This window comes from Budorcas taxicolor, chromosome 6, assembly GCF_023091745.1.
Source record: "Budorcas taxicolor isolate Tak-1 chromosome 6, Takin1.1, whole genome shotgun sequence".
NCBI classification, from domain to species: Eukaryota; Metazoa; Chordata; class Mammalia; order Artiodactyla; family Bovidae; genus Budorcas; species Budorcas taxicolor.
This window is the reverse complement of record NC_068915.1, coordinates 91919542-91991630: the sequence shown is the minus strand read 5'-3', so window position 1 is coordinate 91991630 and position 72089 is coordinate 91919542. Positions and strand designations below refer to the sequence as shown.

General features: G+C 40.4%; 1 protein-coding gene across 2 annotated transcripts; it reads left to right on the top strand.

Moving 5' to 3' along the window:
- The first annotated feature begins 32328 nt into the window (after window positions 1-32328).
- CCNI (cyclin I) lies at window positions 32329-67483 on the top strand. 2 transcript variants are annotated; one of them, XM_052642118.1, is made up of 7 exons: window positions 32330-32874; window positions 39385-39541; window positions 54137-54265; window positions 57080-57154; window positions 57305-57445; window positions 58020-58250; window positions 65863-67483. In XM_052642118.1, the coding sequence occupies exons 2-7, from the start codon at window positions 39428-39430 to the stop codon at window positions 66304-66306; spliced, it is 1134 nt and encodes a 377-aa protein (XP_052498078.1). In that variant the 5' UTR covers window positions 32330-32874; window positions 39385-39427; the 3' UTR covers window positions 66307-67483. The 2 variants fall into 2 exon arrangements, with proteins under 2 accessions (XP_052498079.1, XP_052498078.1); XM_052642119.1 differs by lacking the exon at window positions 39385-39541 and having other exon boundaries at window positions 32329-32874.
- The last annotated feature ends 4606 nt before the right edge of the window (window positions 67484-72089 follow it).

The window sequence follows — 72089 nt, the reverse complement described above, 5'->3', positions numbered from 1 at the left end:
GTTTCACTTTGAGGGCACTTGTCAAAACCTGGCGACTTTAAGCATCTTAAGTTTTTATTTTTCTGTAATTTTCAGGGAGCAAAGAAGAGGAGAATAGAACCTACCCAAAGTGAGGAGTTTAATTAAAGTGCCCCTAAACCGAAGGGATAAACACCCAGTGTAAGGTGAACTAGAAATAAGCCTGTCCCCTACTCATGCCACCAAATCATGGGATCACAGGGAGAAATGTCACACTTAAACCATGGCAATGAGTAGAGGGAAAATTATTCCTTCTAATCATACACAGTTACAAACCAGCCTCAAGCAGGTCTCTAACCTGTATTTATACTTCTTCTGTTGCCCTTAAACCCATAAACCCTAGAATTTAAACTAGTCTGAGCTTGGTCTCACCCCAAGGTGTCTGGCAGAAGTGTTCTGTTATTGACTGCTGGATAAAATCCATGTTCCTCCCAATTTGGTATCATACACCAGCAGGATTATTGTACTCACAGAGTCTCCAGGTTAAGAATTTGGAAAAAGTGCAACATAGACAATTTACTTCTGCCCCCAATGTATCTGGTGGCTATCAGAGAAGACTTGAAGACCAGGAGGTGACTCCAAGGCTAGAACTGTAATTACCTGTAAGCTAGTTTATTTGCAGTTCTGGTGGTTGATACAAGTTATTGGCTAGGACTTCAGCTGAGAATTCTCTTGGTAAAAATACCTAGATATGATCTTTCCTTTGGCTACATGGGCTTTCTCACAGCTAGGTGGCTGCTTCAGAGTGCAACACATCTATAGACAAGTAGGGTTAAATTGTTCTGTCTTTTATCTTCCAGCCTTGGAAATCACATGGAATCACTTCCATGGACATTACAGATCTTCCCAGATTCAAGGAGCAAGAACAATGACTTCGTTTCTCCATGGGAGGAATGTCAAAGTCACATTGTAAGAAGAGTATGTGGAATGGGAGATATTGTGACTGTTATCTTTGGAACCTAAAATTCACCATCCAGAAGGATATGAACCAATAAAAAAGATACCAGCTGACAGTTTTAGAATTACCCATGAATCCCAAGCCAGCAATATATGAAAGTCCTAAGGCAGTAGAATAATGTCTTCAAAGATGTCATCCTAAAATTATAAACCTGGCAAAAATATCATTAAATAATGATAATGAAACAAAGACATTTGCAAAAACAAGAATATGCAGAGAGAGTTTATCACCAATAAATCTCAACAGAGGATGTTCCAAAAGATTGAAAGAAGAAAAGTGAGTTGAAATGGAAAGACTAAAATGCAAGGATGAATGGTGAGCAAAGAAAGTAGATAACTCTAGATAAATATTGACTATATATTATAAACATATATTCATATCACAGATAAATATATTTACATATAAAACAAAAATACCCAACATAAATCAGGAGGGGGTAATCGAGCAAAACATTTCAAAGATCCTCCTCTTGTTTAGGAGGGAGTTAAACATTCAGAAAACTAAGATCATGGTATCCAGTCCCATCACTTCATGGGAAATAGATGGGGAAACAGTGGAAACAGTGGCTGATTTTATTTTTTTGGCCTCCAAAATCACTGCAGATGGTGATTGCAGCCATGAAATTAAAAGACGCTTACTCCTTCAAAGGAAAGTTATGACCAACCTAGATAGCATATTAAAAAGCAGAGACATTACTTTGCCAACAAAGGTCTGTCTAGTCAAGGCTATGGTTTTTCCAGTGGTCATGTATGGATGTGAGAGTTGGACTGTAAAGAAAGCTGAGCGCTGAAGAATTGATGCTTTTGAACTGTGGTGTTGGAGAAGACTCTTGAGAGTCCCTTGAACTGCAAGGAGATCCAACCAGTCCATCCTAAAGGAGATCAGTTCTGGGTGTTCAATGGAAGGACTGATGCTAAAGCTGAAACTCCAATACTTTGGCCACCTCGTGTGAAGAGTTGACTCATTGGAAAAGATCCTGATGCTGGGAGGGATTGGGGGCAGGAGAAGGGGACGACCGAGGATGAGATGGCTGGATGGCATCACCGACTCGATGGACATGAGTCTGAGTGAACTCTGGGAGTTGGTGATGGACAGGCAGGCCTGGAGTGCTGCGATTCATGGGGTCACAGAGTCGGACACGACTGAGAGACTGAACTGAAATGAACTGAACTGAAAGATACTATTGCTGTTGTTGTTTAGTTGCTAAGTCATGTCCAACTCTTTGTAATCCCATGGACTGTAGCCCTCCCAGCTTCTCTGTCCACAGGATTTCCTACCACTGAGCCACCAGGGAAGCAAGATGTTATTGGGTTGGCCAATAAGTTCATTTGAGTTTTTATGTAATATCTATGGGACAAGCCTGAACAAACTTTTTGTCCAATCCAATAATGATAACTTTCTAAGTCACCACTAAAATAATAGAAATGGAATGAATCAGATAAGAAAAATCACTCAAGTATTCAAAAAATAGTCCAGACAGGAGAAAAAAAAACATAAATAGTGGGAGACATTATCTAAAATAACATCTTAGAACTAAATCACCCTGGTAATCTCAACAAATGTAAGTAAATGGGCTAAATGCTCCATTTAAAAGAAAAAACCCCACAACCCAGTAGACTACATAACAGCAACAAAATTCAGCTATGAGCTGCTTGCATGTTAGCTGGCTCTTCTCAACTCTACTCTACCTGGCTCTGGGCTCAGCTCTACGCTCTGCATCCCTGGAAATCCTTTGCCATCTAACTTCTGGTTGGGTTTGGCCAGCAGCAGATAGTGGTAATAGATCACAGGTCAGGAGAAAAAAAAAGTAGGGTATCAGTTCCCCTAGTTTCCCTCCCTGCCAGGCCAGTGTTTTCCAGTGGTTGTGTTATCTCTACTGAAGACCACTGATCCTGCAGGTGCCCCCTCTCCCAGAGACAGTTTATATTGGGTTCCACTATTACTGTTCCCTTTCTTTGACCTTTTCATGCTTAGGGTATAAATGCTTTTCCCTGTTTCTAGTGCCTGGGTATCTCACTGTCTTTTATTGGTTCCCTTAATGCTGTCCACACCTCTGTAAAGAATTTCTTCATTAAATTGTCTTCAATTAGCGTTTTGAGTGCACTGCCTATTTCCTGCCAGGATCCTGACTCACAGCAGGAGACACACCTAAAACATAAGGATTCTAAAAGACTGACAATAAGATGTTGAAAATGTTAGAGCATGCAAATACCAACCCCCAAAACATTAGACTTTAAGATGAAAAAACAATATGAGATTAGAGATACATGATGAAAAATTCAGTTAGTCAGTAACAGAGCATTACTATCACAGTGTCAAATGATATGAAGTGAAAAAAATTGAGAGAATTAGATAAATCTTTCAAACCTAGAGTAAAAAAGATAAAAATGATCTGCAAATAACAATTTGTTTTTTAAAAGTACACTATACATGGAGACTTCCTTGGAGGTCCAGTGGTTAAGACTCTGTGCTTCCACTGCAGGAGACATGGGTTCAATCCCTGATCAGGGAACTAAGATCCCCTTTGCCATTCAAAAGAAAGAAGAAAAAAAAAAGTACACCATACATTTGAATAGCTTTATAACAGGCATTTATTTTTCTAATTTTATGTTTTTGAGAGTAATATAATCCTTGGTTTGTATTTACCTGAGCAGAAATTGGTTGGCAGGAGAGATAGGAAAGCAAAACCGTGGAGGTGGTCAGAAGAAACCAGTTATACCAGAACACAAATGGACAAGAAAATGGTAATTTATGATAGAGAAGCTAAAAATGACTAAATAAACAAATGGAAAAATGTTCAACCTCACTAGCAAAGAAACAGAAAATAAAACCATACATTATTTTCACTGATAAAGTTAACAAAAAGTTCTTTTAAAATTAGATGTAACACCCAAAGCTATCTAGGATAAAAGTAGACACTGCCATGTACTGCTGGCAGGAGTAAAACTTAAGACAAGTTATTTAGCTTATGACAGTTGACCCAATAATTCCATGTCTGGGAATCTAGAAAACAGTTTGAATTAATGGTAAAAATTCATGTACAGAAAGGGAATGCTGTTGATAATACACATATTTTTAAAAATAGGAATGCTCTTCTCTTTCTTTTCCCCTTTCCATATCTTTCTCCCTCCCATTCAGTTGTTCACTTCTTGAGCAATTCAACCCCAAACCCATTAGATTGAGGCTATACAAGGTAGGTGTCCCTGTGAGTGAGTGCGGGAAAAGCCACGGTAGCCCGTGTGGAATGGCAGACAACCACTGGAGAAAAGGGTCTCTGTAGGGCACTGACTCAGCTCAGAACGCAAGAGCCCTAGCAGTGAGAGGAGAGCCTCTGTGGGAGGGGGAGAGAGAGCCTAGAGCAGGGTGTCACAGCCCAGTCAAGGTGAGGAGGGCATTTACACGGGTGAGAGCGTGGTGGCTATTAGGGAAAACAGTTGCATATAGGGGATTGATCAAACAAGTAAATATACTGAGGATAAGGAGGCCAGGTTTCTCATTTCTAGAGAAACAAGTTACAATTATTACAATATATACAGGGAGAACATAAGAATGAGATATTGGCTTAGAATTGGGGATATTGTTGTCAACTCCTGGCTCTTACAAAAATAGATACAAAACATAAAAATAAACACAGATATAAACACACGTATGTATACATACATATGTCTGTTATGAGGGTCCAGGAACAGTGTCACCCTTATAGCAAGGAGCCCACTAGTGCCTAGATGTTCAGTTCAGCTCAGCTCAGTTCAGTCACTCAGTCGTGTCCGACTCTTTGCGACCCCATGAATCGCAGCACGCCAGGCCTCCCTGTCTATCACTAACTCCCGGAGTTCACTCAGACTCACGTCCATTGAGTCCGTAATGCCATCCAGCCATCTCATCCTTGGTCGTCCCCTTCTCCTCCTGCCCCCAATCCCTCCCAGCATCAGAGTCTTTTCCAATGAGTCAACTCTTCTCATGAGGTGGCCAAAGTACTGGAGCTTCAGCTTTAGCATCATTCCTTCCAAAGAAATCCTGGGGCTGATCTCCTTCAGAATGGACTGGTTGGATCTCCTTGCAGTCTAAGGGACTCTCAAGAGTTGGTTTCTAAATATTCTTTTCCAGTAAAAGAAACCAAGGCTCTTGAGAGAAATAGATGAGTCCAGTGCTGGGGCAGGGAATGTACAATAAGACTGGAGTATCTCTGCCAGAAAAAGTAAGGGTGGGTTCAGAGAGTGATGGGAACATTTCTAAACAACACATAAATCATTGACAAAGCTACGAGTCCATACTTATTCAAGTGATATAAACAATTGGATGAATTGACTCTTTGAAAAGGAATGAGTCTTTAAATATTCTCTAAGTATCTCTGTACAAAATATTTATTATTTATGAGGGAAGAAAAGTACCTGTGCACTGGAAAAGCCTGGCAGACATTACCTTTATAAAGTTTTCAAAGTTAATATCACCAGTGATGGGGTGAATTGAAATCATGTATCTGATAGGGGTGCAATGAGATGAATACAGCATTGCTTCTGAAAAACACCTACCAACGATGCATGATCAAATCCAATTGTGAGGAAAGATCTAACACACTCACGTGGAAAGGCATTTTATAAAATGACTAACTTGTAATCTTCAAAAGGATCAAGGAAATGAAAATCAAGGGAAAGGTGAGGAACTGTCCTGGATTGAAGGAAACTGAAGAGACCCGACAACTAAGCATAAGGATTTATTCTGAACTAAATCTTTTACTATAAAAAGTATATGGTTTTTCCAGTGGTCATGTATGGATGTGAGAGTTGGACTGTGAAGAAAGCTGAGCACCAAAGAATTGATGCTTTTGAACTGTGGTATTGGAGAAGACTCTTGAGAGTCCCTTGGACCTGCAAGGAGATCCAACCAGTCCATCCTAAAGGAGATCAGTCCTGGGTGTTCACTGGGAGGACTGATGCTGAAGCTGAAACTCCAGTACTTTGGCCACCTCATGTGAAGAGTTGACTCATTGGAAAAGACTCTGATGCTGGGAGGGATTGGGGGCAGGAGGAGAAGGGGACGAGGAGGATGAGATGGCTGGATGGCATCACCGACTCGATGGACATGAGTCTGGGTGAACTCCGGGAGATGGCGATGGACAGGAAGGCCTGGCATGCTGCGATTCATGGGGTCGCAAAGAGTCGGACATGACTGAGTGACTTAACTGAACTGAACTGATAAAAAAAATTATTGGAAGAGCTAGTGACACATGAATAAGGTCTGAGGATTAGGTGGTAGTAATGGATCAACATTACTGTCTTAATTTTGGTGGTTGTATTAAGGAAAATGTCCTTGTTTGTGGATATTATACACATTAAGGCATTTAGAGAGACAAAATGATTAAGCATCATGTTGGCAACTTATTCTCAAATTATTCAGGCGGGGGGAAAGTTATTTGCTCTCTTCTTTCAACTTTCTCTAAACTTGCAATTGTTTGCAAATAGTTTTTAAATATAGAAACAATCTAAATATCAAATAGAGCAGTTCCATAATCTGGGTCCAACTTCTCTAACTTCATCTGTCATCAATCCACAACGCACCCATCCCAATACTCAACCACCCCATCAATGTTCTCACATACGACACATGTAGTTCAATTTGGCTTGACCGTATTTTATCTCTTTACACAGGTGAATAGGTTTTATTTCCTTCAAAATTTGACTCAAAAGACTTCCCCTAGAATATGGTTCTCTCTTCCCCAGTGTGATTAGTTGTCCCTTCAGCTCTCACAGCATCTGGGGCCCCTCTTGATCTTACAGGGGGGTCTTCTCACTTCTTATCATCATGAATGCACTTAGTTCTATTCTTGCCTGAGCTTCTTGAAACAGAGGTTATGTCTTCCTTTCTTTTTTTTGGCCACATGCAAACATTCCCTGATCCAGGGATGGAACCTGAGTCCCCTGCAGTAGAAACACAGAGTCTTAACCACTGGGCCACCAGGGAAGTCCCAGGGACTATGTATTCTTTATCCAACAATCCTCATTGTCTGATATTGAGTAGGCTCTCATAAAACTTTGTGAAATCAAAGGAGAAACAAATAAACTGGTCTTCCTGCAAATACAGTCAGTCCTTCCTTCGTAATCCATTCCCAATGGAATAGCCAGACTGACTCATGCCTCTTTCTCCTGAAATGTCTCTCTAGGGCTCTCTACAAAGCCTAACATTATGCCAGCTGCAAAAAGAAACTATTTAAGAGATTCAGATTCACTTTCATTGAGCAGGCTATGAAGGGTGAATCTGGAGCTAAGAGGCAATAAATTAATAGCTACCATAGAGTATATAGTAATTCTTTTAGGATTTATTAATTAATAGAGTATAAAGTACCAAAGACTCTCTCTAACTTCAGAAATCCCTTAAAGTACATTGGTATTTTATTAATTAGAACCAGATCTATAAGAATCATGGCATGTATCTGAGTCACTGTGCTTTTTTAATAGACAGATATTAGTTGATGAGCCTACGAATTTGGAAATCTCTGACACACCGCCAGCAAGAAGATCACCATTGCTGAGTGTGGACAAACCGCATACCTTTGACTTGTAGGAAAAAAACCTTACAATTGTATATTTACAGGACTCTCCTGAGGATTAAAATACTTAACCCATGTTAAAAAGAACTCAGGATAGCAGTCAACACAGAGTAAATACTCAGTACATATTAGTTGTTGATTTTGTAGTTATTATGGATTGGAGCCATATTCTAAATATTTATTTATTTGGCTGTGCCAGGTCTTAGTTGTGGCATGCAGGACCTTTATTGGCAGCATGTGGGATCTAGTTCCTTGGCCAGGGATTGAACCTGGGCCCCCTGCATTAGGGGCATGGAGTCTTAGTCACTGGACCACCAGGAACTCCCAGAGTCACATTTTAGAACCACATGATATTAGCAATATTCTAGAAATCTTAATCCCTCCATAGGAATGGGGGAACCTGGAATTTGAAGACAAGTTAGGTGACTGTTGAGATAATCTTGGCTTATAGTTAAATTGAGTGGAGGCGGGGGCGGGGGGCGGTGGTGGAGTACAACAATGAGAACGGAAAGAAAGAACTCTGAGAAGTGAGTTTAAGAAAAAATAATTGAATTCAGAAAGTAATTGCAGTTGAGGGGTCTAGAAAATGGAGGCATTAAAAAATAACTTCAATGATTTAAACTCTTGAGATCAAGAACTATAGATTCCATTGGAAAAAATACTGACAAATGGGAGGAAAAATCTACTTGAGGAGAAGGAAATCATATTGGATTTGAGGAAGAGGAGATCATTGGAAATCCAAGTAAAATATTTAGTCTAATTGGAGAGACAAAGGACTGAACTTTAGTTAAATGAATAGGACAGCAAGTGTATAAAAATTATCTGAATATAAATAATAAACAAAGTAGTAACAATTGATAAGCTTTCTGCTTAAAAAAAAATTGTTATGGGGAAAACCAAGGTTTGACACATCAGGAACATCCAGAGTTAAACTGTGGGAGAAGGGAGAAGAACCAATAAAGGAAAAACGTTCTCAGAAGCAAGAGGAAGACCGGGTAGAGCCCTGCTATGAGCAAGATACACTACGTACTCTGAGAGGCAAGATTAGACATGAGAGCAGGCCATTATACAGACTGCTTTTAGTAACCTGATGATACATGGCCATCTGAGGAATGCAAAGAAAGCTGATACAAGACCTTCTCAGTAAAAAACAAAGAAAAGAATGAGGCAAGGTCATTTGCCGAGAGTGATGGAAGAGGATGTGATTGAGTGCTTAGTTGTGACCTTGGAAGAAAAGATATGGAAGTTTTGAGGAGAGTTAGTGGCTCAGCTGGTAAAGAATCCACCTGCAATGTGGCAGACCTGAGTTCGATCCCTGGGTTCAGAAGATCCCCTGGAGAAGGGAACAGTTTACCCATTCCGGTATTCTGGCCTGGAGAATTCCATGTACTGTATTGTTCATGGGGTTGCAAAGAGTCAGACATGACTAAGCGACTTTTACTTTCTTTCTTTCTTTCTGTAGAGTTGTGAGAAAGGATGAGAAAAAACAAAGGATGGCACGTTCCCCCAGGACTAGTGGGCAGGAGAACTGTTACCTTTCCCAGGCCTAGAGAAGAGGGAGGAGAGAGCACTTACCCAGAGAAAGCTTTTGGGAGAGGACCCCATGCAGGAGCTGTAGGCCTTTAGGTAAAGGGACATAGCCAACCGGCAGGACTGGTAAGGAGGAAGCTGGGGGTATAAATGATCTGACCTTATTTTCTCTTGCCCTGTAGATTTCAAGTAAAGTTTGAAACCTAACTGGTATCTAGAGGACCAGGGAGCCAGATTGTTGCAATCTCATGGGACAGCTTCTTATGGCACGTGCATATGTACATGCTAAGTCACTTCAGTCATGTCTGACTCTTTGCGATCCTATGGACTGTAACCTTACAGGCTCCTCTGTGCATTGGATTCTCCAGGCAAGAATACTGGAGTGGGTTGCCATGCCCTTCTCCAGGGGATCTTCCCAACCCAAGGATTGAACCCAAGTCTCTCACGTCTCCTGCAATGGCAGGTGGGTTCTTTACCACTAGCATTCCCTGGGAAGCCCTTCCTAAGGCACAGGGGAGGGTAAAGATGGTGGGAAATGGATCCAGTGAGACTTTAAAAAGAGTGGAGAAGGTTTGGTAATGCCACTGTTAGAATGGAGTCGCAAAGAGTCAGATACAACTGAGCGACAAACACACACACAGCACTGTCAGAAAAGAGATGGGGAGCCAAGAGATGAAAAAAAAACTGCCAAGCTTCTCTAGAAGATCAGTTTGGTGGTAGTCAATACTTTAAAATAAAGGTACTTATAGCAGAAATCAACACAGCCTTGTAAATCAAATATACTTCAATAAAATAATTTTTAATTTAAAAATGAAATAAAGGTAGTTATTTTTATCTTATTACAAGGATCACATGTAGTCATTGTAAAAAATTTCAGAAGTATTAAAATAAAAAAAGAAAATTAAAATTACCCCAAATCCCACTCTCCAATGGTAATCACTTCTAATATTTTTTTGAACATACATCCATTCTTTTTCATATGCACAAAAAAATTTTAAAACCAAATGAGATTATACTGTATGCCCCTGAAACCATCTAAAGTTCTTTGGAAATAATAATAAGCAGAAATCAAATCAGATCAACTTAAGTATTTATTAATTAAATGTTTATTGACTGCCTACAATGTATAGTGTCTCATAGCATTTAAAAAGATAGATTGTGATTTTATGGAATTTACATTCTAATGGAGAGAGACATTAGTAAGCAAATAAATCATACATAATATTTTAGGGGGTCATGCTGCTGCTGCTGCTGCTAAGTCACGTCAGTCGTGTCTAACTCTGTGTGGCCCCATAGATGGCAGCCCACCAGGCTCCTCAGTCCCTGGGATTCTCCAGGCAAGAACACTGGAGTGGGTTGCCATTTCCTTCTCCAATGCGTGAAAGTGAAAAGTGAAAGTGAAGTCGCTCAGTCGTGTCCAACTCTTAGTGACCCCATTGACTATAGCCCACCAGGCTCCTCTGTCCATGGGATTCTCCAGGCAAGAGTACTGGAGTGGGTCGCCAGTGCCTTCTTCAGTTCAGTCCCTCAGTCATGTCTGACTCTTTGCAACCCCATGAATCGCAGCACGCCAGGCCTCCCTGTCCATCACCAACTCCCGGAGTTCACTCAGACTCATGTCCATCGAGTCGGTGATGCCATCCAGCCATCTCATCCTCTGTCATCCCCTTCTCCTCCTGCCCCCAATCCCTCCCAACATCAGAGTCTTTTCCAATGAGTCAACTCTTTGCATGAGGTGGCCAAAGTACTGGAGTTTCAGCTTTAGCATCAGTCCTTCCAAAGAAATCCCAGGGCTGATCTCCTTTAGAATGGACTGGTTGGATCTCCTGGCCATCCAAGGGACTCTCAAGAGTCTTTTCCAACACACAGTTCAAAAGCATCAATTCTTTGGCGCTCAGCTTTCTTCACAGTCCAACTCTCATATCCATACATGACCACTGGAAAAACCATACCCTTGACTAGATGGACCTTTGTTGGCAAAGTAATGTCTCTGCTTTTGAATATGCTATCTAGGTTGGTCATAACTTTCCTTCCAAGGAGTAAGCGTCTTTTAATTTCATGGCTGCAGTCACCATCTGCAGTGATTTTGGAGCCCCCCAAAATAAAGTCTGACACTGTTTCCACTGTTTCCCCATCTATTTTCCCCTTCTCCTTAGGGGGTCATAAATGATGTAAAAGAACAAAGCTGGGGCTGGGGCTTTTTTAGTGGTCCAGTGGCTAAGATTTTGCTTTCCAATGCAGAGGGTATGGGTTCAATCCCTGGTCAGGGAGTTAAGATCCCACATGAATTGTGCCCCAAAAAACAAAACATAAAACTATGAGCAGTACTGTAATGAATTCAATACAGTCTTTAAAAAAGAAATGGTCTGCATCACACACACACAAAATCTTTAAAAAGTAAGTAAATAAAAAAATTAAGCTGGGGAAATTAATAGAAGCTAAATCAGCTGTCCAGGTGAGAAACAGTGGCTTGAATCAGGAAGGAATAAGGGAGGAAGAGCGTGAGAGCTGGATTCTGGATGTATTTCTAGCAGCGCAGACGGACTCACTGATGAGGGCACACAGGGAGTCCAGCTGTCCCTTCAGATCCACCTGCTTCTCCCTCCTGGGCACCAGTGATCTGACCTCCGTGGACCACACACTTCGATTCTCCTATCCTCCTTTGGTTGGGTTCAGACAATGAAGTGAACTGGAGAGCGGGAGAACAAGACAGAAATGTTTGTTCGCCTGACACCAGCCCTGCCAGGCTACAGTGTGGCAACACTGCCCTTCTCTCCTGTCAGGCAGCTGTCTATGATACCAGAGCTCTTGCTGGTTCTGGTGAACCTTGCTCATCTCTGCTTTGTTCCAGCTTTGGGTAGCAGTGGCTTCCCACGGTGATCCCCTTTTGGGTGCTTCATCATTCCTTATTACTTTCCCTGACCACAAGGACTTCCCAGGTGGCTTAGGTGTAAGGAATCCACCTGCAGTGCTGGAGATGCAGGAGACATGGGTTTGATTCCTGGGTCAGGAAGATCCCCGGAGGAGGAAATAGCAACCCCGCTCTGGTATTCTTGCCTGGAGAATCCTACAGACAGAGGAGCCTGGCAGTCTACAGGCCATGAGGTCACAAAGAGTTGGATGTGACTGAGCAACTGAACAACAACACCTTTTAGTGTGCTAATTGTATTCTGCCAGGACTCTGAGTGACACAGGATGTGAGAAAAAAAAGAATCAGAGATGACACCCAAGTTATTGATCTGAGCAGCTAGAAGAAAGAGTTGTCATTTGCTGAACTGAAGGAAAAATTGCTAGTGTAAAATGAATTCATGGGAAAGATAGGGAGTAGCTCACAGAACAGAATCAAAGGCAGAAATGCAAAGGAGTGGGCTGAAGCCCCTGCCCTGCTGAGAGCTCAGGATGGAAGCTGGCGATGATTGGTCAGAGCTTCTAAAGGGAAAAGGAGTTCAGAGCCTTTCATTGAAGGGAAGAGGCTAGATGTAGGCTCTGACTGCTTGAAGGTGGGAACAAAACTACTGTTGACTGCTTGCCTGGGCTGCGGCATTTAGCATGCTTGAGGCATCAAGGAAACTAGATACTGCTAAACTTCCTTCAGTGCATGAGACAACTCTTTCACAAAGAATTACTCAGTCTATAGGTTATTACAGAGTCATGAAAAAGCTTAGCTAGATGTATAACTGAATCACTTTGCTGTACACCTGAAACTAACGCAATATTGTAAATCAATTGTACTACAATATAAAATTAAAAAAAGAAAGAAAACTTCAAAAATCAAAATAGATGACAATGAAAAATAGATAAATAGGGAATTCCCTGGCAGGTCAGTGGTTAAGATTCTGCACTTTCACTGCTGAGGGCATGGGTTCAATCACTGGTCAGGCCAAAAAATAAATAAATAAAAAGAATTAGCCCAAAACATCCACAGGGTTCAGGCTGAGAACCCCTTCTCTGTATGAAGGTTGCCAAGGACTGTTTCAGTTCCTTTTTTTTGGCCGTGAGGCATGTTTAAGTTCCTCAGCTAGGTATGGAACTCATGCCCCCTGCAGTGGAAGCAGAGATTTAACCACTGGACCATCAGGAAAGTCCCTGTTCTTCAGTTTCTATGTCTTAGAAGACAGGTCAGATTATTCTAGATACAGGGCCTCAAACTATTGGAAACCAATTTTTAAAGTGACTGTGGCAAATACATGGGTACTGTCTGAACAGGCCCAGTAAACAGCTGGAAATTTTTGTCTGAGAGCCTGGAGCTGAACTTGACAACACTATGGCAAGGTGCAAGTGTGCAAACAGACATACCTCCTCAGTGTAGTACTGGTTTATTCATCACTTAAACAGAGAATTCTGTATGCGCTCAGTTTGCAACTGAAATTAATAAGGCTGTAAATCACATTACAGCTTTCAAACTCATGCAGGAATCTTTCCAGGGAGCGGAGAGCTATGGCATTGTCTAAAGACGGGTTCTAAAGCAAGCCTGCAACAAGGCTGCATTCATGGGGCGCAATATGATTTCTGTGTCCCAAGGATTCTCCTGGGACAGCCTGACTTACCTGGAGGAGGTAGACAGACTCACTGGAGAAGGCAGGCTACGCTCCAGACGTGCCTTTGTTCTTAGCACAATGGTAGGTCTGAGAACCTGGGCCTGGCCCAGGGCCAGGGAGGCTCTGAGAGCAGATTAAGAAAGTGCACTCTGCCAACGAGCCTCAGGGCTTAGATGGCTCAGTGGTTTCCTAACCTTCTGGCAGAGAGAAATATTTTTTAAAGTAAGATTTTTTTTTTTCTTTTTTGCCATTTGGAGCTAGAAAGTTTTCTGTTGAAAATAAACAAGATTCATGTCCCAAGAAAGCTCCATTCTAGAGAATGCTACAAACTTCCTTGACTGACATATCTCCCCAAACACTTAGAATCTGATTTCCGATTCCCAACTCGGAGGTGATGGTTCTTCCCTTTATTTTCCTGGTCCAGGAAGACCTGAATCCTCAGGAGGAACCAGTGTTTGAGATAGAGAATATGCAGCTGTGTCCCAAGAATTGGAATTCCAATTATTAGAAAAATGTGATAATATGATGGCTTCCCCCCGTCTCATTTTTGCTACCTCTGGAAGTCCCCTAAATTTACTCAAAAGTATTTCCCTGAAGCTATAAAGTCAGGCTTTCCCCCCGCCTCCCCTTAACACGAGAATGTTTTAACTGTAAATATGAATTCTACAGAGATTGTGCTTGAGTACTACAGTTAACCCTGTCAAATTAGTTCTGGAAATCAGTAAACTCCATTAACTGATATTTTTCTATCACAAATAAATATGTAGGTGATTTCTTCAGATATGTATGTTTTGAACTTTATGCATATTAGCAATCAGTTAATGTGATAAGACCATTAATTCACTCACAAAATTGTTCTTAACTCATAAGACTAAGCAAAGTTTATTTATACTATTATTAAACTGCTGTGGGTGTGCATGTATTATACATATACATAAAAATTTGTGAAACACATGTGATAAAGTACAATCATCACAGTTTTTGGCGTTGTTTTTTTTAACTTAGTCTCACTTTTTAAAAGTTACATTTAGTATTCATATGTTTACTCTTATTTTATAATATGGAAAAATGACATCCTTGGGGCATTTTCTCCTTCAAATAATGTAAATATCCTGTGAAATATTATGATATTCATTATTATCTTTGTCAGCTTCTGGTTTTCCTTCTTTACATTGGTTTATTCTTTCTGGTTACAAAACAGCTAAATTAAAATATAAGTTGATGACAAATTTCTATTAAACCTTGTATACAAAATTTGTAGTCTTTCTTTCATACAGCAAGAATAACTGAAATTCCTAGTAAATGCACACACAAAAATATGTCATTAAAATCTTATTAATTCACTACAATAGTCACTTCGTTCATTTCAAAATGTGGCCTTCAGACTATCAGAGGATGCAGGTGCTAATATGTAGGTTTAGAAACTTACCCCAGAAATTTTGATTTAGTTGCTCAGGAATGGACCCAGGAATTTGCTTTCTTTTTTGTTTTTTCTCTCAGTGTGCTAAGTAGCACTCTTACAATATCTTTTGTGTGGGGGGGGGGTTTTTTCTAACTTAATTGAGGTATGATTGACAAATAAAATTGCAATACATTAAAAGTACATAATGTGATTTGATTTCACTTTAATTGTGAAAAGATTCCTACACTCAAGTTAATTAACACATCTGTTACCTCACAGGGGCTTCCCAGGTGGCGCTAGTGGTAAAGAACCCACCTGCCAATGCAGAGGACCCAGGTTTGATCCCTGGATTGGGAAGATCCCCTGGAGGAGGAAACGGCAACCCTCTCCAGTATCCTTGCCTGGGAAATCCCATGGCGGGCTACAGTCCACGGGGTCGCAGAGAGTCAGATATGACTGAGCACATACACACACGGCTTATATCACTTAGCATAATTCCCTTCAGGTTCATTCACGCTGTCAAAAAAGGAAGGATTTCCTTCTTTAAAAAGGCTGAATAGTATTCCTGCGTGTGTGTGTGTGTGTGTGTATGTGTGAGTATCACATTTTCTTTATCCATTATCTGTTGTTTAGACTCTTAGCTTGTTTCCATACCTGGCTATTGTGAACATTGTTGCAATGAACATTGCTCTGGCTAGGATTTCCAGTACCATGTTGAATGAAAGTCGTGAGAGTGGGCATCCTTGTCTAGAAATCTGTATTTTAAGAAAATGACTGCATTGTATGCCCAATGAAACCTAAGTACCATTTATTTAAAAGATTTCTGTTGTGTTCCTTTGGTCATTTGAAACAGAGAATTAATTTCATACCTAATTTTGATAACTTAACTTTATATTCTTATGTTTCTTCAAAAGAGTTTCTAAAGCTGTATAGATTTCAAGCCCACAGAAACCTCAATCTACTCCTGCTATAGGTAAGTTTGTAATATATACTTTTGTGTTTCTAAATAATATCCATGGGTAATTTAAGAGAACATGATGGAAAACATGAGAGATTTCAAAAGAAGATAAGAAAAAGCAGTGTCCAAAATAAGAAATAAGCCAGGGTTTAAATGTACCACATGTCCAGAAGCTGATAACAATTTATAAGGATCTACAGCTGCCAATTCCGGAACATGAATGTATGAAAGCAATAGGCAGCAATTATCTGGTCAGGGGAGCAGCTGACCTAATTCCTTTGAAGGATCATCCCCGGGTACCAGTTATGGTAGTTGGTCAGATGATATTCTGCAACAGATGCTTAACTCTCATCATCCCAGGACTGACTCTGTTTGGCCCAAATTTGGACTTGAGTTAAAAACATAAAAAAGATGATGTCTTTTCTAGATCTACTGGTCACCTTTCCACTCACAATCCATTCTAAGAGACTGCCTTCTGGGCTTTGGTCATGATTATTTCAGATGAATCTACTTTCCTGGTTACAACTGCTTGAACCAGGTAAATACAGGATTCAGACTGAGCTGATTGGATGTTCTCAGTTCAGAAGCTGGACCAAAATATAGAGATTGAGGCTGTTCATATTGTGCAGAGGAGCTCTCAGCTGTGGGAACATCGGTGCAAACATGATGCTGTGGCAAATAGAAGCCTCGTGTGAGAACTGGCGAGGGGGAGTGAACCTCAAAAAGCCTCAGAAAAATCAAAAATGCCTGGAGTAGAGGAGAAGGAACAAATGGATACACCCAGAGAAACAGAGATGAGAGACCATCTGATCCCAGAAGTTACTGGATGACTTTCTCATTCCTGTGAAGCAGGACTCTGTATTCTTCAAAGTATAGATATCCTTCAGTAAATACCCTTTCCACCTCTACTTAAAATGCTGAGTTGAGGGAATTTCTGTTCCCATCAGCAGAGATCCCTCATGGAGACAATGGTATACTTATCAGCCTCCGTTTTCAGAGTAGTTAAGGAAGGAAGCACGCATCCTGTGGAATGTGCTAACATCTGCAGGCTTCCTGTGCAATGCAAGTAGAGTGCTGAAGCTCACCCTGATGAGCATCAAAGAAGCAGGAGGTTGAGGGTCAATAGGGCATGAAGCTAGAATAATGAGGACCCCAAACAGGAAGGCTCCCTACCTACAAAAAGTAAAGTGAAAGACATTCAAAAGTATGGAGATTTCAGTTACATTAGCAAAGTTACATTCAGCTTCAGAGTCTTACTTGTATTGGTTATATCTTTAATATGTTATAGTGTTAATGTATTGGAGAAGGAAATGGCAACCCACTCCAGTGTTCTTGCCTGGAGAATCCCAGGGTCGGGGGAGCCTGGTGGGCTGCTGTCTATGGGGTCGCACAGAGTCGGACATGACTGAAGCGACTTAGCAGCAGCAGCAGTGTTAATGTACATTCAAGGTATAGTGGCTAAAGAGTCATAATCTGGCTCTTTGTGACAGTACAGAGGTTACACTTTTTTGCAGGGAAGTCAGCATGGTTAAAACTCAGTATTAAAAAAACTAAGATCATGTCATCTGGTCCCATCATTTCATAGCAAATAGAAGGAGAAAAGGGGGAAGCAGTGACAGATTTCCTTTTCTTGGGTCCTAAAATCACTTCAGGTGGTGACTGCAGCCATGAAATTTGAAGATGGATTGCTTCTTGGTAGGAAAGCTATGACAAACCTAGACAGTATGTTAAAAAGGTCCATATAGTTAAGGTTATGGTCTTTCCAGTAGTCATGTATGGAAGTGAGAACTGGACCATAAAGAAGGCAGAGTGCCAAAGAATTAATGCTTTCAAATTCTGGTCCTGGACAAGACTTCTGAGAGTCCCTTGGACTGCAAGGAGATCAAACCAGTTACTCTTAAAGGAAATCAACCCTGAATACTCTGGGAGGACTGATGCTGAAGCTGAAGCTCCAATACTTCGGTCATCTGATACAAACAGCTGACTCAATGGGAAAGACCCTGATGCTGGGAAAGATGGAAGGCAGAAGGAAAAGAGGGCAATAGAGGATGAGATGGCTGGATGGCATCATCGATTCAACGGACATGAACTTAGGCAAACTCTGGGAAATGGAAATGGACAAGGAAGCCTGGCTTGCTGCAGTCCACAGGGTTGCAAAGAGTCAGACACTGCTTGCCAACTGAACAGCAGCAGCAGCAGCATAGTTATGACTACTGCACCTTGGACTGAGATCAGATCAAAAAGTTTTGTTTTACTTTTTTCTTCCTACCTGCACCCCCTGCTGCTGCTAAGTCACTTCAGTTGTGTCCAACTCTGTGCGACCCCATAGACGGCAGCCCACCAGGCTCCCCTGTCCCCGGGACTCTCCAGGCAAGAACACTGGAGTGGGTTGCCATTTCCTTCTCCAATGCATGAAAGTGAAAAGTGAAAGCGAAGTCTCTCAGTCGTGTCCGATCCTCAGCGACCCCATGGACTGCAGGTTCCCAGGCTCCTCCGTCCATGGGATTTTCCAGGCAAGAGTACTAGAGTGGGGTGCCATTGCCTTCTCCGACCACCCTACTCCAAATACTAGTAAGAGTATCAGGGGAACTAGGATGGACATTATGCATCCGCCAAAATGCCAACTGCTAGCTCTTTTATTTTTTGTTTATATTTTAAATTTTATTTTGGGCTGTGCTGGGTCTTTGTTGCTGCCCTCAGGCTTTCCCTAGTTGTGGCGAGCAGGGGCTACTCTCTAGTTTGGGTGTGTGGGCTTCTCATTGTGGTGGCTTCTTTTGTTGCAGCTCTTGGGCTTTAGAGTGCAGGCTCGGTAGTTGTGGCAGCGAACGGGGATAGCTGCCCCGAGGTATGTGGGATCTTCTCGGACCAGGGGTCATACGCATGTCCCCTGCATTGGTAGGTGGATTCTCAACCACTGGAACACCAGGGAAATCCAGCTGCTGCTTTTTAAAAAAATTTTTTTATAGATCTCGATCATATTAATGTGGGGCAGAGTTTGCTAACCATCTTTTCAATATCCTTTATCTCCCATACTACTGATAACAGTTTAAGCTGGATGCAAACATACCAGAAGACTGCATAGGAAATAGAATATAAGCAGAAGTGATATACGCAACTTCTGGGCTAGGTGCTTCTTCACTCTTTCCCCTCCAAATGGGATGGCTTCAGTGTGTGATTGTGAGCTAGCTAATTCTCAAGCACAAAAATGAAGCTAACTCCCTAACGATGGGAAAGCAACAGGATGGACAAGGTGCTATATGATAGGGCCTCTGGTGTTTATATTTTTGAGTATGTTGTTTCAACAGCCTAACCAGTGTCCTAAACAAGACCATCATTATGCAGGCCTTCAGATGACTCTCTCCATATATATTGGCACCTGACATAAACCATGTTGTGTTTCAATTGTGCCTTTGAGAAATGATTGAATGCTGAGTCTCAAAGAATTTGAAAGGTACTTAAAATTCACTTTTTAAAATGCCTAGTCTCAGAAGAAGAAACAGAGACTCTACCAAAATGACATCATTTCATCGACTTACCAGCAAATACAACATGGAGTGGTGTTGCTCTGGCCAGGATACTTCATCCCAGGAAATAATTCTTCCCAGAAGCTTCTCTAAGGGTCTAATTTAGAAAAGAGACTTGACAAAAAAGCTACTTTGTTGCTGTTGTTGTTGTTGTTGTTGAGTCGCTCAGTCATCTCCCACTTACCCCATGGACTAGTGCACACCAGGCTTCCTTGTCCTTCACTATCTCCCAGAGCTTGCTCAAACTCATGTCCATTGAGTTGGTGACACCATCCAACCATCTCATCCTCTGTCACCCCCTTCTCCTCCTGCCCTCAATCTTTCCCAGCATCAGGGTTTTTTCCAGTGAGTCAGCTCTTCGTATCAGATGGCCAAAGTATTGAAAGGACTATAACACCAGCTAAGAGAGCCCCTCTTCTTCACTTCACACAGCCTTTACCTAGAACAACGTAGACATTGACCACAAGGGACCTGATCCAACATCAGTCAGCCACTGAGAAGGGACGATTTTAAGTCCAAACTCAGAGACAGTGACCCCGAAGTGTTGTGCTGAAGTCAGTACACATCTGAAGAGAGCCTGCAGGGCAGCTGAGCCAAAGAAACCAAGCAGATAACAAAGAGATGAAATTCTTCTAAAGACTGTCAAAGAGATCAAGTGAACTCCTCTAGGACCTAACAAGAGAAAAGAAGAATGTGGAGTGCTGGAGAATTGGGGTGCCTCCAATTATACAGGGGGAGCTCAAAGCCAGAAATTACTGTTGTCATTACATTTACCCTCCAAGCTGCTGTGGAAGATAAGGATACACACTAAGTGCAGTGTACTTTACTGAATTTGTTTGTTTTTACTGAATTTTTAAATGTAAAACATAGACTTTTACATTACATGTTTATAATGTATACATTTACTCAAATACAAATAATAGAGTATTGAGTAGACACTGTACCCCTAAAAATCTTTTGAGAACCTTTCCTATTATTGGTTTTTATACTAATTTAAGGCTTTTCCGGTGGCTCAGTGGTAAGGAATGCAGCAGCAAAGCAGGAGACGCAAGGAGAAGGATTCCATCCCTGAGCAGGGAAGATCCCCTGGAGGAGGGCATGGCAACCCACTCCAGTATTCTTGCCTGGAAAATCCCATTGACAGAAGAGCCTGATGGACTACAGTCCATGGGATCACAAAGAGCCAGACACGACTGAAGCAAATGAGCATGTGTGCACTATAACTCTTAATGTTAGGCATAATTTTAGTCTTATGATAAAGGATCTTGGCATTGTTAGCATGGGAAATTACATTTTTGTCTCACTTCCTCTGTTTAATGTATACCTAACTTATTGTGGCTCAGCTGGTAAAGAATCTGCCTGCAATGGGGGAGACCTGGGTTTGATCCCTGGGTTGGGAAGATCCCCTGGAGAAGGGAAAGGCTACCCACTCCAGTATTCTGGCCTAGAGAAAGCTGTAACTTTCTACAGTAGAGAATATGGTGCATATTTTATAATGCATGTGGGAGTAGCTGTCAAAGGAAGCCTGTTCTATATTCAACAATTCTGAGTGAAAAAAAAAACTGACGTGGCATTCAAATCAATCTTTTAATATTCATTACCGATTTGTATGTACACTGTAAATTCCTGATAGTGGTCAGGAGGCCAAGTTACAATGGATTTATAAAAACTGATCAGTGGGCCTCTCTGAAAGTCTTGATGGAAGAGTTCTGATGTAGTGGGAGGAAGGGAAAGTCCATAGAAAACTGCAGTTTCTTTAGCATAAAGCTCGATTTCTCTCACAATATTTCTCCAGCATTATTTTTTTCTCCTTATTCAACACTATTCTTAAACATTCAGAAGACATTTTGGATTCAGGAAGGGAAATTATAGAGTAGTGAATTTGGGGTATGTAATTCTTAACTCTAAAATGCAGGTGGTTATAAGTATATGATTTATGTCAAAATAAGCTGATCATTTTCTAAGATTTAAGTCAAAATTAGCTGGGTTGATGCAAAGAGTACCTTGTATGGTTAGATCTTTGGGAGACCTGGGTTCGATCCTCGGGTTGGGAAGATTCCCCTACAGAAGGAAATGGCAGTGTACTCCATTATCTTGCCTGGAGAACACCATGGGCAGAGGAGCCTAGCGGGCTACAGTCCATAGGGTCCAAAGAGTAGAACACAACTGAGTTACTAACACTTTCACTTTCATTTTGGATCTTAGTTTCCATTATCATGGTTCAAATGAGCAATATATTAAAAATAACTTTCTGAAATATGCAAAGGAACATAACTAAAAGGGGATCATTCCTTTGGAATGGTGTACTTAGAGAATTTATAAATATACCTCCAGTGGCAATCTTTCAAGGCAAAGTAAGAAAACTATCAATATTTTTCCAAGATGGTTTAAGTATAACTATTAAAAATAGAACGATTACATAAACTATCAAAATCTCCTATCATTGACAAATTTGTGTTGATATAAAAGAAAGGACACGGATTTTGGTAAAACCTTTATTTGGTCTTTCATGCTATTAATGAAGCCCTTATCTGACGATGGAATTCACACTTGACTGAGTTTGTAGGATGATCAGGATAGCAACAGGAAATAGAGGAGAAAGAGAAGAACACAGAGAAGCACTGATGCATTGAATTTTTCCTTTTTTAGGAAACTAGCTTCTCCTTTGAATGGTGTTGATGTCTTCTTCACTCACACAAAATCTGCTCATCAGCAGCTGCTGCTGCTGCTAAGGCACTTCAGTCGTGTCCAACTCTGTGCGACCCCACAGACGGCAGCCCACCAGGCTCCCCCGTCCCTGGGATTCTCCAGGCAAGAACACTGGAGTAGGGTGCCATTGCCTTCTCCAATGCATGAAAGTGAAAAGTCAAAATGAAGTCGCTCAGTCGTGTCTGACTCTTAGTAACCCCATGGACTGCAGCCCACCAGGCTCCTCCGTCCACGGGATCCTCCAGGCAAGAGTACTGGAGTGGGGTGCCATCGCCCTCTCCGGCTCATCAGCTAGAACTCACCAAATCACCTAGTGGTGTTATCCACCCGCTGGGTGTTTTGAAGCTGACAAATTATATCCTGTTGTTCTTAAGAAGGAAAGCTGAAAATGGGCTATTACCTAGAGCCCGAACTTTAGCTCCCAAACTCTCTTACCTTGCTTTATGTTTTACCAGCAGGTCTCAGCTCCTATATATTTTGCGAATCTGGTTCTGCCTTCCTTGCCAACTTGTTGCACCCTTTGCCCTATGGTTGTTCTAGATTTTGCTCTTTCCCAGGTGGTGCTAGTGGTAAAGAACCCACCTGCTAATGCAGGTGACACTAGAGATGTGGGTTTAATCCCTGGGTCAGGAAGATCCCCTGGAGGAGGGCATGGCTACCCACTCCAGTCTTCTTGCCTGGGGAATCCCATGGACAGAGCAGCCTGTCAGGCTACAGTCCATAGGGTCGCACAGAGTTAGATACGACTGAAGCAAAGCATTCTTCTTCTCTCCTGGTAGGCTGTATCCATAGATTTACACTCCATATCACTTTCAGATGGCTTCATAACACTCTCCAGCCCACTCCTTATCTGTGTCATGTCCTCAGTGGGGACTCAGACTGGAGTAGGTCAAAAGAAAAAGTTAGTACCATTGCACTTTTAAATTCTGAGGCTCCACAAAAAAAGTTTCCTGCTCTATGTTAGTTACAAAGAGAAATATCTCCAGCAGCAAGATTGAAACAGTTTTTCTTATGCATCATCAGCAAAGAAGCGATACTTGAACAATATTTATACCTTTGGAATCACCAAGTCCAGCTGGTCTACAAACTGGGTTCTCACCCTCATTTTTGTCTTTTTTCCTGATGTCACATTTCGCTGTGGTAGGAGGTATGACTAAAAGGAAACCTCGACGGCTTCCCTTGTGGCTCAGTTGTGGGGTATCTGCCCACCCATGCGGGAGATGTGGGTTTGATCCCTGGTCCAGGAGGATTCCACATGCTGAGGAGCGGCTGAGTCCACGTGCCACAACTGTTGAGCATGCACTCTCATGCAGGAGAGTTCACATGCAGAGCCTGTGAACCACACTACCGAGTTCATGCACCACAACTACTAAAGCCCATACACCCTAGAGCCCGTGCTCCACAAGAGAAGCCACCACAATGAGAAGCCCGTGCACCACAACTAGAGCGTGGCCCCTGCTTGCTGCAACTAGAGAAAAGCCTGTGCAGCAACAGAGACCTATCACAGCCAAAAATAAATAAATAAAATTTTAAAAAGGAAACCTTGAAATTAGGCATCAAAGGGAAGAAAAGAGAGAAAGGTCCAAACGGGAGAAAAATACTTCTCAAATGAAAGTCATTTTGAAATATGTGAAAGGCAGACTGAGGGCAGGAGGAGAAGGGGATGACAGAGGATGAGATGATTGTATAGTATCACTGACTCGCTGGACACGAGTTTGACAAACGACGGGAGTTGGCGATAGACAAGGAAGCCTGGAGTGCGGCAGTCCATGGCTCACAAAAAGGTCAGACACAACTGAGCAACTGAACTGAATTACTGAAAACACATGGACTAAAAAAGGAAAACACTGAAAGGAAAAAATATAATGTTAATAAAAACCATATTTGTCAAAACACAATTGAAGATCAAGCATGATAGACAAATATTCCAACATACATTTCCTAAATGAATTACAGTATTTCACGGGAATACCCCATTCAGTATCACATGCTCAAGATTACATTGCTCACAGAGCGCTATCGGTTAATCTTTTTTAACTTTTTAATATTCTTTTTTACCTTTTTATTTTATATAGAAGTAAAGCCAATTAACAATGTTGTGATAGTTTCAGGTGGACAGCAAAGGGACTCAGCCATACATATACATGTATCCATTCTCCCCCAAACTTCCCTCCCATCTAGGATGCCACATAACATTGAGCCCAGTTCCCTGTGCTATACAGCAGGACCTTGTTCATTATCCTTTTTAAATACAGCAGTATGTACCCATTGATCCCAAACTCCCTAACTACCCCTTCCTCCATCCTTTGCCCCTGGCAACCATAAGTTCTTTTCTGTGTCTGTTTCTGTTTTGTAAATAAATTTGTTTGTATTATTTCTTTTTAGATTCCAAATATAAGGGATATCAAACAGTACTACTCCTTCTCTGACTTACTTCACTAGAGTATGACAATCTCTGTGGCTCTCTGGATCCATCCATATTGCAACAAATGGCACTATTTCATCCCTTTTAATGGCTGAGTGATATTCCATTCTATATATGTACCATATCATCTTTATCCATTCCTCTGTCAACAGACATGTAGGTTTGGTTAATTTTCCTAAGTCCAGCAAACTGCTTAGTATGACATTCAGGGCCATTGTGATCTGGTCCCCAAGTTGTCATCTTTGTAGAGGGTAGTATAATTTCATGTGTTGATTTCATGTGTCATCTTGGGTCAGCCATGGTACCCAGATACTTGGTCAACAATTATTTTGGGAGTTTCTATGAAGATTTTGTTTGTTTGGGGATGAGATTTAACAACCACGTTGGTGGACTTTGGATAAAGCAGATTACCCTCCATAATGTGGGCAGGCCTTATCCAACCAGTTGAACATCTCAATATAACAAAGGTTGAGCAAGTAGGAATTCAGCCAGCAGACTACATTTGGACTTGAACTGTGGCTCTTCTAGAGAGCTGCAGTATTCCACTGCAAATTTTGGACTTACCAAGCCTCCATAGTCATGAACCAATTTCTTAAAATAAATCTCTCTCTCAAAATCCCTCTATGTATACAGAAAAAGAGACACCGATGCAGCCTCTTGGTTCTGTACCTCCGAAGAACCCTGCCCAATACAGGTAGTGATAAGACTGTAGACTCTATAACCGAAATTATATGGATTTAAGATCTGGCTCTGCCATTTACTAACTGCAGAATATAAACTGGGAAAGTTACTTTACCTCTCTAAGCCCATTTTCTCTTTATAAAAACAGGAATAAAAACAGCCCCCTCAATTCTTTAGCCATGGGCCAGATTACATGTCATGAAACTTAGATCTCTCTACTCTTGTTTCTACTGCTCCCTGGCCTTTATAAATGTGTTTCTGTGTAGGGAGCAAAATGGTTACTTTTCCTTCCATACCTGCAGTGGTTTTAAAACTATGTTCACAGATTCTTTGATACTCTTCCCTTCAAGTTTAACTCCCCTTCTCTTTACTACAGGCTGGATTTATTGAGTTGCTGCTGCTTCTTTTTTTCTTTCTAGTATTTATTTATTTAGCTGGCTGTGTTGGGTCTTGGTTGCATGTTGCATCATGTGAGATCTTTCCTTGTGGCACATGGATTCTCTAGCTGTGGCGCAAAGGTTCAGTAGCTGCGGTGCAAGGGCTTAGTTACTCCCGAGCACGTGGGAGTTGAGTTCTCCAGCCAGGGATCAAACCCACGTCTCCTGCATTGCGATGCAGATTCCCAACCACTCGACCATCAGGGAGGTCCCTATTGATTTGCTTCTAGTGAACAGAATATGGCAGAAGTGACAGTAGAACATGTCCCAGATTAAAAATGACTGCAGTTTCCATCTGGGTCTCACACTCCGTCTCTCTCTCACCACCTGTGAGGGGGCAGTCATAGGTGACTGTGGTCACTTGAGCAGCCCTATGGAAAGGTCTAGTGGCAATGCCTGAAGCCTCCTGCCCACAGCCGACACTGAACTTGAAAGCAGATTATCCAGTCCCATGATGACGTCAGCTCCTGTCAACAACTTCATTGCAGCCTTATGAGAGATCCTAAATCATAACCACCCAGGCTAAGGAACTCACAGTTCTTGAGCCTCAAAATTGGTGTGAGATACTACATACTTATTGTTTTACACGGCTAAGTTTCAAGGTAATTTGATCAATAGCAAGTAATTAATGCCACATTCAAGTCTATAAAAGCCTTTCCTGACCAACATAAAGAATTTTTCCTCTCTGTTTCTTCCCTTGTACAAGGCAGGGAGCTCACGGAGGGTAAGCCATTTTTAACTCTATCAAGTGGGAAAAAATAACCAAACTCAATCCTGGCACATAAAGGGTTAGAAAAGTTAAGCTAACAATTAGTGTTTTCTATGTGTCCTATGCTGGTCTAAGCCTATTGTAAACATTATCCCATTTAGTCCTCATAAAATCCTAGGAGATATACTATTATTATCCCGTTTTACAGTTGATGAAACAGGTGAAGTTATAGAGAAGCTGGTTAACTTGCTCATGATCACATAGCTAGTAAATATTGAATTAAGAAATGAATGAATACAAGTTTGTAACAAACAGGACCACATATGCCTCTTTGAATCTCATACAGTTTCTAGCCCAATATTCAACTGGGTCTCAAATATTTACTCACTGTCTGCTAACAAAAGAAGCTGATGTATGTGAGAAAGAAGTCTTGGAAACCCTGATTGTGGATAATTTAAATTGATTTCCCAAATATAATTATTTTCCTTCAGTGAGAAGAAATAAGGATTACAGTAAATAGATGTTGTGATGAAACTAAAAATACACTTTGGAAGATGTTTACCTGTCTCTCCACACCTCCCACATAAATGCTTCACAAGAAATAATCTGCATTGGTAGTTTGATTACATAAGATACACAAAAATACTTTTTGGTGGTTCAGGATTCAAAACAGTTTGTGAGAGTAAAACGGTGTTATTTTAATGGTCTATTTTCTTCCCAAAAACAACAAGGAAAGAATGTTTCTACTGAAGTCTTTCTGATTTATAAATTTCAAATAGCGGCTTCTGGGGCTCCTTTTAGGAAAGCATGCAACCAATGGTCCCTCCTGGTGAAGTCTTTCTCAATAAGCACTTACATACCAAGAAAACTAAAGCAAGTTTTTATTTAGAGTTGGTCAAACTCTGGAAAGCAGCTTGTGGCTTCCTATTTTAGAACTTTTGACTTGTTTTCTCTGAGCACTTCCTCTATATTCAATATCTTGTAATAACCTATAATGGAAAACAATTTGGAAAAGAATATATATATATACATAGTATATATATATAAAAAACCAAATCACTTTGCTGTGTACCCGAAACTAACACAACATTGTAAATTAACTACACTTCAATTAAATAATAGTGAGTAGGTGGTCTTTTATATTATTTGGTGAATGTGGATTCCTTTTCTTTTAATGTCTATTTGACAGGTTTACTCCTCTTACATTTTCTCTGTAGAGATTAAAGAAAACAAGTAATTTGGAGGCTGTAAAAAGGATCTTGAAGCGCAACACTAAAGATAAGTGATTATAAGAACATTAAATCACTTCTTTCGTTCTTTTGGGGTTTCTCTTAGAGGATAGTACCTTCATAAATTGTCTGCTGAAAACATTACCCTAAAATTTCATTTAAGACAAAGGAGACTAGAAATTTCTCTCTTTAAAGATTAAACAAAGCCTTATCTTCTATATTCACAAAAAGGCCTGTTTTTTATTAGCCTGTTTCTAATTATTTTTCTTGAAAGATTATAGATAGCAAACGACTTTGCCCCTCAACTTGTCCTAGATTTCTGGAGAGGGGGTCTCACTTCACTATACTGCATTTCAGAACAGAGCTTTTATTTTGAGAGCACTCTGCTTCTCAGCTTCCTCCTTACTCTGTCACTCTACGTTGGAAGCAAGGCATGTTCCTATTTCAAGATCCCATATTTTAGTCATGAAATAAAACAAATGTAAGAAAATGTTAATAACCTGTTTTCAGGCAGAACTCAGCTCTCTAGAGACACAAACATGAACTACTCACTAAAAACTTCTGTTTAGATATTTGTTCTAAGATTAAAGGCAAGACAAAAATAACCAGAGGGTGAGTATTTCTGTTCAGACTTCCACACAAGCCAGAAATACCAGTAGGGGAGGCAGTAAAGACTGGTAACTAAAAACACTTTGGACTCGGGAGTAAGACAAGCTGGAATCCTGGCTGTGCCTCTCCAGGCTGTGTGACCCCTCTTGAGGATTTACTTTACATCTTATTTTATTATTGCTGCTGTTTTTTACTTTTCACTTTACTTCTTTATCTTCTGAAAAATGGGGATGACGAAAATACCTACAGTAGAGGAGTGCTGTAGGAATAAACACAGCAGAATGCAATAAAAGCGCTCAGTGCAATGCCTCGTACATAGTGAGTAATCGATATATTTTATTTATTAGTACTTAACATGCAGGAGCTTCCCAGGTGGCTCAATGGTAAAGAATCTGCCTGCTAAGGCAGGAGACGAGTTTGATCCTGGGTGGGGAAGATACCCTAGAGAAAGAAATGGAACCCACTCCAGTATTCTTGCCTGGGAAATCTCATGGACAGAGGAGCCTGGTGGGCTATAGTCCATGGAGTCGCAAAGAGTCGGATGCGACTGAGCACACACACACACACCATGTGCAGAAAGGTAGTTTATTATTTGGGACAAAATATTCCTAAAATTTTTTAATTGAAAAAATATGAATTTCCTATCAATACAGTATTAAAGTTTTCTTTATATGCCTTATTTTCTCACAGAATTTCAAAGACTTTTCATGTGTTATAACTGCAATTCATTTTTTTAAAAATGATATTAGTTATTAATAAAAAAGTCCATATTTTTTGTTAGGACAACTGGAACAAGTTCCTTACTTGCCAATTAATTACTTATAACTATATTCATAGTATTCTAGATTAAACTGTCACTGGCAATCTCACAGACAGTAAGACAGTTTTATTAAAACTAAGCTTCACAAAGGCTAAGTATGTAATGAAGTGAGAGCTCTTAAATACTCCGGGTTGCATTTTAATTGAGTCAACTCTTCTGCCAAGCACTTTGGCAAATTGGTATACATCAAAAGCCATAAAAATGCAAATAGCCCAGAAAAAGCTTATACTTGAAGATGTTAACTGTTCTTTTTGTTTTTTCCCTTCGTTTTTTTGGTAACAGCTTTATTGATATATAATTCACATCTCAGATAATTCACCCATTTAATGTGTACCATTCAATAGCTTTCAGTAACTTACTTAGAGTTTGCAACCATCACCCCAATCAACTGTGAAATATTTTCATCAAAAAGAAACCCCAAAACTTTTACTCATCATTTCCCAATCACATCTCCATTCTTAGCCTTAAGCAACCACTAATCCACTTTCTGAGGCTTCCCAGGTGAGGTGAAGAGGTGAAGTCGCTCAGTCGCATCCGACTCTTTGCGACCCTGTGGACTGTAGGCTTCTCCGTCCATGGGATTCTCCAGGCAAAAATACTGGAGTGGATTGCCATTTCCTTCTCCAGGGGATCTTCCTGGATCGAACCCGGGTCTCCTGCATTGGAGGCAGACGCTTTAACCTCTGAGCCACCAGGGAAGCTAGTGGCAAAGAATCCGCATGCCAATCCCTGGGTCAGGAAGATACCCTGGAGGAAGACATGGCAACCCACTCCAGTATTTGTGCCTGGAGAATCCCACGGACAGAGGATCCTGGTGAGCCATGGTCCAGAGGGTCACAATGAGTCGGACATGACTGAAGCCACTTAGCACCTGCACAATCTACTCTTGTCTATAGATTTGCGTATTCTGAACATTTCATATAAATAGAATCATTATGCTAAGTAAAAGCAGCCAGCCACAAAAGACTGCACATTGTTTACAACGGTTATCCATGTTACACCATATATCAGTACCTCCTTTGGCCAAATATTATTTCATTGTATAGACATTTGACCATGCATTCAGCAGTTGTGTGTGTTGTCTGTGTTGTCTCCCTTTTCGGTCATTATAAATAATGCCCTTATGAACATTTACATACAAGTTTCTGCATGGACATGTTTATATTTCTTTTGACTACATACCTGGGAATGGAATTGGTATTCTTACAGTACTGAAAATCATAAGCAATTTCACTGTCCAACAGAGAATGGTATTATGCAAAATAAATGTTGCCTATGTAGAAGGAAGACCATGCAGCCATACAGACCATGCAAGAAAAAGGATGCATGTGTGCTAAGCCGCTTCAGTTGTGTCAGACTCTGTGCGACCCTATGGACTATAGCCAGCCAGGCTCCTCTGTCCATGAGGATTCTCCAGGCAAGAATATTGGAGTGGGTTGCCATGCCCTCCTCCAGGGGATCTTCCCAATCCAGGGATTGAACCCGGCTCTTCTGTCTCCTGCATTGGCAGGGGGGTTCTTTACCGCTTGCGCCACCTGGGAAGTCCGGGGTAAAAAAAAGCAAACTACGACCTTCTTAAAATCCTTTCTGGGTTTCCCGTCCCTGCTCTGTCATAGGGACATGCCCTCTGCCTCTGACCTCAGAGCTCTCCCCCTCAATTCCCTGAAGACCAGCCACACTGCTTTTAGAGATTTTTAAAATATCTAAGATCCAGAGTCTTTGCATTTGTTTCCTCTGCTTGTATCACACTTTCCCCACTTTGATGACCAGTGGTTTCAAGTATCATCTTAAATGTCTTTTCCTCACAGAAACGTTTTCTGATATCCCTAACTAGTCTAGGATTAGGTGTTTCCATAGCAGCCTGCAATTTTCCATCTTAATACTGCTAATTGTTTAGTCAGTGATCAAGTATTGAGAGCCTTTTACATGCAGGAATAGACGGTAAAATAAAACATGCAAGACCCCACCATCCTAGACCTTATATTCTACAGAGGGAATGTAACGTACAAGTAAACAAATCACCCTTTTGGGTGATTTTAGTTAATGATAATTAGCTCCACGGTTTTCCTCTGTGTTTGGATAGTAAACTCCACGAAGGTAGAAGCTATTTGTCTTAGTTACTTCCAGTTTGCTAGAGCTTATTAGCACCTAGCTGGCTGAATAAGCTCAAAACAAATTTAAGTGACTGTTAAAAACAGGCATATAAAAAACAGAAATGGAAAACACAAATGCGACTTCTGTAAACAGTTCAGTTTGAGGGTTTTTTTCCTTTTTCAAAACTTTCTGTAATTCTATTCTTTTTATAACTACAACAATTTAAAAAGATAAGCAAAAAATCACCAAAACCCGTAAAGAAACCCCAAATAAAACACATTTATATGTTATCACATACTCATTAACAGACGTGGTAGTAACCCTACTCTGAAATACTCAGATGCGTTGGTTAACAGTATAGAATTTCCTTGGCGCCTTACCAAGTAGGTTCCCGGCTGCCAGCAATGTAATTTAGTTTCAAAAGAAAAGGTGCTTAAGAATATGCCCCCCGCAATTTCTCCGATCGCTAATACACTTGAGAATCTCCCTCCACCCACGACGTGGCAGCAAAAAAAAAAAACAAAAAACCTGCAATTCTATTTTTATGTCAACGATGAGAAGAGAACACAGAACTTTTTACGAGGTCAACAAAGAATGCAAGACTTTTACGCAACAGATCGCCGGCTTTTTCCCCAAAAGATTCTTTTACAAGCCCCAAAGACAAAGATAGGCTGGTGAAACCAGGTAGCCCTAGGTTTGGCCAGGAGAGCATCCAGATAAAACCCCACCCCCTAGCAGAGCGCTCAGCCTGGTCTTTCTTTCCTCCGGGCGCATGCGCAGCGCACTCTCCGGCCTCCGCACGCCTTTTCCAGCGAGTCGAGGAGGCGCTTACGTCACCGTGCCGTCGAAGAGAAAACCCTTCCGCTGCTCCATGGAAAACGAGTCCACGCACCTTTAGCTTTCCTTACCCCTCCTACCCCAATGCCAAAGACTTTCCCGGCCCGTTGCCAACAGCCCAGCTTTTTGCCGAACTTCTGAGTACGTTCGTTGGACGGAAAAAGCGGCGGAGAGGGAAAAGTTGGAGGATGTGAGACCAAACCAGGGTTGTTTACGGGGAGTGAGCGAGTCTAGAAATCGGTCCGCGAGGGCGGAGCCGAAGAAGCCGGCACTTCTTTCTCTCTTCCCCTCCCTCCCCAGCCTTCCCCGCGAGCGGACGCGGCATCGCCTCTGTCTCGCTTTTTCTTATTTTTCTCCCCCCTTTCCCCTTCCTTTTTATTTTTTTTTTTATTTTTCCCCCTTCCCCCCCTTTCACCATTTCCCCTCGGAGGCGCTTCCCCTGGGCAGGGGCAGAGCCGGTCTCACCCCCCGCCTCTCCCCGGCCCCCGCCGCCCTATGGCGAGAGGGAACCCCCTCCCCACCCGGGCACAAGCAGCGGCGGTTGGAGGAGCGGGACCGGCGGCGGCGGCGGCGGCGGCCTCAGGTCCGGGGGCGTCATGGAACTAATTCGCTGACCAGCCCACCGGCTGCAGCCGTGCGTCCCGCTCGAGCGCCAGCGCCCGCGCCCTCCGGCCCGCTTCCCCCTCTTTTCCCTCCTCAGTCGGCCCGGTCCTGGTCCCGCGCGTCTCGTCGCCGCGCGCAGAGGAAATTGAGGTGGTAACGGGCCCCCGGATGACCCCTCGTCACCACTTTGAGGTCTACAGTTCTGCCGGGGAGGAGGAGGAGGAGGAAGAAGAAGAGGAGGAGAAGGTGAGGGGCGGGGACGGTCCTCGCGATCCGCGCGCGACCCCCTCCAGCGCCGCGCGCTCCGTCGGGGAAACCTGCCGGACACCCCCCACCCCACCCCTCTCACCAACAACTCGGCACCTGCCCAGTTTGGAAACAGCTCCGCTGGGTTCCCTTTCGGGCCAATTTTTTCCGTCAGCGCGTAACTTTTTTTGTAGCTGCAGCAAATCGCCTCCTAGTGTGCGTTCTAGGCTCCGCGAGCCCGGGGGATACACAAAGAAGGACACACCCCCAACCCTAGACCTCAACGCCCCCAAGGGACCCGGGGGAAAATCGTTCGCTTTGCAAAGCAGGCGGTGCTGGGGACGGGACGGGGTGGGGTGGGGTGCAGATGATGGGGAAAACCTGCGGGAAGGCGGGGGAGAGGAACGTTACTCGGGGTTTTGGGTGGGTGGGGAAGATCTGCCGAAGGAGCTGAGCTTAAGAGTTTGCACCCTAAGGGCAGTAAGACCGAAAAGTTGAAGAGGGCGGAAGGCCCTCTGCCGAGCTAGTGATTCCACTGCAGATCGTTTGGGTAGGAGTTGCGAATTAGATAGCAAAGTAGTGGAAGGGTATCTTTCCGGAGGTAGGATGGCATCAGACTGGAGATCTTTGAATGTCAAAGTATTCAACTTTTATTCTGTCGGTGGGAGCCACTCAGCGTTTGAACAACAGCAGTGTGACATTATGATGTTAATAGTAACACTTGTTGAGGCTTACTATTGGACAGGCATGGTTCTAAGTGGTTTGCAACTGACTGAATCTTCACAGGGGTAGGTGGTTCCGAAGCATTTTACAGATGAGGGGAACTGAGGCTCCATAAAATTGATTTTTCCTACTAGATGACAGCCAGGACACGGTGGCCAGAATTCCATCCCAGGCAGTCTGACTGCTGTACAGTCTGTATCTCGGAAAAAATGAAAGTAGTGTTATCCGCTTGTAGCTTTTCCAGGTCATTTGTGGCAGACAAAGTAGAAGGGAGCAGACAAGAAAGAATGGGCAAGATTCAGATTTGCTAGTCTGGGACCAGACACATCAGAAATTCCGAGCTGCTGAACTAGAAGTTTCTAAATACTGGTGAAGAGTAGACTAGTAGAATCAGCGTGTTTTGGGAAGGTGCACTTGGATGGTTTGCAGTTAAACTGAGTTAAGTGAGTTTTCATGGCAGTGTAACATACTAGTTGAGAATGGAACTCTCAGATGTTTCTTGGTTAAGATTGGAAGCTTAACGGTGTGTACATGTTTTATTCTGATTGTATGCCACGATCAAAGGTAAAATTATTCACCTTTCTGTGCATGTTTCTTCGTCTTTAAAAGAGGCTTAATAAAAATACAAACTTAATAATGTGCTTCCCTGGTAGCTCAGTATGTAAAGGATCTGCCTGCACTGCAGGAAACCTGGGTTTGATCCCTGGGTCCAGAACATCCCCTGGAGAAGGAAATGACCAGCCTTTCCTGTATTCTTGCCCGGAAAATCCTATGGACAGAGGAGCTGGGCAGGCTACAGCCCATGGGGTTGAAAGAGTTGGACACGACTTGGTGACTAAACCCCCACCACCAAACTTAATACCGTTCTTTGAGTTTGAGGAGTTAATATGGCAGTATTTTGAACAACACCTGGCCAAGTGATAAGCACTTACTATTTTTTAGCTAAGCACTTAACAAGTATAAACTATTATTATTATTATTTACTTAGCACAGTGCTGAACTCTGGAGAGTGTTTGCCATCAAGGTTAATAGGAGAGACCATCCTACAGATAATCAGTTATCACAGTAAAGTTATCCACTTTAGTAAACTTAACATTGATACTTTTACTTTTGTCATATCTGTTGGAATTCTCATTATGTCAGTTGAGCCAAAAGTGACCCTGTCTCTACAGGATCCAGATAATGAGTTTATATCTGATCCGCAGTAGCCAGATCAGATAGATACTGCAGTTTCACTTTTCTGTAGCGTGGAAAATCTAGAACATCCCCACGGATGTCCTCCATGCTTGTATTATTTATATCCCATTTTTTTTGAAGTTTAAGGAAATACGACATCTTTGTTGTTTCCCTATTGTGTTTTGTTTGTTTGTTTTTTCTGTTGATTTGGTATAGGGCTTCCCTTGTGGCTCAGCTGGTAAAGAATCCACCTGCAATGCAGGAGACCTGGGTTCGATCCCTGGGTTAGGAATATCCCCTGGAGAAGGGAAAGGCAGCCCACTCCCGTGGCAGAATTCCATGGACTGTATAGTCCATGGGGTTGCAAAGAGTCGGACAGGACTGAGCGACTTTCACCTCACTTTGTGGCGTGTTACATTGATTTCTGAATGTTAAACCAACTTGGCATTCCTGGGCTAAATCCCGCTTGGTTATGGTGTATAATCCCCTTTTTATGTTACAAATACAGATTGCTAGTATTTTGTTGATGAATTCTGCCTCTTTATTTAAAAGAGATATATATTGGTCTACAGTTTTCCTATTGTAGTCTTTGATTTTGGTAGCAGGATTATAACTGGCCTCAAAATGAGTTGAGAAGGACTCCTCCTCTTTATTTTTTGGAAGAGTTTATGAAGAATTTGTCTTAATGTTTCTATAAATGTTTGGTAGAATTCACCAGTGAAGCCATTTGGGTATGGGGTTTTCTTTTAGTTTGTCTTACTAATTTTAGAAAGCTGGCAGATCCTGGTGAGCCACCCTGGTGAGAGTAGCTAAAGGAATGAAATAAGTTTTGACAAGCGTTAATCAATTACTGATTAAAATTAGGTTTAGAAGAAGTCTTAGAACCTAAGGAGTTCAGTCTGCATCCAGTATAGGTATTCCTTCTAAATACCTCTCGACAGGTGATTATCTAGTTTATACTCGTGTTTCTGAGGTTGATATTTATGTTTACTTTAAATGAAATTATAGTGAGTCTGTTTATCTCAGATTGTGGAGAAAAGTACCAAGGCAACAAAATTGGAATCTCAGAACATCTCAGCAGAATATAACAGTAAATGGAATTTAACAAGACAACTTTGTTTAAAGAAAGAATGCATTTAAGGTCCTGAACAAAAATGTAATGTCCTCCCCTACCCCCCAAAAAAAGCACCAAAAGCCCTCACACAATGAGGCAGGGAGGTAGAGAAGTTTGCCTAAGAGTGTACCTTAGAAAGTCTTAGAGTTTTAGCTGAGCATAAATTTTGTCTCGGTAATTCAATAGCCCCTTTTTAAAAAAGTAGCTAATGGTCTTAGAGGGCATTAGTAATTGGTGCTAATTTTGAAGAGCTAAAATCATGTCACATGAGGAACTCTTGAATAGTTTTTCATTTCTGCAGACGATGAACTGATGAGCATGATAACAGCCTTCAAACATTTGAAGGCTTGATCTCTGAAAGAGATCAGACTTGGTTGGGTTTGTTTTGGTTATAGTTTTTTGGTTTTGGCCCCAAGGGTTGAAATGAGCCTTTGATTTTATCTCTGTTTCATCAGGACACTGCTGTGGGCCCTGTGGGTTATGAAAACATGATATGAATGCAAAGGAATTTATAGGGAAGATAGTTCTTGGAAGAAATTACCTTTTAGATGGACCTTTCAGGATGGTTTCTATTTTCCACTCTAAGTTATTTGTTTCTTAATATAAAAAGCACTTCATGCTTGGTATAAAAAATTTGCAAAAACCCAGAAGTTTAAAGAAGCAAAAAGAAAATCACTGTCCTGTTAATCAGAGGTAGTTTGCAGTAGGTTAAGCAGTAAGTTAGTGAAATATGTGGGGTGATTCATAGGGAAGAGGATATTAGCTAGAGTTGGGGCAGAGGGAACACAGAAATTGAAGATGAGGCTTCTATATTTTGTTTTTTTCAAATATTTTTATAAAAAATTAGGGACTTTGTGTGTTAAAACTAGACATTAAAACATTTTTTAAAGAATCCCTGGAATCTGAAGCAGATAGGTAATACAGGTATGTAGTTGATAAAATGGAATAGTTATTTGAGGTCTTCAGTGAAAAACAGCATTCCCCTGCTACTTGACTTCCCCACTGTCTTGTCTTCTCTCATTCCTTAGAGGTTAACCACTCTTAGCTTTTTCTCTTGTTATTTAAAAATCATACTTTCAAATAACTACTGCTGTTTTTTTGATGTTTGAGTTTTAGATATTATTTATGTTTTCTGAAATATAAAGATGAGGCTCTCATTCTGCCTTCGAACTCCCCTCCTCTTGCCAGTGTAGTTTTATCACAGTCTTTGTGTTGAAATCTCTATTCAGTATTTTCATTATTATTGCTTTGTAAATATTGTGGTATATTATTATATTTCAGTTCAGTTCAGTTGCTCAGTCGTGTCTGACTTTACGACCCCATGTACTGTAGCATGCCAGGCTTCCCTGTTGATCACCAGTTTCTGGAGCTTGCTCAAACTCATGTCCATTGAGTCATTGATGCCATCCAACCATCTCATCCTCTTTGGTCCTCTTCTGCTCCTGCCTTTAATCTTTCCCAGCATCAAGGTCTTTTCTGATGAGTCAGCTCTTCACATCAGGTGGCCAAAGTATTGGAGCTTCAGCTTCAACATAGTCCTTCCAATGAGTATTCAGAACTGATTTCTTTTAGGATTGACTGGTTTGATCTTGCAGTCCATGAGACTCTTAAGAGTCTTCTCCAGCGCCACAGTTCGAAAGCATCAATTCTTCGACTTTCAGCTTTCTTTATGGTCCATCTCTCACATCCATATATAACTACTGGAAAACCCATAGCTTTGACTATATGACCTAAGTAATGTCTCTGCTTTTTAATATGCTGTCCAGGTTTTCATAGCTTTTCTTACATTATTATATTTTCTTATATTTACTTTCTTGCATAATCTCTTTTTCTGAGTTTAATAACCTTTTTAGTTGCTTTGTTGTTGTTCAGTCACCAAGTTGTGTCCAACTTTTGCAGCCCTATGGACTGCAGCATGCCAGTCTTCCCTGTCCTTCACTATCTGCTGGAGTTTGCTCAAAAAATCTTACCTGCCAGTGCAGGAGACTCCAGAGATGCAGGTCTATCCCTGAGTCAGAAAGATCCCTTGGAATACGAAATGGCAACCCACTCCAGAATTCTTGCCTGGAGAATCCCGTGGTCAGGAACCTGGCTGGCTACAGTCTGTAGGGTTGCAGAATCTGAGCATGCATGCACATACATGTCCATTGAGTTGCTGATGCCATCCAACCATTTCACCCTTTGTTGCCCCCGCCCCTTTCTCCTCCTGGCTTCAGTCTTTCCGAGCGTCAGGGTCTCTTTCAGTGAGCTGGCTCTTCACATCAGGTGGCCAAAGTATTGGAGCTTCAGTATCAGTCCTTCCAGTGAATGTTCAGGGTTGATTTCCTTTAGGATTGACTGGTTTGATCTCTTTGCTGTCCAGGGGACTCTCAAGAGTCTTCTCTGGCACCGTAATTCGAAAGCATCAATTCTTTGGCAGTTAACTTTCAGCAAATCTAATTACCTTTTTTTGACATCCTTCCACAGTGTCTCCAGTTTTCTACATACAGTTAAATCTCTGTGGTTTCCTTTTTTTTTTTTTTTTTAGCTTTAATGTAGAAATATCTTCTCAGACGATGCTTTGTGCTGATCTAGACTTTGCATTTTAGACTTGCTCATTTTAGAGTGCCAGTTACCTCGCATGCTAAGTCACTTCAGCTGTGACCAACTCTTTGCAACCCTGTGGATTGGGGCCTGGCAGGCCCCTCTGTCCATGGGATTACACAGGCAAGAATACTGGAGTGGGTTGCCATTTCCTCCTCCAAGGGATCTTCCCAACCCACAAATCAAACCCATATCTCTGTGTCTCCTGCATTGGCAGGTGGGTTCTTTACCACTGGTGCCAGTTACCTTACTGTTGGGCTTTCTAGATCAGCATTGTCAAGTAGAAGTTGCTGCCTTGATAGAAATGGTCCTTTGCCGTACTGTCCAGTGCAGTATTCACTAGCCACATGTAGCTGTTTAGTACTTGAAATATGACTAGTGTGACTGAGGAATTTTAACTTTATTCAGTTCTAATTTTAATATTTACTTGTGTAGCTGGTGGATACTGTATTGGGAAGCACAGTTCAGGATGGTTTCATACTTAAGGGGATAGTTTCATTCTAAGTGGAAATGGTTTGGTTTTTTTTTTAAATGAAGAGACTGCTTAGCCCTTATCCAGTTAGATTTTAAACAGGAATATTTGGGACAACTAGTTCTAAAAATTTCTAGTTTAAAAAGTCTATGACTTAGTTTTGACACATTGATGTTTTGATCAAAGATTCTGTCAATTATATGGTCATGTTTTTGTCTCTATAACTGAATTTCAGATTTAAAGGGAGAATGTTTTAGATAACTGATGATTGTTGTAAACATTTTAATACATGGTATTTTAAAGAGTTGTAAAATCCTATATTGCCTCATAACATTTTTATTTTATGAATTGCTTAATAAGTACCAACATATTTATACAATGCTACACCTAACTATATATGTGTAATTAAATATAGAACATTGTTTTATATTTGCTTTTATAGGTAGCTACATCAAGCTGGGTGGCAGGCAGATCCATAGGATATCATGAAGTTTCCAGGGCCTTTGGAAAACCAGAGATTGTCTTTCCTATTGGAAAAGGCAATCTCTAGGGAAGCCCAGATGTGGAAAGTGAGTGTGCCGAAAATACCTACAAATCAGGTAAAGATTTCTCTCTTCACTCTAGATAGGTGGCTTTTATTACCACTATCATATGTAACAGTATCTTGACACTGCATTGGAGAAATATGTATATAATACATAAAGATATTCTTTATATGAGAAAAAATAAACTGTTTGCTTTTTTGTTTTATCTGGGTTACACCTTTAGGAACATAGGTGTGTCCCTTCCCTTTCCTTGTAGCACAATGCTTAAGAGTAGGAGGCCTTCTCTATTTCTAGATACATAGCTCACCTTAGAGGCTGAACATAATCACATCCTTATCTTTAGTGATCAAAAGCTTGTTCCTTCATAAATATTAGTAAAGAATTACATAACCTACTAAGGTTGTGTCAGTGTTGAAAACTAGGGAGATAATCACCAGCTTACCTCTTAATTACTGTTGGCTATATGCCTTTTGCTGAGCGCCGAAGGATTAATGCTTTTGAACTTTGGTGTTGGAGAAGACTCTTGAGAGTCCCTTGGACTGCAAGGAGATCCAACTAGTCCATTCTAAAGGAGATCAGTCCTGGGTGTTCATTGGAAGGACTGATGCTGAAGCTGAAACTCCAATATTTTGACCACCTCATGCGAAGGGTTGACTCATTGGAAGAGACCCTGATTCTGGGAGGGATTGGGGGCAGGAGGAGAAGGGGACAACCAAGGATGAGATGGCTGGATGGCATCACCGACTCGATGGACATGAGTTTGGGTAAACTCTGGGAGTTGGTGACAGATAGGGAGGCCTGGTGTGCTGTGATTCATGGGGTTGCAAAGAGTCGGACACAACTGAGTGACTGAACTGAAGTGATATGCCTTTTCTCTTAGAAATTTCATATAATTAGAGTATTTATTTTTTTAACAAATAGCAGTGAATCTGTCTACTCCCCAATACTTACTGATATAACATGTCTTTACACATCGTTTATCCCTAGTACCTAGCTCTGTGCTTGGGATAAATAATAATGGCCAATAAATTTTCAGTATGTGTAAGCAAATGACAGTATCTAAGCTTCTCTGGTAGCTTAACAGTGAAGAATCCCCCCTGCATGCAGGAGACTTGGGTTTGATCCCTGGGTTGGGAAGATCCCCTGGAATAGGAAATGGCAACCCACTCCAGTATTCTTGCCTGGAGAATTCCACAGACAGAGCAGCCTAGTGGGCTGCAGTCCATGGGGTCATAAGAGTCGGACATGACTTAGCGCTAAATCACCACACCATAGGTTATTGATATCTATGTGCTTTTTCTAATTCCAGCCTACTTTTATCTTCTTTCCCACAAGCTGAAGAAATACATGTTTTGCTTTTAGTGTTACTTAATTGTCATTTAGGGAATTGGAAAGTTAGTTAATTTGAATGAAAGCCTTTTATACTAGGAACATTTGCATGTGTTATCAAATACATTTAATATCTCACTTGATCCTTTGAGGGCTTCCCTTATATAGTCCGTAAGACCGCACACACTTGATTCTTTGTAAAAAGCAATAGTCCCAAATTGCTCAGGATTTCAACTACTAAGTAGTAGAGTTATAATTTTGAACCTGAGGCAGTTTTCTTCCCATTATACTTTTTATTTTTGTGTGCTTGTGTGATTCAATCATTCAGTAAATGTTTAAGTGTGATATTCTGAGCACTATTCTAGCATTGGGGATACAGTTGTGAGAAAAATAGAAATTTCTGCTTTTTATGTTCTGACATTCTAATAAGCCTCAAAGCTTTATTATATCTGCTTTTAGGACCATTTTTTTCTCCTGTTATCTCAAGTCAGCACGCAACCAACATGTGTGATAAACTTATATAACATGGTCTTTGAAGGTGATTTCTCTCAAGATTATAGTATATTGCTATATTATCACTTATTCTGACCTATTTTTATAGATATTTTAACAGATATTATTAAGGTGTAATACCAGAGAACAGAACAGTATCAGAACTTCTAAGACGGATCTGTTTAAGGTTTTGTCTTTGTAATGCCAAGTAGATGCTCTCCGTAGTGTTAGTCACTCAGTCGTGTCTGACTCTGTGACTCCATGGACTGTAGCCCGCTGGGCCCCTCAATCCACAGAATTCTCTAGGCAAGAATACCAGAGTGGGTTGCCATTCCCTTCTCCAGGGGATATTCCCAATCCAGAAATTAAACCTGGGTCTCCAGCCTTGCAGGCAGATTCTTCACCATCTGAGCTACCAGGGAATCCTAGAAGCCCTACTTAGTTCTTGTAAAATGTGTGTGGGCTTGGTCTGATGGTGATAGGAAATAAGAGAGAGATAGGAGTGAAGAGCTATAGGGGCTTGAGCCGCTTGACAGAAGAACCTCAGGGACACTTATCTGTTCTAATTCTTTTATTTTCTTCTGCAACTCTCAGGAACTGGTTTTTCTACTTCCCTTTTCACAATTTCTTCTAACCATGATTTCCCTCCTTTTTCACTCTTCATAAGAGAAATAGTCTTGTCTCTAAACCAACGTTTTTATTTTGGGGCTTTTTTTTTTTTTTTTTGGTGCTGGTTAAAGTGAAAAAATAAAATATTTTTAAGCTTTTTCTCCTCTAGCTTTCTTCACCCCACCTCTACTTTCACCTAAACACTACTACAAGGTCATTTTCTTACAATTTTCATCTCCTGCCTTGCAGTTTAGGACAGAGTGGTCATGTAAGAATATGAGACATCTGTCACTTCCCTTCAGTTTGCTTCTGCAACACTCTGTTCTTCACATATGATAACACACACTATTATAATTTCCTGATGATTTGACTTTAGTTTCAGTTCAGTCGCTCAGTCGTGTCCGACTCTTTGTGACCCCATGAATTGCGGCACACCAGGCCTCCCTGTCCATCACCAACTCCTGGAGTTCACTCAAACTCATGCCTTTCGAATCGGTGATGCCATCCAGCCATCTCATCCTCTGTCGTCCCCTTTTCCTCCTGTCCCCAATCCTTCCCAGCATCAGGGTCTTTTCAAATGAGTCAACTCTTCGCATGAGGTGGTCAAAGTACTGGAGTTTCAGCTTTAGCATCAGTCCTTCCAAAGAACACCCAGGACTGATCTCCTTTAGAATGGACTGGTTGGATCTCCTGGCCATCCAAGGGACTCTCAAGAGTCTTCTCCAGCACCACAGTTCAGAAGCATCAATTCTTCGGCGCTCAGCTTTCTTCACAGTCCAACTCTCACATCTATACATGACCACTGGAAAAACCACAGCCTTGACTAAATGGACCTTTGTTGGCAAAGTAATGTCTCTGCTTTTGAATATGCTGTCTAGGTTGGTCATAACTTTCCTTCCAAGGAGTAAGTGTCTTTTAATTTCATGGCTGCAATCACCATCTGCAGTGATTTTGGAGCCCAGAAAAATAAAGTGTGACACTGTTTCCACTGTTTCCTCATCTGTTTCCCATGAAGTGATGGGACCAGATGCCATGATCTTCGTTTTCTGAATGTTGAGCTTTAAGCCAACTTTTTCACTCTCCTCTTTGACTTTCATTAAGAGGCTTTTTAGTTCCTCTTCACTTTCTGCCATAAGGGTGGTGTCATCTGCATATCTGAGGTTATTGATATTTCTCCTGGCAATCTTGATTGCAGCTTGTGCTTCCTCCAGCCCAGCGTTTCTCATGATGTACCCTGCATATAAGTTAAATAAGCACGGTGACAATAAACAGCTTTGACGTACTCCTTTTCCCAGTTGGAACCAGTCTGTTGTTCCATGTCCAGTTCTAACTGTTGCTTCCTGACCTGCATACAGATTTCTCAAGAGGCAGGTCAGATGGTCTGTATTCCCATCTCTTTCAGAATTTTCCATAGTTTATTGTGATCCACAATAACAGTCAAAGGCTTTGGCATAGTCAATAAAGCAGAAATAGATGTTTTTCTGGAACTCTTGCTTTTTCAATGATCCAGCGGATGTTGGCAATTTGATATCTGGTTCCCCTGCCTTTTCTAAAACCAGCTTGAATATCTGGAAGTTCATGGTTCACATATTGTTGTATCCTGGCTTGAAGAATTTTGAGCATTACTTTGCTAGCGTGTGAGATGAGTGCAATTGTGCGGTAGTTTGAGCATTCTTTAGCATTGCCTTTCTTAGGGATTGGAATGAAAACTGACCTTTTCCAGTCCTGTGGCCACTGCTGAGTTTTCCAAATTTGCTGGCATATTGAGTGCAGCACTTTCACAGCATCATCTTTCAGGATTTGAAATAGCTCAACTGGAATCCATCACCTCCACTAGCTTTGTTCCTAGTGATACTTCCTAAGGCCCACTTGACTTCACATTCCAGGATGTCTGGATCTAATACGTTAACTTTGTCATTTTTGTACCATCTGTAGATTTGGTAAATAAATACATCTGATTTGCCCCTAGGTTGTTTTTTTTTTTTTTCTTTTCCTTAAGTAAACAGTTTCTTAAAGTATATATAGATCATAGAGTGTACAGCTCATAAATTTTCACAAAATGACACTAACCACATTACCAGCACCTTCAGAAGCTCTTCTTATGTCTTATATTTACCATCATCTATCTTTTCCCCACAAAGAAACATTATCCTATTATCAGAGATTAGTTTTTCTTTATTTTGAATTATATATGGAATAATAAAATATGTCCTGGGCTGTTTTGCTCAGCATTATTTATTATTTTTGGTTTGAGATCTCATCATAGGGATTCATTTATCCATTCTGCTATTGATGGTCATTAGGGTCGTTTTTGTGTATGTCTTTTGGTGAACATACTTGTACATTGCTGTTGAGTATATTCTTAGAGGTGGAATTGCTAGAACCTAGAATATGTGTATTCTCAGGTTTAGCAGATACCACCAATTGTATTACTTACCCATGTTTGTTATACCACTTTTACACCCCCCTTTTTTTTTTCTACCCTTACAGCAGAGTATGAAAGTCCCAGGTTGCTCTGCATCCTTGTGAACCTTGATATTGTCTGTCTTTTTCATTTTAGTTATTCTCGTGAGTGTGTTGTAGTGTCACTTTGGGTTTTAATTTGCATTTCCTGGGTAGCTAATGAAATTCCGCTTTTCATGTGCTAATTGGCCATTGACTGTCTTTTTTGGTGAAATGTGTATTCACATCTTTCACTTGGGTTCTGTTGATTTCCTTTTTAAATTGTTAGAAGTTTTTTGTTTTGCAGGCTCTGTGTATTATACATATCTTCAGCTCTGTATATGTTGACTTTTGATAAATAGAAGATCTTGATTTTTAATGACCAAATATCAGAAATTTTTTCCTTTTTGCTTAGTCCTTTTAAAGAAATGTTTGCCTCACCCGGAGTAATAATAGGAGTCAAAAATAATTTTTCTCCATTTAGAAAACCAGTACTATTGATTAGAAATACTGTTTGTGCCACTGCCCCATAATGTATTTTTGTTATTAATGACTGGCTGCTGTATATGAGTAAACACATTTGTGGGTCAGTTTCTTGCCTCTCTTCATTGATCTGTTCACGTCTCTTAAATACCACACTGCCTCAGTTATTGTAGCATAATAATGTCTTTGGTGGCATATACTTTGTTCTTTTTTTTTTTCTTAACAGTTGCCTTGGCTGTGTTGAGCCCTTTGCTCTTCTCTATGTATCAATACTTTTAATACACTTGCCAGTTTTCAAAAAACAAAAAAATTGTGGGGTTTTGGTTTTACTGAATCTGTAGATTGATTTGGGGAAGAATGAACATGTTTATAATGAGTCTTCTAATCCATGAACATAGAGTATTTCTCCATTTTTCTTTAAAGATGGTCTTCAGTTTCTTTTAATAATATTTGATAATTTAGGTTTATTCCTGGGTATTTGAGACTTGTTGAGGCTATTACAAATGGTATCATTTTAAATTTTTTATGTGCTTGCTTCTGTATGCTGGTAGATTTTTATATAGACCATACTAAATTAACTAAGTAGTTTGCAGAGTCTCTAGGATTTTCTGTGTATTATACTCTGTCATGTCAAATGTGAATAATCATGGTTTTATTTTGTTCTTTCCAGTCCTTACAACTTTCCTTTCTCCCTGTTTTTCAGAAATAACTAGGGTTTCCAGAATACTGCTGAAGTCTCCATTTGAGGAGAAAGCTTTCAATATTTTACCATTAACTCTAATAGTTGCTATATATTTTTTAATCTTTATCAGATTAAGAAATTCTTTTCTCTGCCTTGGTTTGCTTGGAGTTTTTTTTTAATGAATAAGTGTTGAATTTTTATACATCATTGGATCTTATTAACATTTTGGCTAGGAGTCTTCCATCTAAGGTCATGGGTAAGATTGGTTTGTAATGCCTATGTTAGATTCTCATGATAGAGTTATGCCGGCTTTGTAAAATGAGTTGGGAATTATTCCTGCTTTTTTTCCCCCAGTGCTCTCCATTTGTTTAAATTGATACTATTTCTTTCTTCAATGTTGGATGGTTTCGCTTCAAAGCCCCTGGAGCCTAGAGATTTATTTGTGGATAAGGTATTTACTAATTAGTCTAATATCTTTGGTCAGTATGAGGCTAATCAGGTCTTCATTTAAATGTCACCGTTTTACACGACTGAAGTGACTTAGCAGCAGCAGCAGTTTTGGTGAATTGTGTTTTTTAAGGAATTCATTTCATCTACAGTTTCCAGTTATTTGTATAAAGTTACTCAAAGTATTCTCTCTTTAACATGCCCTTTTTTATTTGGCGTGTGGTTTTTCTTGATCAGTCTTTCTAGAGGTCTGTCAGCCTTTCCATTCTGTTGATTTTTCCCTATTGTACATTTTTTTTTTTGAAGTTTTGCTCTTTTTCCATTATTTCTGTCTACTTTCTTTGTATAGTTTTCTGTTCTTTATCTTGAGATATAGATGCTTTATCTCAAGAGAAATGTTTTCTTTTTTAATTCATTTAGCACTATATAGCATCGCTGTCTACTCTTGCTGAGTTTGTTGTTTAGATTTCATATTAGGTTCTTAATTTGAGTTGTTACATGTCTCAGTTCTAAAATTTCCCTTTTGGATTTTTTTAATAGATTTCATTTCTTTAGTGAACATTTTCATTTTCTCATCTGTCTTCCTCTCTATTTGTGTATCAAGTCCTTTTCTGATAGTGCAAAGACCAAGATCTTTTTATTGTCCCCCTTTTTTTTCTCCCTTGTTTTTGATTACTTGGTTCTTTGTCTTGTCATGCCTGGTTATTTTTGACTGGTTGCTGAACATCATGAGAAACTGTAGAGGCTCTAGATGTTTTTTTTTCTGCAGGAGGGCTCAATCTTCCCAGTGGTGGGCAAACTGAAGAAGAAGCTTGAATCCGTTGAAGGACTGTGCTGATGGGAGGCTGGGTTGCTGTTGAGTATAGCTTCGTCTATTTCTGGTTGTCCCCAACTTTAGAGAGTAGCCCAGGATCCCAGCTGAAAGCTTAGAGTGTTTACTAGTGCCCTCATTCCTGGAAGGGCGCTACACTCTTCCCAGAGTTCATTCTTACTTTTCAGAGACTTTCTGCTTAGCCACTTAGATCCTTGTCCTTCCCAACTTCAGAATTTCATTCAGAAAATTAATTAAGAGGAAAATCAGCTGAGTGTCACATTCAGATCTCTGACAGTCCCTCTTCCCGCTAGGTTCTTGGCTCTTCAAGTCACCAAATTTTAACTCTTGCCTTGTAAGACTCCCGAAAACGCTGTTGGTTTCTTTGCTCATACTTTACACTTCTTGCCATACTCACAAGATGGGCAGATGCCTGAAAGGGGAAGCTTTGCAGACTCATCTCTATTCGTTGCCTCCTCTCTGGAATCTCGGCTCCGCAAGGCCTGGCTGTCCTAGCAGTTCTGATGCCTTTCTGTCACTGTTAGGGGCCTTTCTAGCTGTTTTCGGCTAGACTGTAGGTTTGCTGCTCCGTACTCAGTCATAGCCAAAAGCAGTAAGGTGATTTTTTGAAAAAGTATTGAACAGTTGTGACAGGAGATGATGTGGGAGCACAGGAAAGTACTCAGCCTGATTTGAGTGATCAGGAAAAGTGTCTGGGAGGGAGTGATGGCTGAAAAAGCTCTTGAAGGAGAAATAAAAAAGCAAGTAAAGAGCAAGAAGCGTGTTTCAACCAGAGGGAAGCAGTGATATAAAATAGCGTTACAGGAGCAAGGAAGAAACCATAAATAGGAGTACTGCTCTTACGCATTTTAAGGCAGAAAGGGATGGAAGGTGAGTGAAACTGGAGAGGTAGGTCAGAGAGGGATTTGCATGCCCTGCCTGGGGGATTATACTTCATCTCTTAGGTAGAGACAGAATTTGTGTTTTAATAATCAGAATAGCAGAAAGCTCTGTGTTTTACCATGTTGAATCAAACCATTATAAATTCTCTTTGGGATTAGTTGTTCAACCACTATACTGAATTCTCTTAACCCTATTTGAGCAATCCGTATAAGAGAAAACAGATCTCTTGATCAGGAAATATGAGTGAGTCTTTGCAAACTTATCTTCCGTGGGGATTTTTTGCTTTCTGTTAGTTTTGGCTAGTAATGATAATACTAGCCATACGAGAATGCTTTCTTGGCTCCATTCTCAGATTTTTTAATACAAAGTATGTTAAAGTCCAAAGAGTCATGTTTTCTTTCATAATTATTTGCATTATAATTGGTTTGAAAGAACTATTTATAAGTAACAGTTTGTAAATTTATTTCTTCTGGCATCACAAAGCACTAGGTATTTGTAGAGGAAGGAAAAGGGCAAAACTAACATTTAACTGCCGTTTGCATTCTATGTGTTTCACACAAGTTAAATCACTTAGTTGTAGTATGTAAATCTCTAGCTGTGTTCCCGTGTGTTATACTTCTCCTTACAGCGCATTATGTTCTTCTTTTGTGAGACTTCTTACGGTTATATGTTTGTGTTATTTGTTTAATGTCAAACACAGATAGTCACATCATGTAATGTAATCTGTTATTTAGGGATTCCCCCCCCATATCCAACCTGAAGGTATTGAATTAATGCTGTTTTTGCTCCTTATTGCTCTTCTAGATCATTGTTCTTTCACTTCCCTAAAAGCCTACCCACTTTCATCAGATTGTATCATCATCTGCCTCTCCTTGTATTAATTTATTTCATTGTCATTGAATTGTTCAGATGGCTTAATTAACATTGGTTGTTTTTTTTTTTTTTGGCGTTTTTAGATAAAAGCTCCCCTTTGTAGAAATTTAATTTCTCTTGAATGTTTAATTGTCTCCATCTAAAAGTTTTGTGGCTGCTTCAGTTGGTTCTCAGGGAGCTTTAAGGGCTCCTGGTCCAGCTCTTAAAAGTAACACCTCACGGCTCTGTGGAGAATGGAATATTTTAAAACCAGTACCCAGGGGCTAGCTGTAGGGCTGTGTCTATTTCCTCCTACCTCTAGAGAAGCCATAGATCCAGATAGTATTTTGCTGACTCTTTCAGACTCCTTCTGTGAGAGTGAGGATCCATCTGCTGGCTTTAATATCCTGGCTGTGAATAACCTAACTCCAGGTTCCTCTGTCAAGTTGGAAAGTAGTCTCTTTAGGACGTTGTTTTCCTGTTACCCCGTATACCCCAAGCATTTCAAGCCCACAACTTCAGTCCCATGAGCAACTTTATTCTTTTCGATTCATTGAATTGTATCACTAGTTGTCAGAGTATCTGTTCTAGCGGTCTTTTCCATCCACCTTGATTTTTATTTGCAAATCTGAGGAGCTTAATACTAGGTTATTATGTTGACATTAGTCCTGTTGACATTAGTTGACTCCAGGTTGACATCAGTCTTGTCCTTCAGAGTAAAGTTCACAGGTTTAAAATACTTAGTACTTTTCCTTGCCTTGCGAGTGATCACCCCCTGCCCTCACTCTTAAGATACAAGGTAATTGCTGTCTTCTCTCAGAGCCTTTTGTCCTGCTCCCACACTGGGCCAGGCGCCCTTCCAGTGTTCCCCCTCACCCTGTGCATACCTCTGCTCTCATCTTACTGTGTTTTATTAATGATTTCTGATTGTTTGCCTCATCATGAGGCTTTGCTTTAAAGTTTAAACAGGGAGATTTTCATTCTTCATTGTATTCCCGTGGCCTGTTGTATGAGCCACACTTTTTTTTCATTAATATGAACTAAGTTAAATGCCTTGAGTATCAGATGTTTTCAAATTATTGTTCATAGTCTTAACACCAGTTTGGCGGTGAGATATTAATATAAAAGGTTGTAAACCATCTTTGTCTCATTTTCTTGTCAGTATTTCTTGTGTAGTATTCTAGAGTCAGTTTTTATATAACAAAAGGAATTGACCAGGAGGCAAATATATATGGCAGTTAACCATCATAAATACCAGTGATAACTGAGTTTAGAGCTAAATATAAAAATTATGTATGCGTGATTAGTTGGTTTGGCCACAAAGAAATACTTTACTTTTTGGGCCAAAGCTGAAAATTGACAGAAAGAGGAGTTGAAATAAAGGAAACTGGCCAGTGCAATATCAGAGGCTACAAGGAGCGCCTGGCACTGTTCCTTGCAACGCTAAAGAAAACGGAGAGGAAGGAGAGAAGAAATTCTAGCTGAAATGCCTTTTGAGGAGACCCACCGTCAAGATGTACAGCCTTTCATACTTTAATAACTCTTAATGCACCTCTCTGTGATAGAGGAATTAATTTCATAAAGTTGACTCTGAGTGATCAGGAAAAAGGTTTACGCTGTGTTCTCTATACTTTCTGAGGAATGAGATAAATAATATATTCTTAAAGAGATTTCCATCCACAGTGGTTATGATGGTGAATCCTGCAGTGCTCAGGTTAAACCTTTACTTGTCTGGAACCCTCACATTGAAAATGGTCTTTTCCACTAATCACGGAGGCATTTCTGTACTTTTTTGTGTTTATCTGACAGCAGTGCTTACCCACCCCAGTGTTCTTGCCTGCAGAGTCCCAGGGACCGGGAGCCTGGTGGCTGCTGTCTATGGGGTCGCCCAGAGTTGGACACGACTGATGCGACTTAGCAGCAGCAGCAGTACTTACATCTTATATCTGTTCTATTTATTAGTAGTAAATTAAGTATTACTAGGTTTGTTTTGTTTTTTATGGTTCCTGTAAAACTGAAGAGTAAATAAATATTGCTTTAAAGTATGTACCTTTTGAAAATTAAGCCTAAACCCAAAACTTAATATGTAGGAAGATTAAAATGATAATAGTCAGTGTTTGTGTAGTAATCTCTAATGATAAATTCAGATTAATTTCCCCTTCAGTATCCTTTCATCTTTAAATGTATATTCATCTTTTGTCCCTAGTATCTTTCATTTATTCCTGTTCAGTTTAGTTTTGTTTTTAATGGACTGTCAATCTGTTACATGGCCCATTTAAGATAGCTTAATGTCTGTTTGCTGCCTTAGAAAGAAATTATCTTATTCTTACTAAATTTCTTATTCTCAGGAATTGAGAAAACTTAATTCCAAAATTACTATTAGTTTGTAACAGTGTTACCTAAACTTTAAAACCTTAATTTGATTATATAGATTTGTGGTGTGATGACATTGTGAAGATTTTATTTAATAAATAAGAGAATATTGGATATTGATATTAAATGCTGTAACTAGTACACCACAGTTCAAAAGAATCAATTCTTAGGTGCTCAGCCTTCTTTATGGTCCTTCTCTTACATTCATATATGACCATTGGAAAAACCTTAGCTTTGACTATATGGACCTTTGTTGGCAAAGTAATGTCTCTGCTTTTTAATATGCTATATAAGTTGGTCATAGCTTTTCTTCTAAGGAGCAAGCATCTTTTAATTTCATGGCTGCAGTCACCATCTGCAGTGATTTTGCAGCCCAAGATAATAGTCTGTCACTGTTTTCATTGTTTCCCCATCTATTTGCCATGAAGTGATGAATCCGGATACCATAATCTTAGTTTGTTGAATGTTGAGTTTTAAGCCAACTTTTTCACGCTCTCGCTTTCATCAAGAGGCTTTTCACTTCCTCTTTGCTTTCTGCCATTAGGGTGGTGTCTTCTGCGTATCTGAGGTTATTGATATTTCTCCCGGCAGTTTTGATTCTAGCTTGTGCTTTATCCAGCCTGACATTTCACATGATGTACTCTGCATATAAGTTAAATAAACAGGGTGACAGTAGCCTTGACGTTCTCCTTTCCCAATTTGGAATCGTTGTTCCATATCCAGTTCTAATTGCTGCTTCTTGACCTGCATACAGTTTTCCCAAGATGGGTATAAGGTGGTCTGGTATTCCCATCTCTTGAAGAATTTTCCACAGTTTGTTGTGATCCACACAAAGACTTTGGCATAGTCAATGAAGCAAAAGTTAGGTGTTCTGGAATTCTCTTGCTTTTTCTGTGATCCAGTGGATGTTGGCAATTTGATCTCTGGTTCCTCTGCCATTTTTAAATCCAGCTTGAATATCTGGAACTTCTCAGTTCACATACTGTTGAACCCTAGCTTGGAGAATTTTGAGCATTACTTTGATAGCATATGAAATGAGTGCAGTTGTGCAGTAGTTTGAACATTCTTTGGCATTGCCTTTGGGATTGGAGTGAAAACTGACGTTTTCCAGTGCTGTGGCCACTGCTGAGTTTTCCAAATTTGCTGGCTTATTGAGTGCAGCACTTTCACAGCAGCATCTTTTAGGATTTGAAATGGCTCAGCTGGAGTTCCATCACCTCCACCAGCTTTGTTCGTAGTGATGCTTCCTAAGGCCCACTTAACTTTGCACTCCAAGGTGTCTTGCTCTAGGTGAGATCACACCATTGTGATTATCTGGGTGATGAAGATCTTTTTTGCATAGTTTTTCTGTGTATTCTTGCCACCTCTTCTTAATATCTTCTGCTTCTGTTAGGTCCATACCATTTCTGCCCTTTATTTTGCTCATCTCTGTAGACTTGTGTACTCTGGACATTACATATAAACATGATCATATAATACATGGTCTGTTGTGACTGTCTTCTTTCAGTTAACATATTGTTTTCAAGGGTCTTCCATGTTATGGCATGTCTGTACTTCATTCTGTTTTTTTAAAAGTATGTATTCATTAAATTTGACTGCTCCAGGTCTCAGGTGTAGCATGTGGGATCTAGTTCCCTGACCAGGAATTGAACTTAGACTCTTGCACTGGGAGCTCAACGTCTTAGCCATTGGACTACCAGGAAAATCCCAGCACTTCATTCTTTTCCGTTGATGAGTAACATTTCATTGTATGGATATATCACACTTTATTTATATCCATTCATCAGTTGATGGGCATTTGGGTTGTTTCTGCCTCTTAACTACTGTGAATAGTTACTGCTGTAAACGTTAGTGTACAAATAGTTGTGAACATTAGTGTACAAATACTTGTTTCAATGCTTGTTTTAAAAACTTTTTGGTATATTCCTAGGAGTGGAATTGCTGGGTCATATGATAATTCTGTGTTTAAACTTCTGAGGAGCTGCTAGGTTGTTTTCTGAAGTAACCGTACCATCTTTCATTCTTACTAGGTGAATGAATGAGGGTTCTAATTTCTCTATATCCTTGCCAGAATTTGTTGTTATTAATTTTTTTATTGTAGTCATTTTTGTGGGTGAGAGGAGATACTGCCTTTTGATTTTGATTTGCATTTCCCTGATATGTAATAATATTGAGCATCGTTTCAAGTGCTCATTGGCAAATTGTGTATTTTCTTTGAAGAAATATCTATTTAGACCCTTCGCTCATTTTACAATTTGGTTTCTGTCTCTGTTAAACTCTCAGGAGTCTTTGCATATTCTAGATATAAGTACCTAATTAGATATATGATTTGCAAACATTTTCTTCATTTTGTGAGGAACCATTTCACTCTTGCCATCGTTTACACGTTGTTTGCTTTTGAAATGCTGAAGATCAATAAAGATGTTTGCTTAGTTATGACTCTGACAGTAACTAAGTCAACTTTGTACTCCATAGCCAAGTTATACGAGTTTTATATTTTCTATAGTTATACTGGAATGACTTAAATGATAGATTGAGAAAAGAAGTACTTGGGACATTTTTAATTCTCTGATTTCACATTTAAAAAGAGCAGTGCTTCATTTACTTTAAAAATTGTGTGAATGACTCATTTGTTTATTTACCAAAGTAGCAGAAGGGTACATTTGTAAAGTAATTTAAAGTGAGCTGTCTCGGGGATCAACTTTCGGTTGATACCTTTTTTTTGCTGGTTGAGATATTTATTACTGTGTTATATCAGCATGGGGTTCTTAACTGGGGCCAGTTTTGCTCACCAGGCGACATTTGGAAATGTCTGGAGATATTTAGGTTGTTCTACTGGAGAAGTATCTAGCATCTACTTAGCTTCTCTGGTGGCTCAGAATCCACCTGCAGTGCAGGAGACCTGGGTTGGGAAGATCCCTTGGAGGAGGGCATGGCAGCCCACTCCAGAATTCTTGCCTGGAGAATCCCATGGACAGAGGAGCCTGGCTGGCTACAGAGAGTCAGACACGACTGAGCGGCTAAGCACAGCACAGCAACTAATACATAAGGTTTTATCTTCCTTTATGTCAAGTTTGTTAAATTTTGAATAAACTTAAAAACATTTTCTAACATGTAAACACATATTCCATAGCATTTGCTAACCTTTTATAAGTGAGAATTGCAAATATATCTTGATGATAACTTGAAACTTGTTCTCTTTTATTTTTTAATTGTTCCCTTATAGAATGTTTCTCCATCCCAGAGAGATGAAGTGATTCAGTGGCTGGCCAAACTCAAGTACCAATTCAACCTTTACCCAGAAACATTTGCTCTGGCTAGCAGTCTTTTGGACAGGTTCTTAGCTACTGTAAAGGTAAATATTCTGGAATATGCTTACATACAACTTCTGTTTCAATGGTTTATATGCTGCACCAGGGGCAATTAGTAAAATATTCTACAAGGTGGAAAGGAATGGAAAACCTTCTTAAGGATAATATATATATCTGTAAGAAGACATGATGTCTTCTGTTATTGCTTTAAGTCTTCAGAAATGTTTCCGATTATATTCTGTAATTTTTTTTTGTCTGTAAGTATTCATAGCTTATACTTAACCAATGAAATTTTTTCTGTCTTTTAGTGCGAACCATATAGCATTGGTGGAAAGTTCAGTCATCTTTTTAACACATTGAATACTAGTTGTAAACAGTGAATCAGACTAGAAAAGTATAATAAGCCTATTGCATATTTTTCTGTCACTACTTATTTATTGAATCTCTTGTCGTTTTCTGAACAGCATATAAGTACTTTCTAGCAGCATACATTTGGAGTATAACAAGATGAAAACTGAACTGTTATACATAACTTTGGTGTTTTTTTGTTCAATGGCAGCATTACAGATAAGTTTTATGTTATCCCTACTGGTATAATATATCATTGGTTATATGATGTGAAATCAGTCATGGGAGGCCCTTAGCAGATTTAAAGCAGAAAGTCAACATTTATTCAATAGCAAGACATGAAACAAAAAAGCAATTCAGTTATCGTTTGTATCCCTAGGAATATATATGTTGTAGGAACTATGAGTTCAGTGCTGAGGGTACTGTATTTTTTGTTATTTGGTATAACAAATAGAAGCCAAAGAATTATGGAGTGGAAGAATTTGGATGGCCACTCAGTTACCTTTTTATGTTTCAGACTTCTACTTTTGAGAGACTCAAATTACGATGATCCTAATTGCCTGAAGTCTGGGTTAACTGAGATGCCAACAGTTATTTCAGCATCAAGCCCTCCTCCCCTCTCCCTGTTCCCCTACTGGAGCTAAGCTCCCTTTCACAGAGAAAGATACCATGGGTCCTGATGTTACTAGCATCAGATGCTTACTTAGAGATGGCTAATCTATATTGAAACAATTCATTTAAAATGTATTCATAGTTTAAAGGTGCTTAAAGCAGGTCATAAAAGGGTTGCAACAAGAATGGAGCCTCAAGTCCAGCTGTACAGAAAAAGGTGCTATGAACTTTAAAAGGACAGACCCTGAGCCCTATCCCAGACCTACTAAATCTGAATCTCTAGTAGGTGAAAGCTGGACATTTTTATTTAAATAAAGAAACTACATAGATGATTCTGATGTACATCCAGGATTGAAAATTACTGTTTGTTTAAACAAAAAATACCCCACATATTTGCTGTTGCGGTTCTTTATAGTACTAAGTTTATTATTGGTGCCCTTGATTTGGGGATTTCATTGCCTACCCAGAGTTGCTAACTGTTGGACTGTCTGTAATGAACTCTGATTTCCTCAATGATATGGGCTTGATATGTTGTTACACATGGAGAAATAAGAGAACCTTAAAAACTGTCAGAGCCACAAGATCTGACTTCACTTTCTGGATCACTTGTGGTATCTCTGTTAACCTCTGAGACTGTTTTCTCATCTGTAAAGCAAGATATAACATTTATGGCAATGCTTTCTAAACCATAATATTCTGATTAATATTAATGATTACTTTAAAATATTGATAGAATTGAACTGGCTTTTATTTCTCATATGGGCTTCCTTGGTGGTTCAAATGGTGAAGAATCTGCTTGCAATGCAGGAGACCTGGGTTCGATCCCAGGTCGAGAAGATGCCATAGAGAAGGGAATGGCAACCCACTCCAGTATTCTTCCCTGGAGAATTCCATGGACAGAGTATCCTGGTGGACTGTACAGTCCATGGGGTGCAAAGAGTCAGACATGCGTGAGCAACTAACCCTTAATTTCTTATACAGGAAGAGGGATGGAAGATTCCTAGACTATGCCCCTTATACTGAGGCATTGGTTGTTGGCTGGCCTATTTATTAAATAATTAATCAAGGCTCAACTATCATGATTATTCATTTGGCCACACCACAGAGCTGTGGGATCTTAGTACCCCAACCAGGGATTGAACCCAGGACACGGCAGTGAAGGCTCCAAATCCTAATCACCGGACCTCCAGGGAAATCCCTGACCTGATTATTTAAAACTGGATTGGCAAACTCTTACTCTACCAGTAGGGTAGAAAGTTATTATAGATAAGAAAAACAGGCAAACTCGAACCCTCCTAAGGGTGTCAAATCCAAGATTGATTTTCCCCACCTTGATTGATTCTGTATATATTTAGGAGCCTTTCATTCTTATCATGGATTTGAATTTATACTTTTTTGGGTAACGTTTAATTAGAAAATTTAATTTGCTAGCATGCTGTCACTTTGTAAAGTCTGTAAAATATATTAATAGCCTTCATTTTATATTCCTTTCTTAATTCCCCTAATACCTCGTATGTTAATCTTAACTGATACAACAGATAAAGAGAATAAAACCAGCTTTAAAAATACACAAATATATTTTTAATTGGGGGAATTTTATAAGTAAAAAAAGGTCTTCTAAAATGAAGCTCACCTCTGATGGATAGAAATTAGCTTTGGCTAACTAGCATCGGTTGAACTTGGAAGAGAATGATCTTAATATTTCCGTAGAGTGTGTAATATGGCTAGGGTTATAAGTTATCTCTGATCCTAGAAAGCAGTGAATGAGAGCCAGATTAATTTGAATTCCACAGGGTTGTGTGCATACTTGCCTCGTCTGCATATCTAATTTCAAAAAATAAACTCTTTAACTTTTTGACAAATCACTGAAGTTGCTTTTTCTCTCGTCCTTGTTTTAGGCCCACCCAAAATACCTGAGTTGTATTGCAATCAGCTGTTTTTTCCTGGCTGCCAAGACTGTTGAGGAAGATGAGGTAACTATTTTCAAGATTAGTCATGTCTCTTTGTTGAAAGTTTTATCTGTTGATTAGCTTGTTTAGTGTTTACCAAAACAAAAACTGAAAAAATGAGTTAATTTTTTTCTGTCCTGCCCTCCCTGCCTCCTCCCCTTTTGCTTTGTGTAGAGAATCCCAGTACTGAAGGTGTTGGCAAGAGACAGTTTCTGTGGCTGTTCTTCATCTGAAATTCTGCGGATGGAGAGAATTATTCTGGATAAGTTGAATTGGGATCTTCACACAGCCACACCATTGGATTTTCTTCACATTGTAAGTTCACCTGAAGTCTTTCAATTTCCTACTTGAGTATATAGTCCTGTTTTAGTAACTTGAAAAGTAGATTGCTTGCTCTTTTGGCGGGGACGGGGAGCTGCACTGTCTTTGTTGTTGCTCCAGCTTTTCTCTAGTTTTGGGGAGCAGGGGCTATGGAGCGTGTGGGCTCAGTAGTTGTGGCTCCTGGGCTCTAGAGCTCAGGCTCAATAGTTCTGCTGCACGGGCTTAGTTGCTTTTACAGCATGTGGGATCTTCCCAGATCAGAGATCAAACCCATGTCTCCTGCATTGGCAGGCAGATTCTTCACCCCTGAGCCACCAGCGAAGTCCTTTTTTTTGTTGTTATTGTTCTGATTTTTAGGAAACGGAAAATTACTGCAGTTAGCCAAGGAAAAATTAGAAATTAAGATATATGTCAAATCATTGAAGCTAAAATTGCCAACTTAGAAACTGAGTAATACCTGAGGAGGTTACATCAACTTCTGTACATAGCTTATCTAGACATTTAAGTAACTAGAATGATGTTCTTGTGATTTAATTTTAATTTTTCTTTTTTTTTCTTTTTTTTTTAGTTCCATGCCATTGCAGTGTCAATTAGGCCTCAGTTACTTTTTAGTTTGCCCAGTCTGAGCCCATCTCAACATTTGGCATTCCTTACCAAGCAATTACTTCACTGTATGGCCTGCAGCCAACTTCTGCAGTTCAAAGGATCCATGCTTGCCCTGGCGATGGTTAGTCTGGAAATGGAGAAACTCATTCCTGATTGGCTTCCTCTTACAATTGAACTGCTTCAGAAAGCACAGGTAGGTGTCAGTCTAATTAAATGTCATTCATTTGTCTCTTACTGGGAAAACAGGGTTAGCAGATAGTTATAAAACTAAGAGATATTTTAATCTTGTAATGGCAGTTCATTTTTAAGGCCAGACAAAGTATTATTACACATTTTAAATGTATAGGTTAGATGTCTTTTTTTCTCTTTTAAAGCCTAGACAGTATTTTCTCGATTCTTTTCATCCCTCCTTCTAGGTGGTGGTGGTGGTTGTTTAGTCAGTAAGTCGTGTCCAGCTTCTTTGCAACCCCATGGATTGCAACACCAGGCTTTCCTGTCCTTCACTATCTCCTGGAGTTTGCTCAGAATTCATGTCCACTGAGTCGGTGATGCTGTCTAACCATCTAACCTTCTAGGTTGCTGAAAATCTTAATCTTAAAAGGTTACTAAGATTCTTGCTAATATATTCCATTGGTTTTGTATGAAGAACCTTCTTACCTATTAGGTTTCATTACAGTACTTCTGTAGTTAACTCATTTTTTTAAAAAGATAAGGCAAAAACATAAACTGTAAGAAGTTGCTTTTTAGACAAGCAGATAATTTATTGTTGGCTAGAGAAGGAAGTATTTGGCAAATAGAAAGTATATTCCTGAAGTTCCAGGACTTTCTGAAGTAGTTGCCTAAGGTTGGTGAGTAGCTTTATCTGCAAATTGATATAAAATGTTTGAGGTTGGTTAAATTTTTATCAACCATCTATATAAAAACTAAAAATTTAGTGGAAAAAATTCTCATTCAAATGAAAATTTGAAATTCAAATGAAAAGTTAGTAATGGTTACTCTGTTAGCAGCTATTTGGAGAGGATGTGTACTGGTTCTGTTCATGGCACTAAATGGAACCTATGAGTTTAGGTCTGCTGCAAACAATACCCCTTAACCAAATGAGTCCAAATAACAGTTATGAGCCTACTTTCCCTTTTATATGTCCCTGTTTATTCTCATTTGGCAGTAGTTATTCTGATTTGTTTTATTAAATTTTATTTAGAGAAGAGACTGCTAAAATCTGAGCTTAAAAACATTATGTAATATAAAAACCAACTTCAGCAAACAGCTGCAATCTTTGAGCTGATAAAACTTATTAAAGAATTCTATAAAAGAAAAATGAGAATAATACTTGAATTTGATATTTTGTAGGGCAGTTACAGTTGATAGATAGAAGCTGTAAAAGCTAACAGACCAAAAAAAAAAGTTAGCAGACATATAAAATATACTTCAGGGCAGCCTCTCAGCTCTGAGAATTTCATGCTTTAATTTGTGAGCAGAGAAGGGCTGTCTTTTCATAAAAAGAACGATGATAATAGAGCAATATATAAACTAGAGCTATATTCCTCTTAGATGTGTTTTATTCTGTTTTAGCATAGCCCAGCTTGCTTTCCCTGGGACACATAATGCTAGTGTAATACAGGCTATTTCTCCATACAAGGAGATACTTTCTTTTACTTGCATTTGTTAGATTGAAATAATTGAGAAATGTTTTTTTCTATTGAAATAATGCTATAATGAAAATAAACCCTGGGAGATAGTTGCTATTTAGTGAGAATTTTTAGAAACTAACATCAAAAACCACCACTTAAGGGAATAGTGTGACAGAGCACGCACTTTGCCTACCTTGAATGTTGGATAAGGAAGTTGAATGTTAATCATTTACATTAGACTGTGGAAGTGGGGGAAGGGACATTAAGAGAACCTCCTACATTTTTCATCTTTATTGGAATGAAGGACATATCTCTAAATGCCTCCATGACTTTGTCTCTGTGCCTGTTTCCAAGTTAGTGCAGAGAAAATTTGCTATATGAAGAGTTACTAGCACTGAGAAAGGACAAGCTTTGAACCGTAAATAAGAATATTGTAAATAGCATGTATATTCTGTAGCTTATTATAAGCTTGGAACTTGAAGGAACCTTCTTAAAAATCAGATCATTCAACTCTTTATTTTATAGCTGCAGCCTAGAGAACTTGGGACTTTCTCAGAGACACACAAAACTTAGTAGTAAAGAAAACTGGAAAAAACCTAGTGCTTTATCCATACCGTAAAAATTTTGAAGATTGTAGTCCAGTGGTTTTCAGAGTTTTCTTTAGAAATAGAACTCTTCCTCACCCCCCTCCCCCCAAATCTTATACACGCACAGTCCCCAAATCCTAAGTAGTAAAGTATTACTTTGTAATATGTGTTTGGGCCAGAAGCCTTATCAGATGCAGTCCTATTCAACATGGCCTCTCTCTTTCATAAGCTGTTTGAACATGGTCTGAAAACCACTGTTCCATTTTCTTATATATCTATATAGTTATGTTACATTTATTGAGAAATTTATGGTCAAGGCATTGGGGATACAGTGATTCCAAAAAGTCTCTGCTCCGTGTAGTAGTCAAGTTATAATGAAGAAGACAGTTAAAAACACACATAAGATCACAAAACTTCAGAGAGTTTGAGACTTGGTCTTTGCAATTCTCTGAAATCCTAGTGGCCCAGCTCTGTGCTTAGTTGCTCAGTTGTCTCCAACTCTTTGCAGCCACATGGACTGTAGCCCGCCAGGCTCCTCTGTCCCTGGGATTCTCCAGGCAAGACTACTGGAGTGGGTAGTCATTGCCTTCTCCAGGCCCAAATATGAGTGGCTCCTTGTTCTTTAAGACTCAGTTATCTTTGCTAAGTTCGCCTCTGTTCACATAGGAACACCAAGTCTAGTATCTTTGTAATTAGACCTGTGACAAAGCCATAGTAACATCAGACACTCCTCCTGGATTTCTGGTTGTTGTATAGGAAGTTCTTACATCAGATTGGTAGGATGGTGCCGGAACTACTTGTGATGTGTTTCCCAGTGTTGTGGTTTGAGAGGACTGCTGTTGATCCATGACAGGCATCCATGCTGTGAGGGGCCCCATTGTCACCAGCTCTGCCTGTGTTCCCTCTGGACTTCAGACAAAGTACAGGGAGTGTTCCCTGGTTTGAAAGGCAAGCTTTCTCTTGTCTCTTCTAGTCCCCTCACCCCGACTCTGCTGCCTCATCACCACCCCTCTTACCTCTTGTGCTGCCTTTTGGTCATCATTCTGAGCTGGCTAACCCTCTTTCTTCCTACTCCTCTCATTGCTCTGTTTCTGTGCCTGTACTCGTGTTCTCCTCTTTCTGATTGATGCAGTCTGCCTTGATTATCTCAGGATGTTAAATCTCCCCAGATTAGCGTGGTGGTCTTCCTGTCCATAAAGCGATAAAACATCTGCCTGCAATGCAGGAGACCCGAGTTCGGTCCCTGGGTTGGGAAGACCCCTTGGAGAAGGAAATGGCAACCCACTCCAGTATTCTTGCCTGGAGAATCCCATGGACAGAGGAGCCTGGCGGGCTACAGTCCATGGGATTGCAGAGTCGGACACGACTGAGCGACTTTACTTTAACTTCCTGTCCCTAACCAAGGTCCCTAGTCAAAGTATAAGTTTACCTCTGTGGTGTAGTGTAAGAGTATGGAGTTCAAGAAGCAGACCTTCCCCACTAGGGTCTTCTAGTCCTTGAAGGTGCCTCGAGTCTGACTCCTTATGGCACTAGGTGTTTTCAGGGCTTTATGCTATCCACTGAACCTAATGGGTCCATCTGAATCAGTTACATCGTGCTATTCCGATCCCCCTTTTCCCATCAGTAACCTGTTCAGATGTCTGCTCTGTAAATGTTCAAGGCTATTTGCCTCACCTCCTTGGTAAGCTGAATTACAGTTCTGTTTGTTTTTCTAGCAAGGGATACTTTAAAATAGTTACCGTGTTTGGACTGAGGGAGATGGTTGTCTTGAAAAATAACAATTAATGTTCTCTTGACACTGTGCAACTAGAACATGTTCATTTTAAATCATTCTATGAGTTTCATTAGAGAACTTGTCTGGTGTCTAAAGTTGCAGTAATTCCACTATATATGCTTGTTTTGTTTCCTCCACTGTAACTCAGCAAGGGCCATATTATTTTCTTAGAACAAACTCAGGTTGCAATAGAAGGAATTTATGTTGATGAATTATTTTGGACAGAGGATTTAGCTTGGGTAGACCATCATTAGATGGTCTGTGTGTGCTTTCGTGCTCAGTCGTGTCCAGCGCTTTCTGACCCCCTGGATATAGCCTGCCAAGCTCCTCTGTCCGTGGAACTTTCGAGGCAGTACTGAAGTCGGTTGCCATTTCCTAGTCCAAGGGATCTTCCCCACCCAGGGATCAAACCTGCCTCTTGTGTTTCCTGCATGGGCAGGCAGATTCTTTACCACTGCACCACCTTGCGAAGCTTCATTAGGTGGTATTAGTTTGCAAAACCTTCAATGTCTTTCTAGCCCCGTTTTCTGCCAGTCCTCACTAAATATAACTCCCTATTTACTTACTACTTCCACAGAGAAAGTTTTTAGTGACACAGTCTTCTTTTTACTTGAAAAACATGTTTTTCTTCAGGCTTCTTCTGTGATACTATGCCCAGTGACTAAGTTATTAGCATATTTGTGATATTTCTACTTTTCTAGGCCATTAAGTGTCATTCATTTGTTGAAGATCAACATAATAAACCGGGTACTTACTTTTTAGAAATAATTTTTTTTAGACTGTAGTCTTCTTTCCATGTCCCAATTCCTTTTTCTCTGTTACTTCTCTTTTGGAGGCTATTTGAAGAAGTGGGGTCCTGGCCTAGAGAACCAGGTGCCTTCAAGAACCCTGAAGCCCCACCCCTCTCCTGTGTGCTTTGTTCCACGGTCTTTGTTTTTGTGTTTTAATCTGGCTGCAGTAAGTCTTATTTGCAGCATGTGGGATCTACTTCCTTCACCAGGGGTCGAACCCAGGCTTCTCCTGCATTGGGAGCACAGTCTTTTTAGCCACTGGACCACCAGGGAAGTCCCATTCCACTGTTTTTAGCATGGCTTAGCTGGTTTCACATCCCTGGGACATGATAAGCCTTAGCCTACAGTTATAATCTTGAAAGTTATTATATAACTTTTTTTAAGAGAAGAAAAGAAATTCTAATACTAGTTAATAATATCTTGCCTGTTAGGGTGTTAGCTAGAGCCTTTCAAACTAGGGGAAAAAAATGGTGAACAAAACAGATGAAAAAAGGTCATTTTCATATATAGTTTCTGATAATTTCAGACACTGTTACATTTGTACACTAGCCTTTCATCTTTGTATACTTTGCTTGGTAACAGGTAATGAGTTTATTTTAATGCATTTTATGATTATTTTAAAAATTTTTGGCCACACCACCCTGTGGCATGTGGGACCTTAGTTCCACAACCAGGGACTGAACTGTCACCCCCTGCATTGGAAGGTGGAGTCTTAACACTAGACTGCAGGGGAAGTTCCAGCAAGGAGTATATTTAGAGATAAAAAATTTTGTCACCAAATATGTTCTTCCAGAGCATGTTATTTTCCTTTCTCTGTGGTGTTGCAAAGTCATACCGTGTGCTACAGGGTTTTTTAGGTATGAATAAGAATTGGTTGAGAAATGTCCAAAGATACCTATATATAGAATACATAAGCCTGGAAAGTGATTGCTGGTAGTTAGTCAAGATGGACTTCCTGGAGGTGGTGGCAGTTAGCCAGACCTGGAAGGAATACATAATACAGTTTCAATATGAGGATGAGCAAGGGTAAAGTAAGAAATGGCTAGATTTGTGCAGAGTAGAGAGCATGTTTGTTTGACAGAGCACAAATTGGGATATTTTAGGAGGAAATATGGAGAAGGCAATGGCAGCCCACTCTGGTACTCTTGCCTGGAAAACCCATGGACGGAGGAGCCTGTTGGGCTGCAGTCCAGGGGGTCGCTAGGAGTCGGACACAACTGAGCGACGACTGAGCGACTTCACTTCCACTTTTCACTTTCATGCATTGGAGAAGGAAATGGCAACCCACTCCAGTGTTCTTGCCTGGAGAATCCCAGGGACTGCAGAGCCTGGTGGGCTGCCGTCTCTGCGGTCACACAGTCAGACATGACTGAAGCGACTTAGCAGCAGCAGCAAGAGGAAATAAGACTGGAAAGGCTTCCTGGGTAAAGAATATGCCTGCCAGTGCGGGAGACTCAGGTTCAATCCTTGAGTCAGGAAGATGCCCTGGAAAAGAAAATGGCAACCCACTCCAGTATTCTTGCCTGAAAAGTTCCGTGGACAGAGGCCTGGGGGCTACAGCTCATGGAGTTGCAAAGAGTTGGGACATGACTGAGCACACAGCTCACACAAGACAGGAAATGAAGGTTGGGTCAGATTGTGGAGAGCCTTCTTAATACCAAACTAAAGAAGTTAGATTATTTCTGGTAGGCACTTGGGGTGCTGAGGAATTAGATAGAGGAATTAATTTAAATTTGTGTTGTATAGGAATTTTGACTAAAGCTATAATTGAAGGGAAAGTAAGGCAGAAAGAGACTAATTATAATTAGACTCTCACAAGATTTTGAAGGCCTTCCATGTAGTCATTGGTGCTAGAAACTTAAGAAATAAAAATGAATATGATACAGTGGCTACCTCTTGGGATCTTATAGTCTGTAGTAGAAAAGCATAAATGGTTAAATAGATTATTCTAATGGGCTTCCCTGGTGGCAGGTTGATACAAAAACAGATGATCCTGGGATTTGGGGTTTGGGAGGAATGAGGGAAGTCAGGGGTGGCTTCAAAAAGGACTGATACCTGAATTATCCTGAAGGATAAGAAGGAGTTAGTGAAACTTCCTAATTAAACAAAAATCTTAGCAAAAATGTTTTTTGCTAGTGCTGTCAAGCTTGCTGTTTGCTACAGAAATACAACTTGTCAAAGGTTCTCATTTACTCTGTTTTTTAAAAAAAAAACAAGTTGTTCAAAAATTCTTAGCCAGACAGCCTTCCCCGTCCCTTATTTAAATTTTTTCTTGCCTCTGGCTGCTTCTTTAAATTCTTAATGGATTTTGTTTATCTATACATTGAATGTGTTAGTCACTTAATTGTGACTGACTCTTTGCAACCCCATGAACTATAGCCCACCTGGCTCCTCTGTCCATGGGATTCTCCAGGCAAGAATACTGGAGTGGGTTGCCATTTCCTTCTCCAGGGGATTTCTTGGCCCAGAGATTGAACCTGGGTCTTCTGCACTGCAGGCGGATTGTTTACTGTTAAAGCCAAAAGCGAGTGTATGTATATGTGTATGTGTCTGTATATAGACATACATATATAATACGTATCTTTATAATATATATATAAAAGGGAGTATATATATTAATATAGTTATCTGTATTGTTGGTCTTCACTAAAGAGGTTGGAGGAGGCAAAGAGGGTGAGGTAAGAGGGTGAGGTGAAAGGCCTTCTAGACAGGGGCGATAGCCTGAATAAAAAGCAGATGTTGGATATGTATCAGTGAAAAAAAGAATAATTCCTACTTTCATGAAGATGTCCAGCATATAATTGCAAATACAGAATTCAAGTTCCAAAGTGGTTTATATTATAAATACAGATCTGGACACATATTCTAAAAATGATGGGTTAGGCTGGAGGAATTAGATGAGTTGGAAGTCAAAGATGTGAGGAGAGAAGCCTTGGGGGGCAGGGGGCATGAGGAGAAAAAGTGGCTAGCAGAAAGACAGAGCCACCTCCATTGATTATTTCTTTTTTCTCGCCTGGCTCAGATGGATAGCTCCCAGCTGATCCACTGTCGGGAGCTTGTGGCACATCACCTTTCTACTCTGCAGTCTTCCCTGCCTCTAAATTCCGTTTATGTCTACCGTCCCCTCAAGCACACCCTGGTGACCTGTGACAGAGGAGTGTTCAGATTACACCCCTCCTCTGTCCCAGGCCCAGACTTCTCCAAGGACAACAGCAAACCAGAAGTGCCAGTCAGAGGTCCAGCAGCCTTCTGCCACCATCTCCCATCTGCCAATGGGTGCAAGTATGCCTCTGCCAAACGCAAAGTGGAGGAAATGGAAGTGGACGACTTCTACGATGGGATCAAACGGCTCTATAACGAAGATAACACTTCAGAAAGTGTGGGTTCTGTGTGTGGCACTGATTTATCACGGCAAGAGGGACAGGCTTCTCCTTGTCCACCTCTGCAGCCTGTTTCTGTCATGTAGCTGCAAGAGTTACCTTCAAGGGCAAACTAGGGTAGACGACTCTGGGGATGGGAGCATGGAAAACCAGGATAGGCTATGTAAGGTATATATCTTTTCAGGCTGATTTGAAATGAGCCAGAGGAAAAAACCCAGTTGATTTGTATGACTAATTATAATTCAACAATATTTAAGCACTTAAAGACCAAAAAAAAAAAGTATAAAATTAAGATCAAAAAAATTTTAAGTAAAAAATTCCTTTGTAGTAGTTGTCAGTTCTACCCTTTTCTCTGCTAAAATGTAATGTGTAGATTGCCTTGTGTCAGAAACTCACATTCAGTGTTTTTTTTTTTTTTATTCCAAAATTCCTAGCTAGCAAACCTTTTCCCAGAACCCTGATTTAATTTTCCTCTTGCCTTTGCTTGCTTCTTTGAATACTAAATGAATTTTATGCATGTTGATCTATGGCTGATGAGGAAACCCTCAAAGTTTATTTTTAGCAATTTAGTGAACAGATTATTTCAGTGTGACAGCCATGTTTAATCCATGATTCAAATTCAAATTAATCTGGAAAAGGTACTTCAAAATTGCCCCATATGAATCAGGTGGTAAAAAGGACTCCTGTTACCATTGTTGATTTTTGTCTCCTTTCAATTTCTATAGTTTGGAAATAAAATCATTTTCAGTTTTTGTTTATCTTAAATTGAAGCTTAAAAGTGGCACGTGATTAAGACACTCTTAGGTTTGTTGAAAGGATTTTTGACATTTGTATAAAAATTTGTGATAAAGACTATATCCAGGTGCTCACTAAAGAAACATGTAACAGCTAAAGCTAGGTATTTTAAACTGCTCAGTTCACTCATTTATAATCAGCAGGAGAGACTCTAGATGTTGGGGCAGCTCTGTGATTGGGATCTGTAACATGTATTAATATTAACTGAATTCAGTACCCTAGTTTTATGTTAAGCCATTAGGATTTTTCTTGATCAGTTAACCCCTGCCTCCCTAGCCTACCTGTATTTCTTGATCAGTTAATCCCCCTGCCTCCTTTGATCAGTTAACCCCCTGCCTCCCCAGCCTACCTGTATTTCTCTCAGTGACTTCTGGATTCTGAGCTCCCTGTGCAGTCTGAAGAAGGAATTGCAGTCAGAAGCATGTACTGATGATAAAAGCCACTGGTAGCAATAAATGTTGTCCTTAACCTTTTTATCTTTTTTTTCTGCTTGTGAAGAGGTACAAATTCTTGATTGGTTAAGCACTGCTATTTCAACTATAGAAGATGATAAAAATACTAATACGCTTGCAGAAAATAAAACATAAAGGGGGGATTAAATGTGACTTGAGTTTAGGGTTTGACATAATTTTTCCTTTCTAATATTTTCTAACTGGTGGACTGTGACCTTCCAAACAGTAAATTCTTAGCTTAAGGAACTGTGAGGGCAGGCATTTCCCATGTCTTGATAACCCATCATTTTTAACCCACTGATTTTGCTCTGGTTTAGCAGAGCACAAGTATTCTCCAGTCTGCATTTGACTTTTAAATTCTTGTGGTAGGGTTGGCTACCTGCTACAGTCCAATCAAGGGGGAAATGTCTCCTGACACTGAAGTACAGGGAGTGAAGGTAGCATGAGGCTGACTTTGCAAATACACATTAAAAAAAAAAAAAAAAAAAATCCCACTTATCCTAGCAGTCATCTGGTTCTGTTTCTCAATTCACCTCAGTTGTGGGAGCTTCAAGAAGTCTGTAACTACACATGTTCATCATTTTAAAAATGGCATTTAATCCCTCCATCCCCCCCTCAACAAATGAGTATTTTTGTTACATAGAAATCTACGGATAACATTGAGTCTAGAATCAGAATATTTCCTTAATTGATGGCAGATCAGTTTGGGGGAAAAGGTGTTGTTTTCATGATAAACTGGATTGCAATGGTTGGGCTGCCAGGTCTCGTGCCTCAAAGCTTATTTAACCCATATATCAATTAAATGATAGTACTTGGGAGACCAGACCCTCCTGAGCATGCACCCTTTCAGTTTTACGTCCCTGCCACCATCCCGGAGACCTGAGCTACCATGAGCTCTTCCATAACTTTGGTTTTCTGGGACCTGAACTTGTGGATTAAGGCATAAAAAAAGCAAAACATGCTTGAACAGTGAGGAACTTCTCATTAAGGATGTTCCTACTGTTAGATCCTGTTTTACTGGAAACTCTTCTTATTAGCCTATGCTGCTGCTAAGTCGCTTCAGTGGTCTCTGACTCTGTGCGGCCCCGTAGATGGCAGCCCACCAGGCTCCACCGTCCCTGGGATTCTCCAGGCAAGAACTCTGGAGTGGGTTGCCATTTCCTTCTCCAATGCACGAAAGTGAAAAGTCAAAGTGAAGTCGCTCAGTCGTGTCCGACTCCTCGCGACCCCATGGATGGCAGCCCACTAGGCTCCTCCGTCCATGGGATTTTCCAGGCAAGAGTACTGGAGTGGGGTGCCATTGCCTTCTCCACAGTACTTAAAAATTTTAGCATCACACAATTCTCTTCCAATATCTGGAAACTTGAGCTTTGGGGAATCACAATTGCCTGGTACCTCTTGGTTAGAAAACTTGTTATTCCATGAAGGATCTGCAAAAGCAAAGGAATAAACGTGATGGGATAAATTAGTTTAATTCTAATAAGTTACTCTCTCATCCTTCAACAGAAGTGAATGTGCATGCTCTAGCTCTTGAAGCGCATACTGGGAAAAGCCAGGTGATTTACTTCATTGTCTTTTGCAGGATTGGTGTTAAATTGGTTATCTGTGAAGAACTGAATTTTTTTCCCCCCTACAGATGTCTTAGTGTGGAGGGGAGGGCTGGGAAAGGAGAGTACTCTCAAATGCCAGTTAAAAAGACTAATTCTAATTCTGATTTGTCAGAAATGTCCCTGACCCGGTACCTTTGGCTCTGAAAGCAGCTGTAATATAGCTATTGCTTGGCCAAGCTGATGAGAATCTGAGCCTACATTCCTGCTGTCGAGAGCTAAGACATTGGTATCTGCCCCCGAAGTATTCTTTATTTTCTCCTATGTTGTTAGAACACAGGAGAAATATGTAGAGCATATGTATATATTGTATATATATATGCTCCCTATTTTCTACCTACCTGGGTTTTACTCATTTGAAATTTTTGAAACAAAGTAAGTTGCCCTTGAGCATTATTGCCCAGAACAGCACAATGTGATTAAAGCCACTGATGCTCGGCCGTCATCATGGGGAGCCTTAAGGTAGGTTGTAGTTTTCAACTGGAAAGGGAGATAACTGGCCAGTGCCTTCACAACCATCCTAGGACACAGCAGGTTGAGGATTAGAGAACTGTCCAAGGCCACATGACCAGGAATTTTTAACAAGGTTCAGCTTCTGACATATCAGATATAAAGCTTTGTGATATCATCAAGTTTTGTCTAACATGTAACTGTAACTTTTAAAGACTCAAATCATTGAAATTAGTCTATAAGCTCTTAACAGGAGAATGTCTCCTAAGCCTGTTAGTATTTTGAGCTTTGGCCACTAGATGGTGCTTTTAGAAAAAACATCTTTTTAAGTTTCAGGAGAAACTGAGCTTACTGTGAGGGAATGAGCAGTTTAAGGCCTCACCTCTTGTTTCTAAACATCAGCATCATGTGCAGCTATGAGTTCACATCACTTAAGCCATGGGAGGCCTGTGCACGTGGGACTGATGGGAAATTACCAAGATCTGCCATGTTGGGACTTAGATGTGGCTAAGTATGTCTCAACAACAAAAACATTCTAAAAATTAAAGATCCTAATATTCGGTTAAGTTGTTTGGTCCTGCACCCTAGAAATACGTTTGGGAATACTTGAAAATAAAGTCCCAAAAGCTTGATGCTTTCGTTTTCAGTTGGATTTGACTGATCATAGGACAGAAGATGGAAGTATAGGCTTAAACGTGGTAAAGCTAGGAACAAGGAGTTAAAATGACAGCAGCTTCTCCTCACAGTATTAAGTTTACAGACCCTCCTCTATTTATAACAGAGTTACATCTTGATAAACTCATAAGTTGAAAATATCCTTAAATCAAAATGCATTTAGTGCACCTAATCTGCTAAACACCATAGCTTATGAACGTAGTCCACCTCAAGTACACTTAACATTAACCTCCAATTGGGCTGAATCCATTTAACACAAAGCCTGTTCTACAACACAGGAATCACATATCCTATGGAATTTGTTGAATCCTGTGCTTAAGTGGAAAACAATGGTTGTAAGTCTATCAGCTGTTTCCTTTCATGAGTAGCATGGCTGACTAGGAGCTGCAGCTTGCTACTGCTGCTGCTAAGTCGCTTCAGTCATGTCTGACTGTGTGTGACCCCATAGATGGCAGCCCAACAGACTCCTCTGTCCCTGGGATTCTCCAGGCAAGAGTCCTGGAGTGGGTTGCCGTTTCCTTCTCCAATGTGAAAATGAAAAGTGCAAGTGAAGTCGCTCAGTCGTGTCCGACTCTTAGCGACCCCAGGGACTGCAGCCCACCAGGCTCCTCCATCCATGGGATTTTTCAGGCAAGAGTACTGGAGTGGGGTGCCATTGCCTGCTGCTACTGCCCAGCAAAATTATCCATACTGCATATGGCTAGCCCAAAACAAGATCCAAATCCAGAACTACAGTTTCTTCTTAATGTATATCACTCACACCATCACGAAGTCAAATCATATTAAGTCAGGGACCTTCTGCAGTGGTTTGCATGATGTAATTCCCATGTGTAGTACAGAGACATACCTTTCTCTGTGCCACCTCTGGATCATTGAACAGCTGTTGTAAGAGGTAACCAAGAACATCTTACCAGACAAGTTTAAAGACAGCACACAACTCTAGGTTTTTCAGGTTCTAGGAGGCTAAACTCCATTTCTCTCAACTCATATAAAGTATGAGTTTCATGGTAGATCCAATGTCAAAACTTTTGACCTTACTATGTTACACAACAGTAGGCCAGTGGACTTTAAACTACTGAAAAGCAATCAGGAGTGTGTTTTCCTTTTCAGAATACTGTCTCTTGCAGTTTAGCCCAGAAAGGGCTTACCTCTTACTCCCAGAGTTTGCTGTATGAGATATACAGAGACATGCAATTCATAGTGTGTGGCTACATCCCCAGTGCCTAATGTTGGCCTAGTGTAGTATAAAAGTATTTGGGGAGAAGAAAGAGTGGCAAGACGGATGGATATAAAGAAAGAGCAAGGAGAGCCAGAGCTACACCTCTTCAACGTTCTAAAAGCCCTGTGCAGGGCATGGTTAAGCAGAGTTTGTAGAACGCTATTCTGTATCCTCCCCCCGTCATACACACACAAAAATTTTTTTTTGGACAGGAACCAACCTTAAAGTAATAGCTTCATGCCTCTTGGTCCCATAATTTGCCAAGAAAAAAGCTTTTCTTTGGTGCCAAGAAAGTTTCCGTAGTGGACTGACAGGCCGTTTCAGCTCACAGTACTGCAAATAACTGATCTGAGGAAGACATGAAATCTTCATCTGTACCTCCTACGATGTTCCACTAATAACCAAAAGATCTCATTTATTTACAGCTACCTGTCAGAATAGGAAGGTTGGAAAAGGAGGTGAGCAGATGCCCAGGCTTGCAATTAGTCTTTTCATATGAACACATTCAGCCCTGAGGGTGCTGCGTGTTGGCTAGAGACTGGTCTGAAAGCTACATGGCATCAGTCACAAGGACTAAACACCACAGTCTTAAGGATTCAAATGCAAGGATCTTCAAAGTGAGCCATATTGCCAACAGTCTCCACGGTGGAAAGATGGCAGTCATCTGCAAA

What these genes read in the sequence shown, in the direction of transcription:
- CCNI (XM_052642118.1), top strand. Translation starts at nt 39,428, where the DNA reads ATGAAGTTTCCAGGGCCTTTGGAAAACCAGAGATTGTCTTTCCTATTG. An exon ending in CGAAAATACCTACAAATCAG is followed by an intron (nt 39,542 to 54,136) that starts GTAAAGATTTCT and finishes GTTCCCTTATAG; the next exon opens with AATGTTTCTCCATCCCAGAG. An exon ending in CATTGGATTTTCTTCACATT is followed by an intron (nt 57,446 to 58,019) that starts GTAAGTTCACCT and finishes TTTTTTTTTTAG; the next exon opens with TTCCATGCCATTGCAGTGTC.